At 48.3% G+C, this 60,948-nt stretch overlaps 3 protein-coding genes across 7 annotated transcripts in view; 2 read left to right on the top strand and 1 right to left on the bottom strand.

Annotated features, from left to right (window-relative positions):
• The first annotated feature begins 497 nt into the window (after positions 1-497).
• Positions 498-34,532, top strand: AP1B1 (adaptor related protein complex 1 subunit beta 1). 5 transcript variants are annotated; one of them, XM_060685171.2, is made up of 22 exons: positions 498-543; positions 6,051-6,114; positions 6,552-6,657; positions 7,979-8,114; positions 9,691-9,936; positions 11,220-11,410; positions 12,633-12,854; positions 13,516-13,636; positions 15,072-15,167; positions 16,512-16,627; positions 17,877-18,042; positions 19,107-19,205; positions 19,806-20,065; positions 21,559-21,760; positions 23,641-23,661; positions 24,023-24,163; positions 25,046-25,191; positions 27,299-27,428; positions 27,944-28,028; positions 28,903-28,989; positions 31,011-31,165; positions 33,968-34,532. In XM_060685171.2, the coding sequence occupies exons 2-22, from the start codon at positions 6,078-6,080 to the stop codon at positions 34,040-34,042; spliced, it is 2,838 nt and encodes a 945-aa protein (XP_060541154.2). In that variant the 5' UTR covers positions 498-543; positions 6,051-6,077; the 3' UTR covers positions 34,043-34,532. The 5 variants fall into 5 exon arrangements, with proteins under 5 accessions (XP_060541154.2, XP_087736588.1, XP_087736590.1 ...); XM_087880461.1 differs by lacking the exon at positions 498-543 and adding an exon at positions 3,972-4,282; XM_087880462.1 differs by lacking the exon at positions 23,641-23,661.
• A 4,745-nt stretch (positions 34,533-39,277) lies between these two features.
• On the top strand, positions 39,278-46,553 carry RASL10A (RAS like family 10 member A). The gene is made up of 3 exons (XM_060685170.2): positions 39,278-40,689; positions 43,516-43,640; positions 45,219-46,553. The coding sequence occupies exons 1-3, from the start codon at positions 40,474-40,476 to the stop codon at positions 45,487-45,489; spliced, it is 612 nt and encodes a 203-aa protein (XP_060541153.1). The 5' UTR covers positions 39,278-40,473; the 3' UTR covers positions 45,490-46,553.
• An 838-nt stretch (positions 46,554-47,391) lies between these two features.
• GAS2L1 (growth arrest specific 2 like 1) overlaps positions 47,392-60,948 on the bottom strand; it is a 32,777-nt gene continuing 19,220 nt past the window's right edge. The window contains exons 4-6 of the mRNA XM_060685168.2: positions 53,872-53,968; positions 52,399-52,768; positions 47,392-51,016 (exon numbers count right to left, since the gene is read on the bottom strand). Coding sequence (XP_060541151.2) covers positions 49,381-51,016; positions 52,399-52,768; positions 53,872-53,968 — 2,103 coding nt within the window. The 3' untranslated portion in view covers positions 47,392-49,380. The remainder of the gene's footprint in view (positions 51,017-52,398; positions 52,769-53,871; positions 53,969-60,948) is intronic.

Genomic DNA, 60,948 nt, shown 5'->3' with positions numbered 1-60,948 from the left:
ATGAAGGCTATTGCTTAACGCACTGTAAGCCGCCCTGAGTCTCCGGAGAAGGGCGGCATATAAATCAAATTAAAAAAAAAAAATTAAAACACGCTTCGCAGCTCTTTGCAAAGGGGAACCGGCGTCTTTTTTTTTTTGCAAGGGGCGCCAGGTTGGAGATGGAGGCTCATTCGCCCCTCCCAACATTTTCCTCTCCCTCCCCCGCCTTCCGGGCAAAGCATGCTGGGAGTTGTAGTCCCCGCCTTGCAGCCGGTGGGGGGGGCAGCAGAGACTAGCCGGGAGGGGTTTGCAAGCCAAAAGGACCCCGCGAAGGGCTGAGAACGGAGCCCCGGCTTTGATTTGCAACGCGGCGCCCGCGGGCGCCCAGGTTGCAATTCAGTCTTTTTTGCACGCTCCCGCGGCTCTCTCTCTCGCGCGCGCGCGCTCCCGCGGCCTTCCGGTCTCCTCCTCCTCCTCGGTGCCCGCCCCGGGAGCGCGCTTGCGTGGCGTCCGCGCGATCCCGAGACTTCCGTCGGGGCCGAAGCCAAACGGAGCGCCGCGGAGGTACGTACGGGGGGCGCCAGGTTGGGGAACCTCGCTTGCCAGGACCTGATCAGCTGCCCTTAGGGGCGCCTGGAGGGTGGGGGGGCGGGAGAAAAAACTCCCCCCTCCCGTCCCTCTATTTTTTTGGGGGGTGGGTGGGGGGGAAGAAGTGGGAGAGGGGGGACTCGAGCTGCAGAGCAAGTTGCTTATTTGGGGAGTGGGGCTCCTGCCTGGTTTAGGGGGACCCCATCCCCAAAATGTCTTTGGGGGGATCAAGGAAAAATGACCCTCTCTATTTTGGGGGGAAGAAGTGGGAGAGGGAGGGGGCTCGAGCTGCAGAGCAGGTTGCTTATTTGGGGAGTGGGGGGGGCTCCTGCTTGGCTTAGGGGGACCCCCTCCCCAAAATGTCCTTGGGGTGAGGGGATCAAGGAAAAACGACCCCCTCTATTTGGGGGGGGAAGAAGTGGGAGAGGGAGGGAGCTCGAGCTGCAGAGCAAATTGCTTATTTGGGGAGTGGGGCTCCTGCCTGGCTTAGGGGGACCCCCTCCCCAAAATGTCCTTGGGTCTGTTTTGGGGAAGGGGGGGAATCAAGGAAAACGACCCCCCTCTATTTTTTGGGGGGGCAGGGAAGAAGTGGGAGAGGGAGGGGGCTGGAGCTGCAGAGCAAGTTGCTTATTTGGGGAGTGGGGGAGGGGCTTCTGCCTGGCTTAGGGGGACCCCCTCCCCAAAATGTCCTTGGGGGGATCAAGGAAAACCAACCCCCTCTATTTTGGGGGGGAAGAAGTGGGAGAGGGGGGGCTCGAGCTGCAGAGCAAGTTGCTTATTTGGGGAGTGGGGGGGCTCCTGCCTGGCTTAGGGGGACCCCCTCCCCAAAATGTCCTTGGGGTGGGGGGATCAAGGAAAAACGACCCCCTCTATTTTGGGGGGAAAGAAGTGGGAGAGGGAGGGGGCTGGAGCTGCAGAGCAAGTTGCTTATTTGGGGAGGGGGGGGCTCTTGCCTGGCTTAGGGGGACCCCATCCCCAAAATGTCCTTGGGGGGATCAAGGAAAAATGACCCCCTCTATTTTGGGGGGAAGAAGTGGGAGAGGGAGGGGGCTTGAGCTGCAGAGCAAGTTGCTTATTTGGGGATTGGGGGGGCTCCTGCCTGGTTTAGGGGGACCCCCTCCCCAAAATGTCCTTGGGGTGGGGGGATCAAGGAAAAACGACCCCCTCTATTTTAGGGGGGGAAGAAGTGGGAGAGGGGGGCACAAGCTGCAGAGCAAGTTGCTTATTTGGGGAGTGGGGGGGCTCCTGCCTGGCTTAGGGGGACCCCCCTCCCCAAAATGTCCTTGGGTCTGTTTTGGGGCAGAGGGGGGGGAATTAAAAAAAACCGACCCCCCCTCTGCTTTTTTGGGGGGGGGAAGAGGGGGAGATTGCACCTGCCTCAGTAGAAGGAGGGGGTTTCTCCCAGGGGGTGGGGGGAAACCAGAGGCACCCCACCTCCTGGTCTGTTATGGGGGGGTTCCATAGGGGACCCCATTTGTATGGCTGGGGAGGGGGGGCTGTTATAGGACCCTTCCTCCTTTATTTGGCTGTCCCATGCCTGTTTATTTGGGGGGGCAGAAGCCCCCCCAAACACACACCTATCAGCCTTTCCAAGGAGAGAGAAGCCCCCCCCCCATCATTGCAACCTGTCTTTCATTTTTTGGGGGAGGACCAGTGGATGGGAATATCTGTTTTTGGGGAGGGGGGCTGCTGGAAGGCCTGGGGAAGTTTAGGAGCCCCCCCACCCCACTTCCCTGCTTAATGTCCGTCCGTCCCCCTCCGTTGCACTGTAAAACCTTCCCAAGGAAGGAAGGAAGGGCCTCAAAATTATGGGGAGGGGGCGGAGAAGGAAGGGGAAGCTGTTATTATCCTGACTCTCCCCCTCTCCCCCTCCCCAACCGCTGGAAAACATCTGTAGCCTTACATAATCCAACCTTGTTTTGTGTCGCTCTGGAAAGAATGAAGTGGGGGTGAGGGGGGGGTTGTGTATTGTATTTATGGCTTTGCAGCTAGTCCTCGGCTTAACGACGCTTCGCTTAGTGACCAAAGTTATAAAAAGGCGTTTTTTTCACATTGACGACCGCTGTAGCATTCCTGGCCGCCTCCCTGCCCGCCCCCCACCGTCGCGTGATCCAAATCGGCGACGGACTCGTTGCGGGGTCCACGCGACGATCGATCCCCTTTGGCGGCCTCCAAAGGGGAAAGCCCGATGCGCTTAACAACCGGCGGACTCGTTTAACAGCCGCCTTGGGATTCGCTTTTAACGGAGGGTGACGAGGAAGGTTAAAAAAAAAAAAAGGAGGCAAAACTCACCGGTGAACCGGGGTCTCGCTTTCACGGCAGGCATTTTCGGGCTCGGTTGCGGTCGGAAGTCGAGGACTCCCTGCGTTTATTTGGGCCTGCTGCGTCGTGCGAACTCGATCCCTCGGCTGGGGCTTTAGGATGCCGTGCATTTTTTAAAAAAGTTAATCCAGTCACCTGTTTCAAAGTGCTAGAATTGTATTGTGGATTAAAAGCTTCAAAGAGGGTCCCTGAGCATATGCAGAGTGCATTTCTTTCCCTTCTTGGGTAGCGTTGCCTTCTTGTGAAGTTGGAGCTGATTCTCCTTCCTGCCTGGGCAGGGGGTTGGACTAGATGACTTCCAAGGTCCCTTCCAACTCTTGTTATTCTCATTCTTTTTTGAGAAATTATTGGCTTCCTAGCTGCAAAGAGAGAGAAAGAGAGAGACTATTTTGGGGGGGCATTTGACTTCGTTGGGTGTGCCCAAACTATTGTGTGAACGGCGTAAAATGTGCGTAAGGAAGAGAGGGATGCTAGCTAAAGCCATCGATGGGTCCCCGAAGGAAGGGTGTGCAGGCAATCCTCAACTTCCGACCGTCCCGTTTAGCGACCGAAGTTACAACGGCCCTGAAAAAAAAAAGTGAATTTAGGGCTAAGCTCACTTTTTAACTAAGTTTAACTAACTTACGCTACGTTTTTTCACAACTTAACGACTGTGGCGGCATCCCCATGATCAAAATTCGGCCACCGTCTCATACTTATGACAGTCACTGGGATCCCCTTTTGCGACCTTCTGGCAATCCCAAGTCAATGGGGTTGTGGGGGGGGAGGGGGGAAAGCCAGATTTCACTTAACAACCGGGTGACTTAATTTATCCCCCGCAGCGATTCGCTGAACGGCGAAGCTGGTAAAACGGGGCCCAAAAACCCTCCGTTCACAACCGTCTCGCTTAGGGACGGAAATCTTGGAAACGGGCCGCGTCCTGATCTTGGGGTAGAAAAAGACATTTCGGGGATCCGGTGCCGGGAGAAATATTTTGGTATTTCTCCGGTGACCCATCGGTGCCAAGTGAGAAGGGATGAAACCTGTGCCGGATTACGACGCGGATCCTACAAGCCGACTTCCTGTTTGGGGAAGAAGGGGGGGGGGTGGGGGGGTTTACTTGGGGGGGTGTGTGTCCGTCTGTCGTTTTCTCTGAGCTACTTTGCCGGAGCTGTTTTGTGGGTCTGTTGTTGCGACAGAGGAAAACAACAACCGTAACCACGATAATAAGAAGAACCGGGACTCCCGTTGTTCTATCCAGTTTAACCTTCTGGGAGATTTCATTCCACGCCCTCCGGTAAGGCCGCTGCTGCTAACCAGATTAAGTCTTAGGCCTGCCTGCCCAGAGCGTTTTTTTCCGGAGGGCACTGAAGCAGAAAGCTTGCCGGAAAGTTCCAGAGAAGACCTATCAGATGCAGGTTTTCCCTCTCTTCCCCCTTCCCCTCAGCCTGTCTTCTCCTCCCCTTTTTCCTTTCCTTTCCTTTCCTTTCCTTTTCCTTCCCTTCCCTTCCCTCCCCTTTCCTTTCCTTTCTTTTCCTTTCCTTTCCTTTCCTTTCCTTTCCTTTCCTTTCCTTTCCTTTTCCCTTCCCTTCCCTTCCCTTCCCTTCTCTTTTATTCCTCCCCTCTCCTCTCCTCTCCTCTCCTTTTTCCTTTCCTTTCCTTTCCTTTCCTTTCCTTTCCTTTCCTTTCCTTTCCTTTTCCCTTCCCTTCCCTTCCCTTCCCTTCCCTTCTCTTTTATTCCTCCCCTCTTCTCTCCTCTCCTCTCCTCTCCTCTCCTCTCCTCTCCTCTCCTCTCCTTTTTCCTTTCCTTTCCTTTCCTTTCCTTTTCCCTTCCCTTCCCTTCCCTTCCCTTCCCTTCTCTTTTATTCCTCCCCTCTCCTCTCCTCTCCTCTCCTCTCCTCTCCTCTCCTTTTTCCTTTCCTTTCCTTTCCTTTCCTTTTCCCTTCCCTTCCCTTCCCTTCCCTTCCCTTCCCTTCCCTCCCCTTCTTCCTTCCCTTCCCTTCCCTTCCCTCCCCTTCCCTTTCTCCATTCCTTTCCTTTCTTCCCTACCATTCCTCCTATTTTCTCCTTCCTTCCCCCTCCCCCTCTCCCATTAATCTTATTTTCTCCTTCCTCCCTCCCATTCCTCCTATTTTCTCCTTCCTTCCTTCCCTCCCTCCTATTTTCTCCTTCCTTCCCCCTCCCTCTCTCCCATTCATCTTATTTTCTCCTTCCTTCCTTCCCCCTCCCTCTCTCCCATTAATCTTATTTTCTCCTTCCTTCCTTCCTCCCTCCCATTCCTCCTATTTTCTCCTTCCTTCCTTCCCTCCCTCCTATTTTCTCCTTCCTTCCCCCTCCCTCTCTCCCATTCATCTTATTTTCTCCTTCCTTCCTTCCTCCCTCCCATTCCTCCTATTTTCTCCTTCCTTCCCTCTCCCTCTCTCCCATTAATCTTATTTTCTCCTTCCTTCCTTCCTCCCTCCCATTCATCCTATTTTCTCCTTCCTTCCTTCCGTCTCCCTCTCTCCCATTAATCTTAGTTTTTCCTCCTTTCCTTCATCCCTCCCATACCATCTATTTTTTCCTTCCTTCCTTCCTCCCTCCCATTCCTCCTATTTTCTCCTTCCTTCCCTCTCCCTCTCTCCCATTAATCTTAGTTTTTCCTCCTTTCCTTCATCCCTCCCATACCATCTATTTTTTCCTTCCTTCCTCCCTCTCATTCCTCCTATTTTCTCCTTCCTTCCTTCCCCCTCCCTCTCTCCCATTAATCTTATTTTCTCCTTTCCTTCCTTCCTCCCTCCCATTCATCCTATTTTATCTTTCCTTCCCTCCCTCTTCTCCTTCCTCCCTTCCTCCCACTCATCCTATTTTCTCCTTCCTTCCTTCCCTCCCCCCCTCCCATTAATCTTATTTTCTCCTTCTTTCCTTCATCCCTCCCATTCATCCTATTTCCTCCTTCCTTCCTTCATCCCTCCCATTCATCCTATTTTATCTTTCCTTCCCTCCCTCTTCTCCTTCCTCCCTTCCTCCCATTCATCCTATTTTCTCCTTCCTTCCTTCCTTCCCTCCCTCCCTCCCTGAACAAGTAAATCAGCCCTTTTCTCGACCTGCTAATCCTGGAGAATCACCCATTGTTTTAAACCCCGTGGCCTCTTTTTCCATCCTAAATCTCTCTCTTACGATCCCTACTTTTCTTTTTCCAGAGGTGACCAAACCAACCAGCCGTCAAGATGTCTGACTCCAAGTATTTCACCACCACCAAAAAAGGTAACGGGGCACCTGGGGCTGGCTGGCTTGGCTTGTGGTTCTCCAGGTAGACCCGAGTTCGAATTCACAGGAAGACCCAAGCTCAGGGTGAAACGGGGCGAGGGGTTGCCTTTGGCACGTGGAGTTATTTTATTTTTACGCCTTAAATTTATTTGCCGATCGTCTCGTTTTGGAAGCCGAGGGAATTAAAAAAAAAACGGAATCGTCGCCGGCGAACCCCAGCAGCGGCGATTCCACTTAACGACCGGCGAGAAAGGTCGTATAACTTGGCCAAAAACTTACCTTTTAAAAAACGGGTCTTGGAAACGAATCGTGACCGCCGTGATTCACGGACATCGATTCTATTTTGATGGTTTGGCTTCGACCCGAGATGGTCGGTCGATAAATGTTGCGCTCTATTGCGGTCGTTATAAGCCGAGGACCAAATTCTTTTCCAGGGGAAATATTTGAACTGAAGGCCGAACTGAACAGTGACAAGAAAGAGAAGAAGAAGGAAGCTGTGAAGAAGGTGATTGCGTCCATGACCGTCGGGAAGGATGTCAGGTAGGCTGTGTGCCTGGAAGACGTCAGCGCCCAGCTGGGTTCTGTCCGTCCGTCCGTCGGGTCATTTTATTTATTTATATTCCGCCATTATTATTTTCATAAATAACTCAAGGCGGCCGACACGCAATAGTCCTTCTTTCTTCCTGTTTTCCCCATCACAACAACCCTGTGAGGTGGATAGGGATTGAGAGAGGGATTGGGCCAAAGTCACCCAGCTGGGTTTTATGCCTTAGGCAGGACTAGAACTCACCGTCTCCTGGTGATTGGCCCAAAGTCACCCAGCCACTTTCATGCCTCAGGCAGGACTAGAACTCACCGTCTCCTGGTGATTGGCCCAAAGTCACCCAGCCACTTTCATGCCTCAGGCAGGACTAGAACTCACCGTCTCCTGGTGATTGGCCCAAAGTCACCCATCTGTGTTTTATGCCTCAGGCAGGACTAGAACTCACCGTCTCCTGGTGATTGGCCCAAAGTCACCCAGTCACTTCCATGCTTCAGGCAGGACTAGAACTCACCGTCTCCTGGTGATTGGCCCAAAGTCACCCAGCCACTTTCATGCCTCAGGCAGGACTAGAACTCACCGTCTCCTGGTGATTGGCCCAAAGTCACCCAGCCACTTTCATGTCTCAGGTAGGACTAGAACTCACCGTCTCCTGGTGATTGGCCCAAAGTCACCCAGCCACTTTCATGTCTCAGGTAGGACTAGAACTCACCGTCTCCTGGTGATTGGCCCAAAGTCGCCCAGCTGGGTTTTATGCCTCAGACAGGACTAGAACTCACCGTCTCCTGGTGATTGGCCCAAAATCACCCAGCCACTTCCATGCTTCAGGCAGGACTAGAACTCACCGTCTCCTAGTGATTGGCTCAAAGACACCCATCTGGCTAGTGTGCCTCAGGCAGGACTAGAACTCACCGTCTCCTGGTGATTGGCCCAAAGTCACCCAGCCCCTTTTCATGCCTAAAACCAGGCTAGAACTCACCATCTCCTGGCTTCTAGTTTGCTGCCTTAATCACCAAACAAAAACTGGCTCTTTATATATTTAATTCCGGCACACCAGGAGCTCATTTTATCAGGACGAAGGTTTGCTTTTTGAGCCGGATTTAATTTTTTTTTCTGAAATGGAGGCACGGAAGCGGGTGAGGAGCAGATGAACCTCTCCCTATCACGGATTCTCAATGTCCATATTGGCAGAGAAACCCTGGTCCTGCTTAGCAGCGGGAAACGTTGGGCTCAGTTGCCGTCATAAGTCGAGGACATACCCGTGTGGGTTTCTCGGAGACGAGAACGATCCTTCAAGCCACCTTCCGTTTCTCCCCCCAGCGCTCTTTTCCCCGACGTGGTGAACTGCATGCAGACGGACAACCTAGAGCTGAAGAAGCTGGTTTACCTGTATCTGATGAACTACGCCAAGAGTCAGCCGGACATGGCCATCATGGCAGTCAACACCTTCGTTAAGGTGAGTGCGGCTGTGCCTTTTGGGTGAGCGGTGCCGGAGAGAAGCCAGGCAAGAAAGAGTGCAGAGAAGAGCAATCGGGATGATGAGGGGACCGGAGGCTAAAACATACAATGAACGGTTGCAGGAACCGGGCATGGCTAGTCTAGTGAAGAGAAGGACCAGGGGAGACAGGATAGCATCTTCCAATATTGGAGGGGCTGCCACAGAGAGGAGGGGGACAAGCTATTCTCTAAAGCACCTGAAGGCCAGACAAGGAATAATGGATGGAAACTGATCAAGGAGAGAGATTCAACCTGGAAATAAGGAGGAATTTCCTGACAGTGAGAACAATCAATCCACGGAACAGAAGTTGCCTTCAGAAGTTGTGGGAGCTTCATCACTGGAGGCTTTCAAGAAGAGACCGGACTGCCCTCTGTCAGAAATGGTGTAGGGTCTCCTGCCTGGGCGGGAGGTTGGACTAGATGACCTCCAAGGTCCCTTCCAACTCTCTGAATCTGAATCTAACTTATCTACTAGTACTTGAGAGGCTGGTGTAAATCAGCACTCCTGTTGACTGACAAGAGGCCCATTTCACTGGCTGTTTTTGTCCCTGCTCATCCAACAATCTTGGTAGCTGGCTGTTTTTGTCCCTGCTCGTCCAACAATCTTGGTAGCTGGCTGTTTTTGTCCCTGCTCGTCCAACAATTTTAGTAGCTGGCTGTTTTTGTGCCTGTTAGTCCAACAATCTTGGTAGCTGGCTGTTTTTGTCCCTGCTCGTCCAACAATTTTAGTAGCTGGCTGTTTTTGTGTCTGCTCATCCAACAATTTTAGTAGCTGGCTGTTTTTGTGTCTGCTCATCCAACAATTTTAGTAGCTGGCTGTTTTTGTGTCTGCTCATCCAACAATTTTAGTAGCTGGCTGTTTTTGTGCCTGTTCGTCCAACAAACTTAGCAGTAGCAAAATTGAATGTGTGCCCTTCTTCGTTGCAACATGAGGCTACCAATGAGTTCTGTACTTGTACCTCATCAAAGGTGTAGGTGCAGATTAGGTGAAACTTGGCTCAGTGGCGGTAACTGCAAAAGGGATTTTTTTTTTTTTGCCAGAATTAAATGCTGGATTTCAACAAGAACGTCCTAAATCACAGTCACCTTCCCCACATTTGGCTACCAACGACTATAAATTTGGGCAGGTTGCCCGATGCCCAAAATACGGTCAGGTGACTGGAGGAGAAGCAGACTGGGTCATAAATATCTTTTGAGGTGGGGGGGTGGGGCCTGCCAAAACTTCCACCAGTTTCTAAGCGACTGTTTGTGTAAATCAAGGACGACTTGATTTACAGTGACTTAGCAATTTGGCAATTTAGTCGTGGAACTTCAATTCTTACAGCATGGCTGGGAGTTTGAAGCCCACAAGTCTTAAAGTTGCCAAGTTTGGAGACCCCTGCCCTAATACATTAGGGCAGATTTTCTGTCTAGCAGCTCTCCTTGGATTGCGCTAGGAGGGAGTTGTTTCACTCCAAATGAAGAATCTCATTGCTGGCAAAACAACCTCCTGAAACTGGCAGGTCACCCGTACAGTTTCCTTCATTTTCCACTAGGACTGCGAAGATCCAAACCCCCTCATCCGAGCCCTGGCCGTCCGCACGATGGGCTGCATCCGAGTCGACAAGATCACCGAGTACCTTTGCGAGCCGTTACGGAAATGCCTGAAGGACGAGGACCCGTACGTGCGCAAGACAGCCGCTGTCTGCGTGGCGAAGCTGCACGACATCAATGCCCAGCTGGTGGAGGACCAAGGATTCCTGGATACTCTGAAAGATCTCATTTCAGACTCCAACCCAATGGTGATTACCTCTTTTTTTTTTTGCAGGGGAGTTGGGATAATCTTTTCATTAAGGTACTAAAATCTTTGGCTGGGTGCCTGTACTGTAATAGGTGGTAAGAATGTCCTTGGGAGAAGAAACTGGGAGGGCAGGAGGAGAGGGAGAGGAGATGAAGGGAGGGGAGGGGAGGAGGCGATGGAGAGAGGGGGAGGAGGGAGCAGAGGGGAGGGGACAAGAGGAGAGAGAGAGAGGAAAGGGGAGGGCAAGAGGAGATCAAGCGAGAAGGAGAGGAGAGGACGGGAGGGAAGAGAAAAGAGAGGAGGAGATGAGAGAGGGAGGAGGGAGCAGAGGGGAGAGGACAAGAGAGGGAGAGGAAAGGGGAGGGGAGGAGGAGATCAAGCGAGGGAGAGGAGGGAAGGAGAGGAGAGGACGAGGGGAGAAGGGAGGGGAAAGAAAGAGGAGAAGGAGAGGAGGGGATCAAGAGAGAGGGAGAGGAGGAAGAGAGGAAAGGAGGAGGGAAAGGGAGGAGAAGAGTGGAGGAGACACAGATTAGGGAATAATCAGATAAGAGGCAGATGAGCCTTCAGCAGGAACTGGAGCATGGCAAACATTGCCAAAGGGACCCTCCCTAGTTTCTCTGACCATAAAGACAAGGGGAGGGGGAAGAGATGTTCTTTCAGACTTGCAAAGTTGATGTCCCTCTCTTCCCCCCCCCCCTTGCATTTACAGCAGGGGTGAAAAGCTACTGGTTCAGACCGGTTCAGCTGAACCGGTAGCGATGGCGGCAGGTGGTTTGAAGAACCGGTAGCGATGGCTGCGCGAAGCTCCACCCACCTGCCCGGTCGTCATTACTTCCTGGTTTTAACCAGGAAGTAACCTGGTTTTTGCCCTCTGCGCAGTGGGTTCGGGCGAATCAGTAGCGGTGGGTTCGGGCAAACCGGTAGCAGTGGGTTCGGGTGAATCAGTAGCGGCGGGTTCGGGCGAACCGGTAGCAGTGGGTTCGGGTGAACCGGTAGCCGTGGGTTCAGGCGAACCGGTAGCAGTGGATTTGGGTGAACCGGTAGCCATGGGTTTGGGCGAACTGGTAGCGGCAGCTGCGGGAGATTCCGCCACCTGCCCGGACGTCATTGCATCCCGTTTTTGACACTCTGTGCATGTGCGGAAGGCTCTGCGTGCGTAGAGGTGTCCCATGTGCTCACATTTGCGAACCAGTAACGAAGGTAAGCGAATACCACCTCTGCACGCGAGGGAGTGTCGTTTGCAAGAACGGGGTTCCGCGTTCAAGGTTGTTCTCCTTTATTTAGGTGGTTGCGAATGCGGTTGCGGCCCTTTCAGAGATAGCCGAGTCCCATCCCAGCAGCAACCTGCTCGACTTGAACCCGCAATCCATCAACAAACTGCTGACCGCTCTGAACGAATGCACCGAATGGGGGCAGATCTTCATCTTGGACTGCCTGGCTAACTATATGCCCAAAGATGATCGTGAAGCTCAGAGGTAATGAGCTGCGGCTTGGCTCACTTGGCTCGAGTGCACTACGTAGAAAGAAACAACCTGCCTATCCCCATGATAGCAAACCTACAGCACGTGTGCCACAAGTGGCACGCGTAGCCATATCAGTGGCCATGTGAGCTCAGCATGCATGCCAGCCAGCTGATTTTCGGGCCTTCTGGGCCCTCCAGAAGTAGGGAAACAGGCGGTTTCCTGCCTCCGGAGGGCCTTGGGGTGGTGGTGGGGAAGGCCCTTTTTTCTCTTTCACCTGCCTCCAGAACCTTTCTAAGAGTCTGGGAAGGGCAAAAACAGCCTTCCCCACTCCCCCGGAGGTCCTCTAGAGGCCAGAAATGGCTCATTTGCCAACTTCCGGTGGGACCGGAAGGCCCATTTTCTGCTGTCCTCGGCCTCCAGAGCCTCTCTAGGAATCTGGGGGGGGGCGAAAACAGCCTCTCCCCCCCCCCCGGGAGGTCCTCCGGAGGCTGAAAATGTCCCATTTGCCAACCGGGCCATTTTTGGCCTCCGGAGGACCTTCGGGTGGGGGGGGAAGGCCATTTTCGCCCTCCCCAGACTCCTAGAAAGGCTCTGGAGTCAGGTGAGAGAAAAACGGGCCTACTGGGCCATTGCGTGCTGGGAGCGGTGGGGGGATCACGTCCGTGGGGGCGGGGCACATAGAATTATGGGTGTGGGCACATGCGCGCGCCCCTTCCCCCGTTCCTGGCACACGATGGCAAAAAGGTTAGCCATCACTGGCCTATCCCTTGTTTTGCGTGCCGAGTTGGAGCTTTTAAAATTCATACTTTTTTAAATCACTGTATGGTTGTGCTTGGCAACGGAGGAGAGGGCTAGAGGAGGAGCTAGCTGTACAAGAAGTAATCAGTGTAATTGTGTGTGAGATCAACTTTAGATTGGGCCTTGGCCCCGCCTACTCTTTGGTGTTGCTCCACCCACTTTTGGGAAAGCTGCTTCACACCGGCCTCTTTTGAACCCCCCTCCCCCTGTTACCTATTTTCCAATGGGTTGTTGGAGCGGGGAACTTGGGAGGCAGGAGAGTTAGATGTCAGCTCTGTCTCAATTTGATCCATCAAGTAAGTAGGATCCTGGACTCCATTTGTCGAGAAAGGTATCGTTTCCTAAAAGTCAAGTGGATTACAGCATAGCAAAGCCAGAACTGAGATTCGTGCGCTGAGTCGCAAGAGACCCCTGACCCTTCCTTCCTTTTTTTCAGCATCTGCGAGCGGGTGACGCCCCGGCTGTCGCACGCCAACTCCGCCGTGGTCCTTTCCGCCGTGAAGGTGTTGATGAAGTTCACGGAGATGCTTTCAAAAGATCTCGATTATTACGGGACTTTGCTAAAGAAGCTGGCGCCCCCTCTGGTCACTCTGCTGTCCGCCGAACCGGAACTGCAATACGTGGCCCTCCGGAACATCAATTTAATTGTGCAAAAAAGGTCAGTTTGTCTCGCACACCTGGCGAGAGGTGGAAAAGGGACGAGCATTCCGAGCACTAGACTAAGCTGAATTTGCACCCCGAGATTGGTTATCCAACTGATTACGTTTTAGGGACTGTTTTGTTGAAAATCAAAATTATAAGTTGTAGGCAAAGCAGGGACGCAGTGGCTCAGCGGCTAAGACGCTGAGCTTGTCGATCGAAAGGTCGGCAGTTCAGCGGTTTGAATCCCGAGTGCCGCGTAAACGGGGTGAGCTCCCGTTTCTTGTCCCAGCTTCTGCCAACCTAGCAGTTCGAAAGCACGTAAAAAAAATGCAAGTAGAAAAATAGGGACCCCCTTTGGTGGGAAGGGAAGAGCGTTCTGTGCGCCTTTGGCGTTGAGTCATGCCGGCCACATGACCACGGAGACGTCTCCAGACAGCGCTGCAACGGTCATAAGTCCATGCCAGTTGCCAAGCCTCTGAATTTTGCTCACGTGACCATGGAGACGCGGCGACGGTCGTCAGCGTGAAAAACGGGCCTAGGTCACTTTTTTTTCCCAGTGCCGTTTGTAACTTTGGACGGTCGCTAAATGAAGGGTTGTAAGTCGAGGACTTACCTGGATAGAAAAACATGGCTGTCAACATTTCATTATATTTCCTTATTTCTTTTCTCTTCTCCAGGCCTGAAATTCTCAAGCACGAGATGAAAGTTTTCTTTGTGAAGTACAACGACCCGATTTACGTCAAGCTGGAGAAGCTGGACATTATGATCCGCCTGGCCTCCCAGGCCAACATCGCACAGGTAAAGTTCTTAGAGTGAAACTTCTGCCTGCCTACCTGCGTGCCTTGGTGCTCTTCAGAGCCATCAAGGGTCGAGCCGGATGTTTGAGAATGTCCAGAGTTTTGAGAAAGAAACCCCAAATTTGGAGGCCTTTCGTGAAACAGCCCACTAACACACTGGGCCTTCCATATAGGCAGTGCTCGGCTTACAGCCGGCTTACAACCTTCCATTTAGTGACCGAACAGCACTAAAAAAAGTGACTTACGACTTTTTTTAAAAAAAAAATTTTATGACGGTCGTAGCATCCTCGTGGTCAAAATTGTCCGCTGACTCATATTTATGACGGTCATAGCGTCCCGAGGTCACATGATCCCCTTTTTGCGACCTTCTGACTGACAGGCAAAGTCCACGAGGAAGCCGGATTCTCTTAGCAATCCATGTTGGCTAAACTTAACAAGCGCGACGCTTCGCTTAACGGTGGCAAGGAAGGTCGTAAACATGGGGTCAAAACTCACTTAGCGGCTGTCTCGTTTAGCAGCAGAAATTTGGGGCTCCTCTTTTAGTGGTAAATCAAGGACTTATTTACCGTATTTTTCAGACTATAAGACGCACCTAAATTTAGAAGGGGGGTGGAAAGGTTTTGGCCTCCATGGGCCCCATTTTCAGCCCTTTTCGGGCCTTTCCCACCTTTTTTTCGGCCTGTTTTTGAGGCTTTTTTCAGCCCATTTTCGAGGCTTTTTTCGACCCATTTTCGAGGCTTTTTTTCAGCCTGTTTTTGAGACTTTTTTCAGCCCGTTTACAAGGCTTTTTCGGCCTGTTTTCGAGGCTTTTTTCGGCCTGTTCTCAAGGCTTTTTTCAGGCCTTTCCCAGCCTTTTTTCAGCCTGTTTTTGAGGCTTTTTTTGGCCTGTTTTCGAGGCTTTTTTCAGTCCATTTTCAAGGCTTTTTTTTTGGCCCTTTTTTTTTTTTTGGAAAAAACATGCTGTGTAGAGGCCAAAAAACAGCCAGCGAGTGGGCAGGGCTTTGGCAATATTCGGTCTTTAAGACGCCCAGATATTTTCACCCCCTTTCAGGAGACAAAAAAAGTGCATCTTATAGTCCGAAAAATACGGTACTTTTTATCTATCCCTGGCTCCCTCCCATCAGGAAAAAATATTCCTTCTTATTAAAATCAGAAATCAGATTCGGAACAAAAGCTTTTTGCAATGTTTTGCTGTCTCGCCCAGCATTTCTCAGAACTTTTGTTTTATTGGATTTATTTTGCAAATCTGGAACTCGCCCCCACATGCTGGCACCTCCTTCTGTTTCCCAAAAGGATGGGGGTGGGTGGAGGGTTTTTTTTTTTTTTTTTTGCTTCCTTCCCCTGAAATTCCCACATTCCCTCTTGGAGAGAGCAGTGGCTGCGTTCCCGCTAACTTGTCCGATCTTATTCCCCCCACCCCCCCCGTTCCTTCGCAGGTGCTCGCCGAGTTAAAGGAATACGCAACCGAAGTGGATGTGGATTTTGTGAGGAAAGCTGTCCGGGCCATCGGCCGATGCGCCATTAAGGTTGAGGTGAGACCTTGGCGAGAAAGGACAGGCCTCTGAATAATGAATCCTCATTGAGGGGGTTTCCGAGCTCGGTTTCTTTTCTTGCAGATGTGTCGTGACCCAAACTAGGTAATGTCAACAGTGCTAGAAGGGAGGGGGGCTTTGGGGAGAGGAGGAGGAGGAGGAGGAGGATTGTTGGTTGTTTGGTGCCCTCTGAGCTTGTTTGTTTTCTTGCAAACGTTTCATGACCCAACAAGGTAACGTCATCAGTGGTAGAAGAGAAGGAGTTATAAAGGAGTTATAAAGAGGAGGATGCTACTCCCGTTTCTTTAAAAAAATCTTTGGCTTCCTGAATCCAGGTTCTTTCCTTTTCCTTTTCCTTTTCCTTTTCCTTTTCCTTTTCCTTTTCCTTTCCCCTTCTCCTCCTCCTTCTCTTCCCCTTCTCCTTCCCTTCCTCCTTCTCTTCCCCTTCTCCTTCCCTTTTTCTCCTCCTTCTCTTCCCCTTCTCCTCCTCCTTCTCCTTCTCTTCCCCTTCTCCTTCCCTTTCTCCTCCTCCTTCTTTTCCCCTTGTCCTTGTCTTTCTCTTTCTCCTCCTTCTCTTCCCCTTCTCCTTCTCTTCCCCTTCTCCTTCCCTTTCTCCTCCTCCTTCTCTTTCCCTCCTCCTCCTCCTCCTCCTTCTCTTCCCCTTCTCCTTCTCTTCCCCTTCTCCTTCCCTTTCTCCTCCTCCTTCTCTTCCCCTTCTCCTTGTCGTTGTCTTTCTCTTTCTCCTCCTCCTCCTTCTCTTCCCCTTTTCTTCCCCTTCTCCTTCCCTTTCTCCTCCTCCTCCTCTTCCCCTTCTCCTTGTCCTAGTCTTTCTCTTTCTCCTCCTCCTTCTCTCTCCCCTTCCCCCTGATCTTCCCCTTTTCCTTCTCCTGTTCTTCCCCTGTCTCTCTCTCTCTCTTTCCTTCCTTCTCTGCCCAGGTCAACATCTCCTTCCTTCTCCTTCTCCTCCCTCTTTCTTTCCTCTTTTCTGCCTCCCCCCAATCTCTCTCTCCCCCCCTCCCCATCTCCTTCCTTTCTTTCTTCCCTTCCTCCTTTTCCTCCCCAACTTCCCTCCCTCCCTTCCAATTATAGAGCCACTCATCTCATAGCAGTGACTCTGGGAAGTATACAGAAATTAACCCCATCAGAACAGTATTGACTCCTGATACCGCAAAACCCCATATCCCCAGCAAAGTTCTCGCTGCAGGATAGCACGGATGTATCCTCGCTTTTCCCCTTCCCGTTAACGATTGGAGCCTCCATCAACGTCTTGGCTGACCCAGGCTGGGTTTCTCTCTCTCTCTCTCTCTCTCTCTCTCTCTCTCTCTCTCTTTTTCCTGTTTTCAGCAATCCGCCGAGCGCTGTGTGAGCACGTTGCTGGATCTCATCCAGACGAAAGTCAACTATGTGGTGCAGGAAGCAATTGTGGTCATCAAGGACATTTTCCGCAAATACCCAAACAAGTAGGAACATTTTTTTTTCCCTTGGCTGAGGAATTGTGAATTTGCTTAACCCTAACCGATAAAAGGGACGCGGTGGCTCAGTGGCTAAGACGCTGAGCTGGTCGATCGAAAGGTCGGCAGTTCAGCGGTTCGAGTCCCTGGTGCCGCGTAATGGGGTTGAGCTCCCGTGACTTGTCCCAGCTTCTGCCAACCTAGCAGTTCGAAAGCAGGTAAAAAAATCGCAAGTAGAAAAATAGGGACCACCTTTGGTGGGAAGGGAACAGCGTTCCGTGCGCCTTTGGCGTTGAGTCATGCCGGCCACATGACCACGGAGACGTCTTCGGACAGCGCTGGCTCTTCGGCTTTGAAACGGAGATGAGCACTGCCCCCTAGAGTCAGGAACGACTAGCACCTATGTGTGAGGGGAACCTTTTACCTTTAACCCTAACCGATAAACAGTCTGGCAAGCTGGAGCCAGAGGATGGAGCAGGCCAGAATCAGGCTGAAAGGAATTTCAAGTGTTCAGAGTTCCCCAGGCTTCGAGAAACTCGCAAATAGGAGGAGATGATTTCTAGAAAAATGTACTGCAACTTCTTGGGGGGTGGATGGGGTTTGAGTGGTTAGAAGGCAGTCCTGCAGGCAGCTTCTGCTGACTGCCAGCTGCCTGCAATTTGGGAGTTCGAATCTCACCAGGCTCAAGGTTGACTCAGTTTTCCTTCCTTCCTTCCTTCCTTCCCTCCTTCCTTTCTTCCTGACTCAAGGTTGACTCAGCCTTCCTTCCTTCCTTCCTTCCTTCCTTCCTTCCTTCCTTCCTTCCTTCCTTCCTTCCTTCCTGACTCAAGGTTGACTCAGCCTTCCTTCCTTCCTTCCTTCCTTCCTTCCTTCCTTCCTTCCTTCCTTCCTTCCTTCCTTCCTTCCTGACTCAAGGTTGACTCAGCCTTCCTTCCTTCTTTCCTTCTGTCATCATTTTTATTTACAAAGTTTATTGTATTCTTTCAAATTCTTTGACCTAAAAAAAAAGGAGGTGTGGGGGATGTGGGAAATCTATTAGAAAGTTTTGACTTAAAAAGGAAAGAAAGTTCCTTTTTTGTTTTTAAATAAACAAACCCAGCTTGGAAGGAAAAAAGGAGGGTATAAGGGAACAACTGTTTTGATTGACAGCTGATTGATTGGCACGTGGTCTCCTGCTCTTGACCATTCTGGTCTTCGCAGCTCTCAGGATCTCCATTGGGGCCTGAGAAGATTCCTGTGGGTCTTCTCCTCTTCGCAGGTACGAAAGTGTGATCGCTACCCTGTGCGAGAACCTGGACTCCCTCGACGAACCGGAAGCCAGGGCCGCCATGATCTGGATCGTGGGAGAATACGCGGAGCGCATCGACAACGCGGATGAGCTTCTGGAGAGCTTCCTGGAGGGCTTCCACGATGAAAGCACCCAGGTGCTGGGCCTCAGCCGGTTAGGTCTGGGGACTGGGATGGGGGAGGGAAGGAATGGGGGGGTGCCTCAAACAAGCTGGACTACGGGTGGTGCTCGACGTACGAACATCGATTTAGTGTATAAATAGGCGAATAGATTGATAGGCAGACAGAAAAAGACAATACGTAGATAGGTGGATGGATGGATGAGTGGGTGGCATAGGTAGGCAGGCAGACACAGACAAATAAATGGTGGGTGGGTGGATGGATGGATGGCATAGATAGATTATAGATAGACAGACGAATGGATGGATGGATGGCATAGACAGACAGACTAATAGATGATGGATGGATGGATGGATGGATGGATGGCATAGATAGACAGACAGACTAATAGATGATGGATGGATGGATGGATGAATGGATGGCATAGACAGACAGACTAATAGATGATAGATGGATGGGTGGATGGGTGGATAGCATAGATAGATTATAGATAGACGGATGGATGGATGGCATAGACAGACAGATTAATAGATGATTGATAGATGGGTGGGTGGGTGGGTGGGTGGCATAGATAGATTATAGATAGACTGATGGATGGACGGATGGATGGATGGCATAGATAGACTAATAGATGATTGGTGGATGGGTGGCATATAGGTGACAGATAAATGGATGGATGGATGGCATAGATAGATGATAGACAGACAGACTAATAGATGATGGATGGATGGATGGATGGGTGGATGGTGGATGGATGGCATAGATAGATGATAGATAGATAGACAAACAGAGACAGACATATTGATAGATAGTAGATAGGTGATTGTACGTAGATAGACAGACAGACAGATGATAGATGTAGATAGGTAACAGACAGACTGGAAATCTTGGGAACTGCTGATTTAAGGACTTCTGCAGGGAGAAGATCAGTTGTATATTGATGGGACAAGGACTTCCCTCTTTGTCTCCTGCTTGGGGTCAACCCCCTCCAACCTCCTCCTGGGGTTTCGTCTGAGCCTTTAGCAAGAAACAAAACTAGCTGCATTCCTTGAACCTCGGATCTGTTTCTTGCCCCGTTCAGGTCCAGCTTCAGTTGCTGACGGCCATCGTGAAGCTCTTTCTGAAGAAGCCCACCGAGACGCAAGAGCTGGTTCAGCAGGTGTTAAGTCTGGCCACGCAGGTAAAGCTCTTTGCCACTGCCCCACCACGGGCGTCCTTTTCCGGCTACCAAAAAAACCTGTCCAAAGCCCTTTTTCAGGGCACTTATAACTTTGAATGGTCACTAAATGAACGGTTGTAGATCAGGTGACCCTGAGGATGCTGTCATAAGTGTGAAAAATGGACAAAAGTGCTAAGTCACTTTTTTCAGGGCAGCTGTAACTTCAAACAGTCACTAAATCATCGTTTAACGACCCCGTAATCCCTTGCGGGGTGGAGTCTGGGCAACTGAATGGAGCTGAGTGTTTTACTGGCCGAATGCCCTTCCTGTTGCCAGTACGGAGTTTTGTTCAGCAGATATATTCTCAGAGAGAAAGAAATATCTGCCTCTACCTAGGATCGAACTCACAGCCTCCTGATTGTGAGGCGAGAGCTCCACCTCTAGGCCACCGCACCACTCCGTTTGAACGGTCACTAAATGAACTGTCGTAAATCAGGAGACCCTGGGGTCCAAGTCCCTTTTTTCAGCGCTGTTATAACTTCAAATGGTCACTAAATGAATGGTTGTAAATCGAGGGCTACCTATAAATCATTTTCCCACCCTTTTTTCCCAACCTGGTAGGATTCAGATAACCCTGACTTGAGGGACCGGGGCTACATCTACTGGCGTCTGCTCTCTACGGACCCCGTGGCAGCCAAGGAGGTGGTCTTGGCCGAAAAGCCTCTCATTTCCGAGGAGACGGACCTGATCGAACCCACCCTGTTGGACGAGTTGATCTGCTACATCGGCACGCTGGCCTCGGTCTACCACAAGCCCCCCAGCGCGTTCGTGGAGGGGAGCAGAGGCGTCATCCACAAAAGCCTCCCTCCCCGGACAGGCTCGTAAGTCGGACTCCGAAACCCCCCGCTGATTCGTTGGTTACCTGACTCCGCATTCGAACGCGCCCTGTTTTTCGTGATAACAACAACCCTGTGAGGTGGGCGCGAGAGGTGAGACCCAGCACCTGGCCTGAAGTCTCCTAAGAAGCTTCTCCTGCTCCTACCGTGTTTCCCCGAAAATAAGACCCGAGTCTTACATTAATTTTTGCTCCAAAAGACGCATTGGGGGCTTATTTTCAGGCGATGTCTTATTTTGGAGGAAATACATTACTAAATACGTCCGCCTGACTGACGATTTTAACGGGGGCTTATATTACGAGCATCCTGAAAAATCTTGCTAGGGCTTATTTTCTGATTAGTTCTTATTTTGGAGAAAATACAGTACTAAACGCCTCCGTCTGGTTGACAATCTTAGCTGGGACTTATTTTGGAGGTAGGGCTTATATTTCGAGCATCCTGAAAAATCATGCTAGGGCTTATTTTCTGATTGGGTCTTATTTTAGGGGAAACACGGTAGTTGAGAACTTTTAAGGACTCCTCCATAGTGGCTCTTGGGAAGCTGTCATGGAGCTTCCAGGGCTGAGGTGGGACCAGAATTTGGTTCTCCCCACTTTGGATCCAACACCATCATCAGTACATCACTCTCCACCTGTTGGGTTGAGAGAGAGACGGACTGGCCCCAAGTCCTCTTGGATGACTTTAAGATTGAGAGGGACTAGAACCTGGATCTCCCCATTCCCAGCCCCAACAACTGAACCATTCCACCATGGTGGTGCTTGGGCTGAGAGAGAGAGGAACTGAACTTCAAGCTCTTCCATGGTGAAGAGGAGCTAGAACCTGAGTCTTCCCATTCCTAGTGTGAAGTTTCCGAAAGATGCCCTAATTAATTCATGAGCCACGAGCCAAACTTCAAAAGAAATACAGTCATTTATTAGGAGCACCATTTCGGCAATATTCGGATGCAGTTAGAACTAATCCCACGTAGATTTACGTTCCCCTATGACCCTGTCTCTCCCCTCCTCTCTGGCCATGTCATAAATCGCATTCTCCAATTAACCACTTTGGCTGACTGTGAAACCCAACACTCTCCTACTGATTGCGGTCAGGAAGAATGTATGGAATGCAGTTCAGTTAGGGAAATCAATCAGCTCTATCAGTTCTCCCTCCCTCCTGCTCATGGCAACTTGAAAGCGTTGCAAGTTGACACCCAGTCCAGAAACTTTACTACTAGGTCCTCGGATATCTCACCTGTGCTACGCGTGCTATAGGCTCACCATCACGGACTACCGGATTGGGCGATCCGGTCCGAGCCAGGAGCGTTTCACCCCTGTTTGGTCCCTCGTGCAGCCTGCTCTGGGGTTTTTTTTTTTTTTTTTTTGCACATTGTGTATATGTGCAAAATATACAGTGGTATCCTAAGTATACCACTTAGGAGTGGTAAAAACAACTCCTAAGGCTGTTCCCGTTGAAAACCCACCGTCTCCCCGTTAAAACAGAAGCGAAAGTGCCGAGAGTCCAGACACTGTGTCCGCCGGAGTGCCGCCTTCGGAGCAACCAGCCGTCATCCCAACCCAGGGGGATCTGTTGGGGGATCTGTTGAATCTCGACCTCGGACCCCCGGTCAGCAACCCTCCAATTGCTACATCGTCAGTGCAGATGGGAGCTGTGGATCTTCTCGGCGGCGGTTTGGATAGTCTGGTATGTCCTATTTACTACCGGTTGGTGGCCTCCAAATCCGGAGAAGCTTTTGCAAAAGTAAATTTTTTAAAAAGTGTGTATAGGGGGGAAAAAAGATCCAGAAGTTGCACATTTCTCTGAACAAGTAAAAATGACATTGCAGTAAAATAATAATAATAATAACGCAGTTCGAATATATATATATTTTTTTTCTTGCATAGAGACCCCCCCCAAAGACTGACAGGCTTTTGAAAAGAAGAGGAAAAAAAAATCTGCAAATTTCTCTGAAGGCTCATAGGATTCCATGTTCCGTTCCATGTATTCTATCCTATTCTGCATTTTATTCTATTCTGCATTCTATTCCGTTCCGTTCCGTATAGCCTATTCCACTCAATTCCATATATTTATTTTTATTTATTTCTTTGTTTTAATTTGTATACCGCCCTTCTCCAGCAGGACTCAGGGCGGTGAACAGCCAGAATAAAACAGAACGTACAAAATTTAAAAACAGTTTAAAAAATAATTAAATATTTTTGGCCGCAATTGAAAACCACACCCAATTAAAATCAATTAAATTTAACCAAAACTGTGGGATCCAGCCAGCGAACAGAACGTATGGAATTTCACTCCATATGTTCTGTTCTATTTATTTTTCATGTATTATATTTATTTGCATCCGTCACTTTTATTATTATTATTTGTTAACAAATAACTCAAGGCAGCAAACATCCCTGATACTCCTTCCTTCCTCCTGTTTTTCCCTCGACAACAACAACAGCCGTGTGAGGTTGGGTTGAGCTGAGAGGGCGTGACTGGGCCAAAGTTACCCAGCTCCCCTTCGTGGCCAAGGCGGGACTTGAACTCACGGCCTTCTGCTTTCTAGCCTGGACCACTAAACCAAATTGGCTTTTCTCTCTCCCATTCCATTCCATAGTTTCTGTTCTGTTCCGTCCTGTCCTGTCCTGTTCTTATTTTTAGGTTCTTCTTGATTAGGGCCTTGGCAAAAGCTAGCTCGGTTGATGCCAATTTGCAGGGCAGGTCTTGCCCAGGTGGCTAAGAATGACATACACAAACACGCGTGCACACACTCACACACCAGGGAGGCTCTTCTGTAGCGCGTGGGCTGGCTTTTCCGTGTTGTGTTGCTGAGCAAACTAACTTTTCACCCCTCCCTTCTTGTCTCCCTTCTCCCCATCCTGCCCTCCCTCCCCCTTTCTTTCTTTCTTTCTTTCTTTCTTTCTTTCTTTCTTTCTTTCTTTCTTTCTTTCTTATCTTTCTTCCTCCCTCCCTCCCTCCCTCCCCTCTCTTTCTCTTCCTTCCTGCTCTCTCTTCTTTCCTTTCTTCCTTTCTTTCTCTCTTTCTCTTTCTTTCTTTTTACTTCCTTCCTTCCTCCCTCTCTTCCTTCCTTTCCCCTCTCTCTCTTTCTTTTTCTGTCCTTCCTGCCTGCCCTCCTTTCTTTCTTTCTTTTCTTCCTCCCTCCCTCCCTCCTTTCTTTCCCCTCTCTCTCTTTCTTTCTCTTCCTTTCTTCCTGCCCTCCGTTCTTTCCTTTCTTTCTCTTCCTTCCTTCCTGCCCTCCCTTCTTTCTTTCCTTCCTTCCTTCCTTCCTTCCTTCCTTCCTTCCTTCCTTCCTTTCTTTCTCTCTCTCTCTCTCTTTCTTCCTTTTTACTTCCTTCCTTCCTCCTTCCCTCCCCTCCCTCCCTCCCTTCCTTTCCTCTCTTTCTCCTTCTTCCTTTCTTTCCTTCCTACCCTCCCTCCCTCCCTTCCTTCCTTCCTTCCTTCCTTCCTTCCTTCCTTCCTTCCTTTCTTTCTTTCTTTCTTTCTTTTTTTCTTTCTTTTTCTCTCTCTCCCTGCTGCTGCTGTTGCTGCTGTTCTTCTCTTCACCTCCTCCTTCTCTTTTCAAGATGGGGGAAGAACCCGAAGGGGTATGTTTCAGCTCTCCTTTCTCGTTTTCAAGAAGGGGCCCTTGCATGTCCGTGAGGCTATCACCCCCTCTTACCCCTTTTGGCAAACCGGGTGGGCGGGCATATGATTGAGGTGCCCCAACAATTAGGGTCCCTCTGATAAATGGGGTGGATCTGCTGATCCGAGTTGGTCATTGGACGGTCCCGGACTTCCTGCCAGTTTGAGGGACAAGAGGCTCCATTCCCAGAAATCCTAGACAAGGGGTTTTCTGGGCTCCCTGATTTGGGGGTTCCTCTTCCCAGCCTTTTGCAGTAGGTTCCCCCCCTTTTCCGGCGAGCATTACGAACTTCCAAGAACGCCCTCCCTTTCGTCCTCCTGCAGATGGGAGGGCCCAGTTTCACAGCTCCCAGTACGGTCATGCCCTCAAACCTGGGGGGACCCCTCGGAGGGGGCCTGGGAGACCTCTTCGACCTGGCCGGAGGTGTGAGCAACCTGTCGGGCTCCCACGTCGCTTCTAAAACCGTGAGTAGCTTTCCTCTTGTAGGATTCCCCTGAAGCCGAAGATGGCGGCAGCCCTGTTGCGACCAAGGCCCAAGTAGTGATTACCAAAACACAATTCAGTCCTCAGCAAACTTAGTTTATTAAAACAGCTGAGAATTCATTCATTCTCAGCTTTAGTCCAAAACAAAATCCGTTGGCCTTCTCACCAACCGTTGATGTCTTCGGCAACCTGCCAAAGGTTTTTCTTGGCAAAAACCCCACAAAATTCAAGAGACTCTGACAAGAATCAACTGGAATCAACGTTGCTTTTCTACAAAGAACCCAGGCTCTTTTAAGCCTTATGGGAGGGGCCAATCATCTCCTGGCCTTACTCCTGAGTCGTCCTTTTTGCTTCAGCTGCTCTTGCCTTCTGGCAGCTCTTCGCATGCATGCACTAGGAACAGGCTCCTCCTGTTCCTCTGCCTCTCTGCTGTCTGCCTCTAGAGGCTCCGGAGTCCGCGCATCGCTCCCAGATGGCCCTGGCCCCATCTCTGCCTCCGACGCAGAGCCCTCGTCTGGTCCTTCCAGGACTGGCCCATTGTCCTTCCCAGCCTCCTCACTGTCCGACTCCGCTGCCAGGTCCACAGGCTGCTGGCGGACCACAGCAACTCCTTGGAAGCCCTCGCTTGGCCGAAGGCTTACGAGGGCAATCAAGTTTCTCTTGGCCGGATCTCGCCACGGTCCAAGGTTGCTGGGGCTTCCCTCCTCATCCTTCCCCAGCCACAAAAGAGAAGTTCTCAGCAGCAACGGGCCAGGCGCGTGGCCAAAATCTCATAAAGACCAGTCCTTCTCTTGGGTGTGAGAGTTGGTGCTGCGGTTGACAAGGGAAGGGGTCATGACCTCCGTGGTCCTCTCTGGTTTTAGGTGTGGCTCCCTGCGGTAAAGGCCAAAGGCCTGGAAATCTCAGGAACGTTCAGTCGCCAGGCTGGGTCCCTCTCCATGGACCTCACGTTGTCCAACAAAGCCTTGCAGGTCATGTCGGATTTCGCCATCCAGTTCAACCGGAACAGGTAAAAAGCTTCCTCGCCCCCCACCTGCTTGGCAGCCTCTAATGATGATCGCCTTCGTCCTGAGGGTTGGCTCCATGATGCCAAATCCTCTAAGAAGTTGGCTGAAGAGGCTTCCCTGGCAGAGAGGCCTACTCCAACCCCCAGAATCCCTCCAGCCAATCAAGTTGGAGAAGGCCCATCAAATTGAGTGTGGCGTTCCGTTTAGTTTCATTTTATTATTTTTATCTCATTTTATATTTTATGCTTGTTTTTACTTGATATTTTACGTTTTGTTTGATGTTTTGTGTTACTCTTATTATTTTTTATTTCATGTGTTTTATTTATATTTATTTTATTTATTTATCTGTTTTATGTTTTGCGTTACCGTATTTTCCGGAGTATAAGACGCACAGGGCTGGATTTTCCTATAGGCTAACTAGGCTTCAGCCTAGGGCCTCAAGATCAAGAGGGGCCTACGTTCAAATTGTTAGCAAAATTAAAATTACACTTTCACTATAGGTGAAAGGGCCTCATAAGTGGAATAGCCTAGGGCCTCTTTTCATCTAAATCCGGCCCTGAAGACGCACCTTTTTCCTCCAAAAAAAGAGGGTGAAAAATCTGGGTGCGTCTTATACTCCCGAATGTAGTAGCCCCGTCCAACTTCTCAAACGGAGGTTTCAGAGGCTGAAAAAAAGCATCAGAAACGAAGCTTCAGAAAAGAAGCCTCCAAACAGAGCTTCAGAGGCTTTTTTTTCTGAAGCCGTTTTGGAGGCTTTCAGAGGCAGGAAAAGGTTTTTTCTGAAACTGAGTTTCAGAAGTTTCAGAGGCAGAAAAAAAAGCAAAAAAAAAAGCAAGGCACAGAGCTCTCAATCAACGAGCCTGTTGCTAAAATTCACCTGTGGGAACAGCTGATTGTGGGGTATCCTGGGAGGCAGATCCACCTGCCAATCAGTTTTTTTCTTATTTTCCTCCCCAAAAACTAAGGTGCGTCTTATACTCCGGTGAGTCATATACTCCGAAAAATACAGTATTTTATTTTATTTTTTTATTTTGTTTTGTTTTGTGTTATTTTATTTCATTTTATATATTTTTTTTATTTTATGTATTTTATATATATATATATATATATATATATATATATATATATATATATATATGTATATATATATATATATAAATTGATTTATATGCCGCCCTTCTCCAGAGACTCAGGGCGGCTTACAATGCGTTAAGCAATAGCCTTCATTCTTTTGTATATTTATACAAAGTCAGCTTATTGCCCCCACAAACTGGGTCCTCATTTTATGTTATGTTTTGTGTGATTTTATATTTTTATTTTATATTTCATGTGTTTTATTTATATTTTATTTTATTTTATTTATTTTAATTTTTTTAACCGCCCATTTTAGCACAGAGGCCAGCTCTGGACAGCTTGCAATGTTAAATAGATAAAAAGCTATACAAAACCTATAAAGAAATGTTCATCGTTTTATTTTTAAGAAAACGCTGCAGTTATCAGAAAATGAGGGTAGGGGTTTTTTTTCCCCCCAAACATACTATCTGGAAAACGGATGGGGTTTGACTGTGGTTTTATGATTTCCTGGTGGTGTCAAATCCAAGAGGTAACTTATTTTAGACAGCTGTGTAACGCAGACTTAGCCAATGGGTAATAATTCTGTGAATTAGGCTCTTCTAATGGAACGCCAAATCTCAATAATTCTCACCCTTTTATTTCCAGTTTTAATTGCCTGATTTAAATCCAGATGCTCCGGACTAGTATTTCTCAACCTTGGGAACTTTAAGGTGTTGTGGATTTCAACTCCCAGAATTCCAAGGTTCTCCCAAGGTTGAGAAAAACTATTATAGACACTCCCGGGGAATAGAAGCATGGATGCTGGTTGGATCTGAACAAGTTGCCATTGAAAATCAGAGCATCTGTTTGGGGGGTGCAATTGACAGCAATCACAGGGGCACTGTGGGAAAAATTTTTCGGGAAGTTCCACATTGCAGGAAATCAGTGCCAGGCAATTTGACCCCATAAAGGAAGGGCATAATTCGATTATGGAGCTTTTTTCTGTTCCGTCCACCAATGTATGGCTTGCCTGTCTCCCTGGCTATTTTTCTCCAGCTTCGGCTTGGCCCCGGCTGCCCCTCTGCAAGTGCACACCCCTCTCGCCCCCAACCAGAACGTGGAGATCTCTCTTCCCCTCAACACCGTTGGGTCAGTCATGAAGATGGACCCCCTGAATAATCTCCAGGTGAGCCGAAACGGGCAACAGAGGAGAAGGAAGGAATGGAGGGTCTTTTAAGAGGCCAGGCAGCAATGATGCGGGGAAGGGCTGCAGCTCAGCCAGGCTCGGTGGAGGGGAGGGCCCAAGATCTTTGGGAGTGGCATCTTTGGGGAGAAGAGGTGAGGGCACTTCACAGTTTGGTGTAGTAGTTAAACTGCTGGCCTAGAAACTGGGAGACAGTGAGTTCTAGTCCCTGTTAGGAATGAAAACTGACTAAGTAACTTTGAACCAATCACAAGGACACTCCAGTCCCACCTTGGGCACGAAAACTGTCAGGGTGGCTTTGGGCCAGTCACCAGGTGACTGTGAGTTCTAGTCCCACCTTAGGCATGAAAGCCAGCTGGGTGGCTTTGGGCCAGTCACCAGGTGACTGTGAGTTCTAGTTCCACCTTAGGCATAAAAGTCAACTGGGTGGCTTTGGGCCAGTCCAACTCTGACATTTTTTGATTGGCTTGAAATGTTCTCTGTCTTTTCGCTTTCAGGTGGCTGTGAAAAATAATATTGATGTCTTCTACTTCAGCACCCTGTATCCTCTATATATTCTCTTCGTGGAAGATGGAAAAATGGGTAAGTCGAAGGCTCGGCGGTGAGAAAAGTCTCCAAATTACAGGTAGTCCTCGACTTACGACCACAATGGAGCCCGAACTTGATGTCGCGAAGTGAGAAATTAGTTAAGTGAGTTTTGCCCTGTTTTACGACCTTTCTTGCCACATTCGTTAAGTCAACCTCAGACGGTCGTTATGTGAATCCGGCTTTCCCCCTTGACTTTGCTTGTCCGAAGGTCGTAAAAAGGGATCACGTGAGCCCGGGATGCTGCAAACCGTCATAAATAGAAGCCAGTTTGCCAAGTGTCCGAATTTTGATCACGTGATCACGCGGATGTTGCAACGGTCGTAAGGGTGAAAAACGGTCCTAAGTCACTTTTTCCAGTGCCGCTGTAACTTTGAACAGTCACTAAACAAATGGTTGTAAGCTTGACTTTCAAGCGCCGGGAAATCCCGACGGATCGAATGGGAATAAAGGTTTTTATTGTAAGCTTAAGATCTGTACAAGAATCTGAACTACTAACAGCCAAGGGAAATTAGCGGCAGGCAAGGTTCGAAAGAAGGCAAGAAACTTAGATCTCTTGTGGGCACGCAAGGACTCCTGGCTGATGACATGCCTGACCCCTCTCTCTCTTGGGCTCAGCCTGGTCATCTCCTACAGGGACATTGCAGTGGTCGTAACTGCAAGGACCATCTTAAGTCACTTTTCCCCCCGTGCTCCGGTCACTTTGAACCCTAACTAAACGAAAGGTCGTAAATCAAGAACTACCTGTATATCCTCCTCCTCCTTTTTTTGCTTTGGGCAAAAATACGTCTTGAGAGCAGCCGAGCGTGATTTGCAAGTTTCTAAAATTCTTGTTTTCGACTTCCTTTCTTTCTTTTTTTTTTTCGGCTAGAACGGCAGATATTCCTGGCCACGTGGAAGGACATTCCCAACGAGAACGAAGCCCAGTTCCAGATTAAAGACTGTCCGCTTAGCGCAGGTGAGACGAGAATAAGGCGATAGCCAACCTTTCCTGGCCTAAATCTTCTCCCCTTTTTAAATGTAAATTTTAATTTGTTTTTAAATTATGGGGTATTTTAAATTGGTTCAGCCAAATATATTTAATTCGTTTTTATTTTATTTTAAATTTTTGTATTTATGCGTTTTATCTTGTGGCTGTTCACCGCCCTGAGTCCTTCGGGAGAAGGGCGGTATAGAAATTTAATAAAATGAAAATAAATAAAAATAAATTCCCAGCTGTTTGAAAACACCCATCTTGAGTATGCATTGAATGGCCTATTGCACAGAACGGGCTGTCCCAGCCAGACCCCCCAAATTGTTCTGAATTTTAAAAAAAACAGGCTGGAACCTGGAAACATTCTCCTAGTTGTTAGCAGGGAGTGGTCCATCCTGATCCAGTGATCCTTTTGGGGATGTTTTTGCTGCTTTCTTAAAACACACCACAAAGAAGAGAGAGTCACGCTATTCTCCAAAGCACCTGAAGGCAGGACAAGAAGCAACGGGTGGAAACTAATCAAGGAGAGAAGCAACCTAGAACTAAGGAGAAATTTCCAGACAGTGAGAACAATTAACCAGTGGAACTCCTTGCCACCAGAAGTTGTGGATGCTCCAACACTGGAAGTTTTTAAGAAGGTGTTGGACAACAATTTGTCTGAAGTGGTGTAGGGTTTCCTTCCTAAGCAGGGGGTTGGACTAGAAGACCTCCAAGGTCCCTTCCAACTCTGTTATTCTAAACCAGGAACTTTGGAGAAGATCTAAAGTCCGGAAAGCCCATTTTTCGAGCCCGTCTTGGCCCCAAGCCAGGAGTCACTCTTTTTCCCCAAAAAATTTGCTCTAAAAATACATCCGCCAAATGTTGAGAATGTAAATCAGACTCCAGGTACTTATTATCATATGTGGTGGACATGTGCAAAGGCAAAAAAAAATTCTGGACGAAAATATGTGGTTAGAAAAGATAATTAAGCAACATATCTAAAGCCAGAAATAATAATAATAATAATAATAATAATAATAATAATAATAATAATAATAATAATAATAATAATAATAATAATAGTAATATAGTCTTCATCCTTTTGTATATTTATACAAAGTCAGCTTATTGCCCCCTCAATCTAGGTCCTCATTTCACCTACCTTAGAAAGGATGGAAGGCTGGGTCAACCTTGAGCCTGGTGGGATTTGAACTTGCAGTAATTGCAAGCAGCAGATGTTAATAACAGTGCATTAGTCCACTGTGCTACCAAAGCTCTTTTTTGTTAGGTATAATACCAGAAAATTACAACAGAGGGACTACATATTTTAATACTTGATGTATTGACAGCAGCGAGAATTGTATTTCCACAATGCTGGAAAAATGAGGAACCCCCCCCCCCAGATGAAAATATAATTCAGAAAATATTAGACTGTGCAGAGATGGATAGATTGACATTAAAAGTAAAAGATAAAGCAGACACAGAATATTATTCACCATGGGATATGTTTTACCAGTGGTTAGATATAAGAGGTAGAAATTAGAAGAAGAAAGATTATTACTATGTATAAGTAAAAGATGAGCTATTATGACTATGATGATAAATAAATTAACATAATTATCATTATTATTATAATTACAATTTTCATTATTAATATTATTATCAGAACATTTGTTATTTCTCTGAGTGGTGCGGTGGCCTAGAGGGGGAGCTCTCGCCTCACAATCAGGAGGCTGTGAGTTCGATCCTTGGTAGAGGCAGATATTTCTCTCTCTGGGCACAATGAGAATATATCTGCTGAGTATAACTCCGTACTGGTGACAGGAAAGGCATCTGGCCAGTAAACACTCCGCTCCATTCAGTTGCCCAAGACTCCACCCCACAAGGGATTATAGAGGTCGTTAAAAGGAGACGATGATGATTTGTTATTTCTCTGTAAAACGAAATGGGACAAAGTATTTCAAAGTATCTTAAAATAATTAAAATATTTTTGAAAAATTTGCTTTAATTCCTTTCCGGTTGGACAGATGCCGCGAGCAGCAAGCTGCAAGGTAACAACATCTTCACCATCGCCAAGAGGAATGTGGAAGGACAGGACATGTTGTACCAATCCCTCAAGCTCACCAACGGGATTTGCGTCCTGGCCGAGCTGAGAATTCAACCCGGGAGTCTTAACTTCACGGTATGGCTTCCATTTTTGGTCCCGTTGGGTGGGAGTCCACCAATTTTGGGGCATCGTTTCCGCCTTTTTTTTTTTTGCTCTCGATTTCTTTCATCTGTCCAATCGATCGCTTCGTTCCAAAATTGTCTTTAATTGATCAAGATATAAAATACAGGCAGTCCTGAACTTACAACGGTTTGTTTAGTGACCGTTTGAAAGTTACGACGGCACTGAAGAAAGTGACTGGCGGCCATTTTTCACACTTAACAGCCGTGATAGCATCTCCTGGTCAGGTCATAATACATTTGGGAGTTTGACAACGTGACTCATATTTATGACGGTCGCAGTGTCGTCTCCCCGCCCCCCGCCCCCCCGAAAGCCAGATTCACTTAACAACCGTGCGACTTTGCTGATGTGGCCGGTTAATTAATTAGTAAAGATGTAAAGGCAATCCTCGATTTACGACGTCAGTTGAGGCCGAAATTTTCTGCCGCTAGCGAAATTCATTGCTTTAGCGAATTTTGGGCCGTGTTAATGACCTTTCTCGCCACGTTTGTTAAGCGAATCCCTGCGGTTGTTTCGTGAGTCACGAGGCCGTCGAGCGAATCCGGCTTCTCCGAATCTGACTTTGCTTGTCGGTGGGGGGGGGCGGTCGCAAAAGGGGATCGCGTGATTCACACGCACACACATACCCCGGTCTCGAGTCGGTTTGCCCCGCGTCTGAATTTGGATCACAGGACCCAACGGTCGTAAGTTTGAAAAATGGTCGCAAGTTGCTTTTTCCGGCACCGTTGGAACCTGGAACGGTCACTAAACAAAACTGTTGTAAGTTGAGAACTGCCTGTAGTTCCCTCCCCGCCTTTCCTTTCCCTTGGGATGGCAATGTAATCTCTCTTTTTTTTTTTTTTCCTTTTCTTTTTGTGTTGTTTCCTTCTGTTCCGTTGCTGCCTGGCCATCGGCCCCTCCCTCGGGCCTGCCCCTCCCCTCAACTTACAGGATCTAGAGGTTAGCTCAATACCTTTGCTTCTCTCTTTTTCCCCTCTCATTTTTAGCAAGTCAGCCGCTTTTTTTCTCACCAGGGCCACTCATACTGTTCCAGCCTGGCTTTTAACACCCCTGACTGCAAAAATGCATTTCCTCTGCTCAACACAAGTTAGGAAACAGCTGGGGTTTGGGGGGGGGTTTATTATCGGGACGTGGGAAAAGACGGGCGATTGCAGCCGGTAGAAATTTACTGTCAGGCCTGTCCCACCTCGGGTCTCCTTGGAAAGTGAAACCCTCGACTCCCATTTGGTCGAAGTGAAAAGGCCCTTTTGCTAAGAGACGCCGATGGCAGCAGAGTCGGGAGGAATCCGACGTCCCCGTGCATCCATACAGATGGTCCTCGACTTACAACAGTCTATTTAGTGACCGTTCGAAGTGACAACGGCGCCGGAAAAAAGCGACTTTGGCGCATTTTTCACACTTACGACCGTTGTAGCGTTCCCGAAGTCACGCGATTTACGTTCGGATGCTTGATAAGGGGTTCGTATTCGGGAAAGGTTGCAGCGTCCCAGGACTACCCTAACCCTAACCTTCAGACAAGCCGTGGGGAAGCCCAGATTCACTTAACAACCGTGGTACTAACTTAACAACGGAAGGGGTTCACTTACCTCGCACGAATAGGTTTCTCCCAAGGCTGAACATCTCTGAATATGGGCAGACATTCTGGCCTTCTCATCTCTACCTTTCCCCCCAGGTGTGTAGGCTTCAACTCCCACAATTCCTTTGCCAAAACCTGGCCATCTTTGAGAATTCTGGGAGTTCAGATCCCACTCCTGGGGTTGGAAAAGGATGTCGGAAGACGCCACGGGGATGGAAGAACAGTTGATGAGTCAGCAACCCGTGTCTCTGGAGCCACATGTGGCTCTTTCATCCCTATGCTGCAGCTCCCTGTTGCCGGTCGGCTTCACAATTTGATAGGGCTTTTGGTTAGGACAGGTAGAGGAAAATGTCCTAAAATGGAACAAAGCTCGCTTGACGAATTTCTCCCTTGGCAACCTGACTTCTGGGCTCTGTTGTGGCCCTAAGTCGAGGACTACCTGCGATATTCTCTTGAGCCACAGTGGCGCAGTGGTTAGAGTGCAGGACTGCAGGCTATTTCTGCTGACTGCAATTCGGCAGTTCAAATCTCACCAGGCTCAAGGTTGACTCAGCCTTACGTCCTTCCAAGGTGGGTAAAACGAGGACCCAGATTTTTGGGGGGGGGCAAGAGGCTGACTACTGTAAACCGCTTAGAGAGGGTTGGAAAGCTCCATGGGCTAATAAGGGCTATTGCTATATAGGTAAACAATAGTCCAGAGGTGGGTTTCAGCAGGTTCTGGCCAGTTCTGGAGAACCGGTAGCGGAAATTTTGAGTAGTTCGGAGAACCGGTAGTAAAAATTCCGACTGGCCCCGCCCCCCATCTGTTCTCTGCCTCCCGAGTCCCAGTTGATCGGGAGGAAATGGAGATTTTGCAGTACTTCCCTTGCCACGCCCACCAAGCCACGCCCACCAAGCCATGCCACGCCCACCAAGCCATACCCACAGAACCGGTAGTAAAAAAATTTCAACCCCACCACTGCGATAGTCAGTTTGTTCACAGCAGCTGCTAGCTTTTCGCTCTCCGCTCTGAACGACTTGGCCGAACCTTTTAATCTTCGAGCTTTTTCTGGGCCTCCCCCTCCTCGCCCCCACCCCTCTGCATTTGGACCCCGCTTCTGATTTACTAACCCCGTCGCCGCCTCCTCCTCCTCCGAGGACTCCCATCCGCTGGCCCTCATCTCCCTCTCCTTCCCTTGCAGCTCTCTTTGAAGTGCCGCGCTCCCGAAGTCACCCAGCACGTTTTCCAAGCCTACGAAACCATCCTGAAAAACTGAAGCCGCCCGTACCTCCTTTCCCCGACGGGGACCAAGTCGTGAGAAACAAAAAACAACCGAATTCCAAAAAAAAAAAAAAAAAACCCAACCTCTCCATATTTTTTTTCTCCCCTCCCCCTCACTGTTCGGAAGACCGATATTTTTGGGATCAGACGGCCGGCATCCGGGCAGGCTTTTGTGAGCGGCTGGAACGGGAGACCCCCTATGGAAGTCGGAGCACGGAGCAGCACAGGTGGGGGGGGGGTGTGAAGGAAGAAACCCGGCTCCCTATTTTTTGTGTGCGTGTGCGAATGTGTGTGTGTGTCAACGCCTGCCGTGTTCCTCTGCTGAGGCCCGCCCGTGTCCTTGAGGCGCTTTGCGTGTTTGAAACCACAGGCTGCGCGAGTGCCGTGTTGCAGCTGCAGCTGGGAACGTCCCCTGCGTCCTTCAGCATCTCCTCGTGGTCTCGCTATTCTCTCACCTAAATAAAGAAGTAAATCAATGATGACCACCTCCAGAGCAGGAAAACCGTTTTCTGTTTGACTACTCGGCGTGAAAGGCCTCTTCGGTGTCAAATTCAAGGCCCCCGGGGGCCAGATCCGGCCCGCGGGGTGTTTAGATCTGGCCCGCAGGGCCTCCCTGGAAACAGTGAAGGACCGGTCCGTGGTGCCTCTCCCAGCGAAAACAGAACTCGGGAGGGCCACACACGGCCTTCCCGAGCTCTGTTTCACTGGCGGAGGGTTGCAGGAGGTCGTGGCAGCCGAAAACAGAGCCGTTTTCGCTGGCAGAGCGCTCGGGCCTCCACAGGTGCCCCCGACATGATTGACGTCAAGCTGGCCAGGCCCACCCTGGCCACCCCACCCCTCCGCGAGGACAAACGCAACCCTGATTCGGGCCTCAATGAAATCAAGTTTGACACCCCTGGTATAGAGAAAGCTGTAGGTGAAACACCAGGCAGATTAGCCAATGATCAGGAGGGATCCAGTAAGCCCACATACCGGGCCGCATCCTGTTTGAAACTGGGCCGCTCGAGTGATGGGCAAGTGTGCACATGCCAGTTTTAGTATAGAGTAGAACAGAACAACAGAACAGAACAGAACAGAATAGAATAGAATAGAATTCTTTATTGGCCAAGTGTAATTGGACACACAAGGAATTTGTCTTTGGTGCATACGCTCTCAATATACATAAAAGATACATTCGTCAAGAATCATAAGGTACAACACTTAATGATAGTCAGGGTACAAATAAGCAATCAAATCATACTAGGAAACTAAAAATCGTAGGAATACAGCAACAGTTACAGTCATACAGTCGTAAGTGGGAGGAGATGGGTGATGGGAACGTTGAGAAGACTAATAGTAGTAGTGCAGACTTAGTGAATAGTTTGACAGTGTTGAGGGAATTAGTTGTTTAGCAGAGTGATGGCGTTCGGGAAAAAACTTGTGTCTAGTTGTTCTGGTGTGCAGTGCTCGTTTTGAGGGTAGGAGTTGAAACAGTCTAGTTCTAGTCCCATTTTAGGCATGAATTCTAGCTGGGCACAATGAAAATATATCTGCTGAATATAACTCAGCATTGGCAACAGGAAGAGCATCCGGCCAGTAAATTCCATTCAGTGTCCCAGACTCCACCCCGCAAGGAGTTATGAGGTCTTTAAATGAGGATGATTACAATTGGCCACTTAAGCTATTTATATCACGTGACTTAAGACAACGATGAGGCTGAAGCCATTGCCAAATTTCAGATGTCCTTGGAGACCACGTCCATCTTCAGGCTCCTCTTGTTGTCTTTGAGGAAGTTGGACGTCCCTGGAGGACAATCTTCTCCGACGTGAACTTGAGCTCACCGCCTCTCCTGCCAAGTCGTCCTTCGGGGACGGTGCTTTTATCCCGATTATTTTTAAATGTAGCTCAGCTGCTAGAAGGTTTTGTCAAAACGGGGCAAGTCAGCTCTCCCACGGCCCCCTCCCCGACACTGTATATTCGTTTTCTCTTGCCGGCTGCCCAAAATAGTCCGCCTGTCTCTCGGTTTATATCGCCAGCCCACTTCCAGATCAAGCCGTTGAAGCCAAAATAGATCCTGAGATATAATTCTGGGAGTTGGAAGTCCACAAGTCTTAAAGCTGCCAAGTTTGAAGACCTCTTGATCTAATGGATAAACGGTATTGTTGCAGCGTAGCTAAAAATCCCATTCTTATTTTGATCCGGTACTGTGCGAAGAGTAATGAGATCTATTCCTTTGGCAAGGAAGAACATATTTTTCTTTCTTTTTTTTTTTTTTTTCTGATTTGGTTTTTTTGCTGCAGTCAACATTTTCTTCCTCTTGATGAGCTTTTGTGCCAAAAAAAAAAGAAGAAAAAGAAGAAGGAAAGAAACTGCCTGGGAGCATCACAGCTTTTCTGCTGTTCTCAGCTCGGGACAATCAAATGCTTTTCAGAAGCTGCTATCTCAAAAGGTTTCTGGCAATCAATTTTCAATTCAGACCAGAGCCGGAAGGGACCTTGGAGGTCTTCTAGTCCAACCCCCTGCTTAAAGCAGGAGACCCTATACCATTCCAGACAAATGGCTATCCAATCTCTTCTTTAAAAACTCCAGTGATGGAGCATCCACATTTTCTGGTGGCAAGCAGTTCCACTGGTTAATTGTCCTCTCTGTTAGGAAGTTTCTCCTTAATTCCAGGTTGATTCTCTCCTTGGTTAGTTTCCATCTGTTGCTTCTTGTCCTGCCTTTTGGGGCTTTGGAAAATAAATTGATCCCCCCTCTTCTTTGTGGCAGCCCCTCAAATACTGGAAAACTGCTATCATATCCCCTCTAGTACTTCTTTTCTCTAGACTGGCATCCATACCCAATTCCTGCAAATGTTCTTCATACGTTTTAGTCTCCAGCGGCTGCCAGCGAAACACAACATGTATTGCAGGCTGAAGTAAAGTCCGTGATGTGTGAACCACCACTTCCGGGCAATTTTCTTGAGTCATCCAGAGGTCATCCAAATCTCCCAGCTGGGAACCTGAATGTTTCCCAGGGGTCTCTCTCTTAAAAAAAGAACAAAATGCACGTTGCTTTTTCCTCGCTAGCTTTGCAGGGCCGGTTCTAGCATCCATCATGGAGTGGCTTTGTCTTCATTTATTTATTCGTATCTTTTTTTTTTTTAAAAAGCACCCAAATTGCCAAATGACTCTTGAGCACTCGGCTTTCCGGAAAGAAAGAAAGAAAAAAATTTAGAACGTTAGAATAAAAGAGCCTTGGTAGTACAGTGGTCTAAAGCACCCTGTTATTAAGACCAGCTGCCTGCAGTTACTGCAGGTTCGAATCTCGCCAAGGCTCAAGGTTGACTCAGCCTTCCATCCTTTCTAAGGTAGGTAAATTGAGGACCCGGATTGTGGGGGCAATAAGCTGACTTTGTATAAATATAGAAAAGAATGAAGGCTTGACTGTACACCGCCTTGAGTCCTACGGGAGAAAGGCGGTATAGAAATATAATTAATAAATAAATAAATAAATATTGCTTAGTGCATTGTAAGCCGCACTGAGTCTCCGGAGAAGGGTGGCATATAAATCAAATTAAAAAAAAAAAAAGAACAAAAAGATGGATGGCCCAATAAAAGAAGTGTCCGTACAAGGGAACAAGATTCTCACCAGACCACGGGATTTTTTGATACTGTTTGTTTCTCCTCTCACTACATTTTTGAAGCAGGTTATATATTCCGCATGTCTGCCATAGCTTTATGTAAGACAATGGCAGTCCGTTCCACTCCTATTGACCTTCACTTTGCAATTAAACTTCTTTCACACATTGGATTAAAGTTTTCTTTCATATGCGTCATAATTTTCATTCCTTTCCAAGGCTGCTGTAAAGGTTTTGGCAATCTTCTTAAAAACTTCCTGTGTTGGAGCATTCACAACTTCTGGAGGCAAGTCGTTCCACTGGTTAATTGTTCTCACTGTCAGGAATTTTCTCCTTAGTTCTAGGTTGTTTCTCTCCTTGATTAGTTTCCATCCGTTGCTTCTTCTCCTGCCCTCAGGTGCTTGACTCCCTCTTCTTTGGGGCAGCCCCTGAGATACTGGAAGACTGCTATCATGTCACTCCTAATCCTTCTTTGCACTAAACTAGCCATTCCCAGTTCCTGCAACCGTTCTTCCTATGTTGTAGCCTCCAGTCCCCTAATCCTCTTTGTTGCTCTTCTCTGCACTCTTTCCAGAGTCTCCACATCTTTGATGGACATTCCCCGAGGTCGGGCAGGGGAGGAGGGAGGGAGGGGAAGGCAGGGTGTCCAGCCTTGCCGGGCAGAAGGAGAATGAAAACTGCCCCCCTCGCCGTGACACCCTGTTATTAAGCTGGTTATTAAGACCAACTGCCTGCAATTACTGCAGGTTCGAATCTCGCCAAGGCTCAAGGTTGACTCAGCCTTCCATCCTTTCTAAGGTAGGTAAATTGAGGACCCAGTTTGTGGGGGCAATAAGCTGACTTTGTATAAATATACAAAAAGAATGAAGGCTATTGCTGAGCACATTGTAAGCCGCCCTGAGTCTCCAGAGAAGGGCGGCATATAAATCAAATTAAAAAAAAAAAAAAAGGATGAAGTCATATTTCTCCGCATCTCCGGAAAGGCGGGGAAGATGCTCTCCGTTATCTTGCGGGGGGGGGGTGGGAAGGGCTGAGTGGCTCCGCGCTGCCTCCCGGGCGATTCCTTGCCTGCTGCTAGGCAGAGCCGATGTTCCTTGCCCTGCTGGCCGTGTCGCCTTTCTCACGTTCTCTTGTCCCGCGGGCGGTGACCCCGGGTTTATTTGCCGCAGCGGGGGGGAAAAACAGCCAGCCCAGGCAAGGCATTGGCGCCGCAGTGTCCCTGTCCAGGGTCCTGAAACGGAGCCTCTCGATTTGGACGCTGCGCTCGGTTTTCTTGGCTCTGGATAGCGCCGCCAACCCAGCGGGACCTTTGGATCGCGCTGCCCGGTGGGGCGCTTGGGAGTGAGAGAGGAGCGGGCAACTCCTTGGCTTTGAAGCGGCCTTGAAGCAAAGGCTTTTTTTTCTCTGCGCCCGGGAGAAAGCTGGGGACGGCGGCAAGGAAGGGTCCCGTCCTCCGCTCGCTCGCTCGGCTTGGCAGCCCCCCTCCTCCCCCCCTCCCCCGTCTCTCTCTCTCCCTCTCTTTCTCTCTCCCCACTCTCTCCCTCCCAACCTCACTCTCTCTCCTCTCCTCTCTTCCACTCTCTTTCTTTCTCCCTTCTTTCTCTCTCTCTCTCCCCCTCCCACCCTCCTTCTCCCTCCCCCTCTCTCTCACTCACTCACTCACTCACTGTCTTTCTTTCTTCCTCTCTCCCCCCTCTCTTCCTTTCTCTCTCCCTTCTCTCTCTCCCTCCCAACCTCACTCTCTCTCCCCCCCTTTCACTCTCTTTCTCCCTTCTTTCTCTCTCCCTTCTTTCTCTCTCTCTCTCTCTCCCTCCTACTCTCCTTCTCCCTCCCCCTCTCTCTCCCTCTCCCTCTCTTTCTCTCTCCCCACTCTCTCCCTCCCAACCTCACTCTCTCTCCCCCTCTCTTTCACTCTCTCTTTCTTTCTCCCTTCTCTCTCTCTCTCTCTCTCTCCCTCCTACCTTCCTTCTCCCTCCCCCCTCTCTCATTCTCTCTCTCTCTTTCTTTCTTCCTCTCTCCCCCTCTCTCTCACTCTCTCTCTCTCTTTCTCTCCTCCTTCCCCCCACCCCTTCTCACGCTTTGGCAACTTCCTTCCCCTTCCCGCCTCTCTCAAAACCACACTACAGTCTTCAGGCACCGAGGAAGGGAGCTCGCCCCTCCCCCTCCCCAACCCAGCTGCACTTCAGAGGATTTTGGTTCCGTTGGCTTCCCTGGTTCCCTGTTCATCGCCATCCCCGCGTCTTGCCTGAACTCCTTTTCTCCCTTCCCATTCATGCCAGAATCCGTCCTGGACTCGGATGAAGCCTGAGCTCTTGGCTTAGGGCAGGCAAAGGACGCTGCCGGCGGCAGGGAAGGCGCAGCGGAGAAGCTTCTCTGAGAGCATCATGAAGTTGGGTTGACTTGGCTTGGAGACGGAGCAGTAGGATTACGTGGGAACTCTGTGGTCCTGGAGGGAGGAGAAAGGGGAGGGTGAGCCTCCGGCTGGGTCCGCACAAGGTGCTTCAGGAGTCCCTTACAAACCTGGCACCCGCCTTGAGGTATCTACCATGTTCAACTCGGCTCGTTCGTAGCCTTGGGGTTTTTTCTTTTGCTTTTCTTCGTGGAGACTCAGCATCCGGTGCCATCAACCCAGCCTAAATGGTCTGTTTATGGTTCCCTGTACTGTGCGAACCCAGAACGCGGGTTAACTCAAGAGGCTGGTGAAGCTTTATCGTGTGAACCGCGGGGAGGCGAGGGCAGGCAAGGGGGGTTGATGGCTCGGAGGAAGCCCTTCGGAGGAGCAACGGCGGAGGCAGTTGTGGAGCTCTCCAGGGTCCTGAAGGCAGACCATGGTGGAGACGCTGACGGTCGCCGTCCTGGGGGCCCCCAAAGTAGGCAAGACCGCCATCGTCCGCCAATTCTTGTACCACGACTTCACGGAGAAGTACAGCCCCACGGAGGACCGCTACATCTACCGGCCGTCAGTCATGCTCAACGGGAACTCCTACGACCTGAAAATCATGGACGTCCCCTACGTGGCGGCTTTCCCTGCCAACAGTTCTCAGGTGAGCTCCTCTTCCCCTCCCTCCCTCCCTTCCCACCTGGCACTTCCACACGTGCGCATGTGTGTGTAAAGGGATCAAAGGTGAGCATATTTCATGATGCTTCAGGAGATGCCATGCAGTCTGGTGCTTCAGGAACTGGACCAGGACTTGAGTTCACCTTTAGCCTTGGGAGTTTCTTGGCTACCTTGGAGGAAGTTAGTATTGTCTCTCAGCACAATCTACATTGCAGGATTGTTGTGCATATTTAAGAGGAAATCCCCTGGAAGATGATTTGAGCTCCTGGGGGGGGAAAAGTGGGATATAGGTCCTTCTGGACTTAATAGACTTATTAATATCTCATTTTCTTTTCCTTCCTTCCTTCCTTCCTTCCTTCCTTCCTTCCTTCTTTCTTTCTTTCTTTCTTTCCTTCCTTCCTTCCTCTTTCTCTTTCTTTTTCTCTTTCTCTTTTTTCTTCCTTCCTTCTTTCTCCTTTCTTTCTCTTTCTTTCTCTCTCATTCCCTCCTTTCCTTTCCTTCCTTCTTTCTCTTTCTCTTTCTTTCTTTTTCTCTTTTTCTTTTTTCTTCCTCCTCCACTTGCATTGGCCTCCACTTCATTACTTTTGGTCCCCGGCGGGTTTTTTTATTTTTTTTGAAATCCAAAAATCTACAGATGGATACTAGTTTTCTTAGCTCCAGCCAAATTCATGCTTTGAATTCTTTAACCTCCAGCACTTCTCGGGAGGTGTTAAAAAAAGAGGGTGGAAGAGAAAAAACAGCCAAAAGCAAAAAAAAAAAAAAAAAGCTTTAGACATAAAATAGTTCTAAATCAATATTACAATGAAGATTTTAGACCAAATGTAGACATTGATGGTACCGCAAATAGGTATAAAGTCATACCTGGGATGATTGAACTAGGATGATTAAAGGACTGGAGACTAAAACATATGAAGATCGGTTGCTGGAACTGGGGATGTCTAGTTTAATGAAAAGAAGGACTAAGGGAGACATGATAGCTGTCCTCCAATATTTGAGGGGCTGCCACAGAGAGGAGGGGGTCAAGCTATTTTTCAAAGCACCCTAAGGCCAGACAAGGAATAATGGATGGAAACTCATCAAGGAGAGAAGCAACCTGGAATGAAGGAGAAACTTCCTGACAGTGAGAACAATTAACCAGTGGAACTCCTTGCCTCCAGAAGTTGTGAATGCTCCAACACTGGAAGTTTTTAAGAAGAGACTGGGAAGCCATTTGTCTCAAATGGTAGAGGGTTTTTAAGAAAAGATGGTCTCGAATGACAGGGGGTCTCTTCCTTGAGCAGGGGGTTGGACTAGAAGACCTCCAAGGTCCCTTCCAACTCTTGTAATTCTAAGAAGAACCCAACAAGCCTGAATGACAGTCTCCTGCTCTAATTGATGTCCCTGAACTGTCTTCCTAGAGATAAATCTGGCATCTGCCCCAGTGCCATATCTCTGTAATAAAAGAACCAAATTTAAAAAAAAAATCCTTTAAAAAGAATTTAAATCCAGCGGGTTTAGGAATTTGGCTGATGGACGTCTATTTGCAAAGCAATGACCATCATCTCCAATTCTTGTTGGCATCGGATGGGAGAGGTCCTGGGAGTCGGGAGCCCCCCCCCACAACATCCATCTTGCTTGGCAGGGGGTTGGCCTAGAAGATCTCCGAGATCCCTTCCAACCTTGAAATCCACAAAAAAAAATGTTTGCGAGCAAGGTTGAAAATGACTCATTGGCAGCCAGTGTGATTCTCAGAGCTCTGCATGTCACCTTGGCTCTCTCCGCTTCTGCACCTGGAGGGAGCAAAATAGTAGCATCAGCGTGTCTGTTAAATACGGCTGTCACCTTCTTCACACCTGCTGGTTCTCAATTTAAATAATAATAATAATGTGCATTTTTAACCTGGCTCCATTTTAGGCCCTTTTCTCTAAGCGTTCAGGCAGTTTTCTAGAAGCAGCTGGTCTTCCCACTGGAGTTATTTTTTAAATTCCTTAAATAGTAAAGCTATGTCAACTTCATATAAAGAAAATCTGTATTAAAATGTTTTATAAGATGGCATTTCGCACCGGCAAGATTGGCTAGAATGTATAAAGATAGATCTGCTAAATGTTGGAAGTGTAATCAACCATTGGGCTCCTGCTGTCATATGTGGTGGATGTGCCCAAAAGCTAAAAAAATATTGGACACACACACACACATGCACGCTGGAGCTGAGCTACGGTAATGCTCGCGTGACCACTGATATAGCTCTTTGTGCCACCTGTGGCAGCCGTGCCATAGGTTTGCCATCACGGGTATAGGGTTTCCTGCCTAAACAGAGGGTTGGACTAAATGAACTCCAAGGTCCCTTCCAACGCTATTATTCTATTCTATTCTATTCTATTCTATTCTACTCTACTCTACTCTACTCTACTCTACTCTACTCTACTCTACTCTACTCTACTCTACTCTACTCTATTCTCCTTCCCTCTTCCTCCTTCTCTTCTCTTCTCCTTCCTTTATCCCTTCTCATTCTATTCTATTCTATTCTATTCTATCCTGGTCCTGTCGTGTCCTGTCGTGTCCTGTCCTGTCGTGTCCTGTCCTGTCCTGTCCTGTCCTATCCTATCCTATCCTATCCTATCCTATCCTATCCTATCCTATCCTATCCTATCCTATCCTATCCTATCCTATCCTATCCTATTCAACACTGAACTTAAATATTTTTAAAAGTCTCAGCCATGTCTCCCCGTCCTTTCTGTCAGGGTCCTGGCAATGACTAAGTCAACCTGTGGCTCATTTTTCCTTGGCCGCAATGACACACTTCACTGTCCCACATCTTCTTTTGGTCCTTCAGGAGTGGTCGGATCTGAAGTGTTGGGGCCTACGAAACACGGATGCCTACATTCTGGTATACGACATCTGCAGTCCAGAGAGCTTTGAATACGTGAAAATGCTCCGTCAACAGATCCAGGACAACAGGTAAGGCCAGGGGGGGGTGAAGGAGAGACCTCCCTAAGATACGGCAATCCTTCGTTAGTCCTCTACTTCTGACTGTAATGGAACCTGCCCATCCTGGTTGTTAAGTCACGACGATCGTAAAAATGAGACGGTCACGTGGAAATGACCTCAATTTTACGGTCTTTTTTTTTTGCAGCCGTTGTTAAGCGAAAGTGGGGATCCTAAAGCAGCAGCCATGGCCGTTAAGCGAGCCCAGTCGTTAAGCGAACTGAGGGATCGCTTAACGACTTTTGGCTGCAACTTTGCCAAAAACGGGAAGTGCCCATTTTTGGGAGCAAAAAACCATCGTAATGTGTGTTCGCACGACTGTGGGATTGTTCAAACAGCTGTCATTGTGGTTGTGTTGATCAGTGCCTGAGGTTCGGTCATGGGACTATGGGGGATGGTTGGGGGGGGTCTCCAACTGTCGGAACTTGGAATAAGTCACCCCAAGATGTCATCTTTTGGAATCGTTGCTACCCTGCTTCCCTGAAAATACGACCCAACTGGAAAATAAGCCCTACCATGATTTTTCAGGATGCTCGTAATATAAGGCCTACCCCAAAAATAAGCCCTAGTTAAGATTGTCAGCCAAACGGAAGCATTTAGTACTGTATTTCTCCGAAAATAAGACCTAACCGGAAAATAAGCCCTACCATGATTTTTCAGGATGCTGGTAATATAAACCCTACTCCAAAAATAAGCCCCAGTTAAGATTGTAAGACAGATGGGTGCATTTAGTATCATATTTCCCCCCCCCAATAAAACCTAACCAGAAAATAAGCCCTAATGCATTTTTTGGAGCCAAAATTAATATAAGACCTGGTCTTATTTTCGGGGAAACATGGTAAGCAACCAGTTGTAAATTGAAGACTAGCTGTCCAGGGACTTTTAAGGGGCAGGATAACAGTACCATTGGCAAGCCCATAAAAACCCAATGGATCTGCACAAGCTTAGTAATTTTGGTTTACATGGAGGTACCAACAGGTATCAACTCAAACCAGAACCAGATTGGTCCAGTGGGGAAGGTAATAAGATCCAGAATCTGGTCCCTACCAGCTTTAGACACAGATTCGCACTCATGACTTCGGGCCTATCTCTCTCTCTCTCTCTCTCTTTCCTAGCCTAAACTATGTAATAAGACATAAGTGCAGTGGTGAAATTCAAATTTTTTTTACTGTGGGCGTGGCTTGGTGGGCGTGGCAGGGGAAGGATACTGCAAAATCTCCATTCCCACCAGGAGTGGGTTCTACTTACCTTTGCTACCGGTTCACAGCGGGGCAGGGCGGGGCCAGCCAGAAGTGGGATTTGGGGGTTCTTTGAACTGCACAGAATCTTAGCTAGAGGTTCTCCCAAACCCCTACGAACCCACAGCAGCCTACCCCTGGCTCTTGGGCAGGAAAGACTGACCCACAATGTTTGCGGTTTTCCTCGATCCAATGAGGTTGTGGCTGCAAAAATGGACTTGCGAAGAAGAGGCTACTTTCGCACACCGAAGCATTGCCGGACTGTTGGGCCCCCTCCCAAACCTGAACCTCCTTTGCGTATCTTCTCTTCCAGGACAAGCAACATCAGCGAAGCCCCCGTCATTGTCGTGGGGAACAAGCGGGACCTGCAACGGCAGCGTTTCACGCCCCGTCGGACGCTCTCCCTCCTCGTGAAAAAGACCTGGAAGTGCGGCTACATGGAGTGCTCGGCTAAATACAACTGGCACATTTTCCTCCTTTTCAAAGAGCTGCTGTGCAGCGCCGTGGCCCATGGTTGTAGGAGCAATCACTCCGCTGTGCGCCTCCAGGGGGCGCTGAACACAAACAGGTGCAGCCTCATGTGAGCTGGGAATGGAGGATGGAATGGGTTGGAGGAGGGCAGGTGAGGTCCTGAATGTTCATCGAAAACAGGGGTGTCAAACTCAATTTCATTGAGGGCCGCATCAGGGCTGTGGTTCAGTGGTGGTTGCTACCAGTTCGCCCTGGATCTGGCAAACTGGTAGCGGCGGGAGGCTCCGTCCACCCGACCGGATACTTGTGTGCATGCGCAAAAGTGTCACGCATGAGCGAACCAGTAGCAAACTAAATTGAAACCCACTACTGCTGTGGTTGACTTTCGGGGGGGGCGTGACCAATGGGGTGGGTGTTGCCAACTGGGTGGGCGTGGCCAGCTTCAGGCCACTCCCCAAACTGCTGGCATGTTTCCTCTTCACATTGGGTAGACTTGGCCAAAGCAATGCGGGCTGGCCCCTTACATTTTCCAGGTTGGCCCGTTGGCCGCATTCGCATTCGCGCTCCTTGTGTTTGACACCCCTGGTCTAAAACAAGCGGTGTCCAAATTTGGCTGCTTTAAGACTGGTGGACTTCAACTCCCAGAATTCCCCAGCCAGCATGCTGGGAGTTGAAGTCCACCGGTCTTAAAGCGGCCAAAATTGGAGACCCTCTGACCTTGCAAAGTCAAACATTGGAAGAGAATCGTAGACATTACGATGGTCGTGCAAATTCTATGAACTATGATAGTTCTCAGCTTTCCCTGTTGACAGGGATGGCTTTTATAATGACACATGTGGAAAGAAACCCCCCCCCCCCGTTTTGGGGTTCAAGGAATAAAGCATGCAATGGATAGGATCAGAACTCAAAGCCTTTTAAGCCATCTTGGACTCTGGCACACGTCTGGGGTTCGAGAATCGGAACGAGGATTCGGTATCCTGCCACTGTCTGGTTAGGATTACCCAGAAAAACTGTTTTCCAGTCCAAAACGATGACAATATTCAAATTTTGCAATACCAGGACACCTTGAAGCAATGAATTAAATTTTGCACAACTCTCTCACCCCCCCCCCAAGAATTCACACCCTCGTTGGGTTGGGTGAGTAATAAAGAGAGTATTGACTAAAAGGATAACTAAACTAACATTCATCCTAGCTTCTTGACTGGGGTTATTTTTACAGTGGGCAGAATTCGCTCTTCGCTCAACAAAAGCTTTTCTGTTTCTGAAATTCGCAGAAGGGAGGGAGGGAGGGAGGGAGGGAGGGAGGGAGAAAGGAAGGAAGGAAGGAAGGAAGGAAGGAAGGAAGGAAGGAAGGATGAAGGAAGGAAGGAAGGTCGAGTTAACCTTGAGCCGGTCAGGATCAAACTGCTGGCAGTGAGCTAGCCTGCAGTACTGCATTCTAACCACAAGGAAGGAGGGAGAGAGGAAGGAAGGAAGGAAGGAAGGAAGGAAGGAAGGAAGGAAGGAAGGAAGGAAAGAAGGAAGGTCGAGTTAACCTTGAGCCAGTCAGGATCGAACTGCTGGCAGTGAGCTAACCTGCAGTACTGCACTCTAACCACAAGGAAGGGAGGGAGGGAGGGAGGGAGGAAGGAAGGAAGAAAAGGAAGGAAGGAAGGCTGAGTTAACCTTGAGCCAGTCAGGATCAAACTGCTGGCAGTGAGCTAGCCTGCAGTACTGCACTCTAACCACAAAGAAGGGAGGGAGGGAGGGAGGGAGGAAGGAAGGAAGGAAGGTTGAGTTAACCTTGAGCTGGTCAGGATCGAACTGCTGGCAGTGAGCTAGCCTGCAGTACTGCATTCTAACCACAAGGAAGGGAGGGAGGAAGGAAAGGAGAGGGAGACCAAAGAAAAGATGGCCACCACTCCACCCCACCAAAATCTGTGCACTTTTCTGATCCGCAGCACCGCGTACCTCCGTACTAACACACCTATTTACACACACACAGAGACACAAAAAAAGGGGGCCAGCGCCAAAAGCAGAGGATGTGTCAGTCTTTACTGTCTGGATTCAGGGACTTGCAGGTCGGTTTAATCAGCTACATTCACGGGGTTGGATAGCAGGCACTCTACGGGGGGAGAGCGAGGCAAGGCTCCCTATTACTTTATATAAATATGCATAGATTTATTCAACAGACCTCCATCCACTGATCCGGGGGTGGGGGTGGGGTTGTCACGAAGGCCGAGAGGGCCCCTGCCGAAGAGAAATTCACGTGCAAAGACTTCAGCATTCTTCCCTCCCTCCCTCGTCCACACTTTCCCGCTCGCACGACCGACGTTTTGCCACATGCAACGATTGTGCCTTGAAGAATTGGGGGGTTCCCCCTTTCGGTCCAGTTCCCACAAACGTCTACGCAACTTCTCCCTTTTAAGAGACGCTTCACCGTGGGCCACTCAGTGTCTGTTGTGTGTGAATCCACAACTCCAATTCGGACCCACAAAACTGGAGTCCAATCACTCTCTCCAGCCACTCCTTCGGCATTCCCCTCTCCCGCCCCCACCCCCACCCCCACAACCAAGCCCACCCCATAAGGCACTCTTCCAATTCTGTGCAGCCTCGCGCGCAAGAAAGGGGTGTGTGTAGAAGACGAGAGGCGCGACTGTACCCGTTACACGACGCCCTGACGCAACATTTCCTTTCCCAAATCCTGACGTAGTTGAATGCTCCTTCCATGCCACGTCTCTGGCTGAAGGACTGGGGCCAATACTGGGGGGTGGGGAGGGAAGAAGTAAAAAAATAAAAAAATCAAGATGGCAACTGCAATCAAAGTCGCCGTCCTTTTTGCTTTTGAAAACCCTGTTCCCGAAAACAGTGGCCTGTCACCTTGCTAGCATAGTATGGCACTGAAAATCGTGACCTACAATGGAATCTCGCACTTACGACTGCCCCGTGATCAGTGGTGAAATCCTCCGCAGATTGCTACCGATTTTCTGCCCACACATGTGCAGTGCGTGCCAGATGCACCCTGCGCACATGCGCAGAGTGCACCAAATGTGCACTTTGCATAGAAAAAGGAGCTGTTTGAAGGTAAGTAAAACAGTGAGGGGGGGAACAGCTGTGCCGCGTGATTTATATTCGCTAGACAGCAGGATTTCCTGCTGACTAGCGAATATAAATCGTGCGACACAGCTGATCGTCGGAAATACCGAAGTCGGACGAATTGGTTGCATTTTTTTACTAATGGTTTGCCCGAACTGGTAGCTTTTATTACTACCGGTTTGCCCGAACCGGTATAAACCGGTAGGATTTCACCACTGCCCGTGATCAAACTTCAGGTGCTTGGCACCTGAAGTATGTTTACGGTGGTTGCAGCATCCGGGGGAGGTGATGTCATGTGATTGTTTGAGACTGTCGGGGAGATTCTGAGGAAGTTAATAGGGACAAGTGGATTTGTTTAACGACCGCGGGGAAACAGGTAATAAAATTGGATATGACTCACTTACCAACCATATCACTTAGTGACAGAGGTTGTGGTTTCTATAGTCGTAAATCAAGGACTGCTTGTGCTGAACTCAGATGGCTACGGAAATATCAAGATGGCAGAAGCTGGACAGTGATTGACCAAGGGAGTGAATATTAACCCTGATGCTCCCTTTAGTATCCAGTGTTAAAGGACGTCCCCATACAAGCCTTTCACACATACGCAGCCCCAACAACGCACACACGCACACACCCTGAGCTCCAACCTCCTGATACTGCAATTTAAGCTCTGCCGTCTTCCAGCCTCACGCTCCAAAAATAAAATACAGAAGGACGGATCCCCTTTTGCAATCCAAGGCTTTCTCCTATGTCCCGTCTCCCCGTTCCCGTCTCCTCCCACCACCCAAAAATAAAACTCTCTTCTGCACAGCAGCATATGACAAAGTCACATTGGGAAGAGGTCCAAAGAAGCAGCTGGAAAGACAGGGCCGGACCACAGAAGCGGATACAGGGGGGAGGAGACGTAGGTGGGTGCTATCCACCGGTGCCTAGGCCCAAGCTCCTTCATCAGCCACACCAGATTCCACCGAACCCCCAGGACAATCCCCGAAGGAGGAGGAGAAGATGTTGTGGAAGGCCGCCCAGCCCCGGCGCTCGGATAGACCTCTGGTTGGGCTGTCCTTGGAAGAGGCGCTTCCTGTCGGAGCCTTCTGGGTTCCAGAAGCCTTGTAGTTGAAGGGAGTGGGGATTTTTGACGGAGTCTTGTCCGGTTGGGAGTCGGCGCGAGGTTTAATTTGCGGACGCAGCTTCAGTTTGTAGATGGAAGGCACGCGGTCGGGCTTCCTCAAGGACGACTGGGGACGGAGCACGACTTCTTCCAGGACAGGAGCCGAGGGGGATGTGCCGAGGGTCTCCAGGCCATCCTGGAGGGAGGATTCCTGCTCTGTGTGGGAAGGGACCAGCTCCCCAGTGGCCCAGGGGCTATCCACCAGAGTCTCGGCTAGCTCTAGACCTTCCTGGACTTCCTGGACATCGTTGAGGCCCAGGTAGCAGTTGCTTTCATCCGACGAGCTCGAAAGCATGGGTTTCCTCCAGCGGCTCCTTCGCTCACGGGAACCGGTTGAGTCCCAGAGCTCGGAAGCCTCCGTCGAGCCATTGTGAAAATCCACCAGCTCGGAACCTCCAGTCATCTGGTGGGCTGCCTTCCGCTTGGACTCCTCGGGTTGGAGACCATATTTGCTGAAGACGTTGAGGGAGGAAGAGGATGAGCTGGAGGAGCAGTAGGCGGAGTCAGCAGTCCCTTGGTCTGGATTCATGGGCAAGAGCCGGGCGCCATTGCAGGCCTGGCTGCCCGGATCCAGCTCTTCGTCCATTTCCAAACCCATCATTTGAGAGTTGGCCAGGAATTCTTCCTCCAGACGCCGGTAGAGCTGCTGCTCCTGGCTCGGATCGAGGCGTAGCGGGGTGCGGAAAACCTGTGCCGTCACCTCCAACTCTTCTCCTAAAGTATCATCGGACTGCCTGGAAGGCCCGCTCTCCCCCAAATGGGGCTGCCTCACGGTCCCACGTTGTCCGGACAAGCAGGGCTGGCGCTGACGTCCTGGGCCCGGCGGAGGCATTCGGATGGCAGGATTGGCCATTTTTGTGGCGGGCAGGGAACCCCTGCGCTTGGTGGGGGCAGGGCTTCGGGAACCCACCGGGGTCAGGTGACCCCTTGCCGGGCTCTTGGTCCTGGGGGTGCTTCTTCCAGAGCCCCCGGCGTTCTCCTTGGGCTCGTCAGCTCGTGTCCAGGAATGCTGTCCATCCTTTGCTCGGCTGATAAGCAGCACGGGCTCTCCTCCAGGCCTTCCCTGGCTGCGGGCCCGGGGACGAGGGCTCTGCGGTCCAGGCTTGGTGGGCCGACTTGTCACGCGAGGGCGGCCCCGCTCTTCTGGCTCAACCTTCCTAGGCACCGCCACGGTTTTCGGCAAGCTGAGACGGTCTCGCGACTGACTCCGGCTGGTTGGCGGCCGTTTGGGACTGGCGTGGAGCTGGGAGGCTGGGCCCTCGGAGATGCGCCTCCCAGCTTCCTTCCTGAGTGCCAGGCTGGCATCTTCGTTCCGCTTCCTTCCCAAGCTGGCACTGTGCCTAGAGGAGGAGGAGGAGGAATCGCTGTCTCCGGAAAGACGCCGAGCTCTGGGGTTCCTGCAAGAAAGAAACGGCAGCCTTTCAAACACTTTACCCTTTTGCTCTCTGGATTTAAGTTTCTTTTTTTCTGATTCCTACATTTATTTCTATTTTACAGCAGCAAACAAAAAATAAAAAAATCAGGAGGAATCTGGAAGCTCCTTTCCAGACAAACCAGGGAGAACTTTCTGATTTTTTCATAACATTGGGCTCCTAGTCTCTTTCAACCTCCTGTTATGTTTTTCTGTCTACTCCGCCCTTTCCACTTAAAGTCCATTACGGAGCAATTAGTGGAATAGATAACCAGGAGAGCCTTCTCAGCTTTCCTTACTCATAGCTCTGGCTCAGAAAGCAGTCTGGAAAAAAATCTGTCATCACGTCGGGCGGCCTCCCTGCCTTATCCTGCTTCTGTGCTTCGAGTGAGTCATCCTTGGCTGCTCTTCTGTTTTCCCAACACCTGCCTCGGGGGTGGCTTCAACTTCTCTTCTGCTCTCTGTCTAGGCCAGGGGTCTCCAAACTTGGAAACTTTTAAGGCTTGTGTGTCTATGGAGATTCTCGGTCTTGGCGTACAGTTTCCTTGTATTTTTATGCAACAACTACAGTAACGTTCAGCCAGTAGATGGCAGTTGGGATCCATGGTATATATCAGTGATGGCTAACCTTTTTGCTGTCGCGTGCCAAAAGCGGGAGAGCGCGGGGGGTGCGTCCGCACGTGCCCACACCCATAATTCAATGTGCCCCGTGCATGCGCACACAACCCCCCCGTGCTTCCCCGCTTTTGGCACACGATGGCACGGTGGGCCCGATAGGCCTGTTTTTTGCCCTCCCCAGGCTCCAGAGGCTTACTAGGAGCCTGGGGAGGGTGAAAACGGCCTTCCCCATCCCCCTCCAGGCCCTCCAGAGGCTGGAAATGGCCCATTTCCCGACTTCCGGAAGGCCTGAAAATCAGCTGGCCAGCGCGTGCATACGTACTGGAGCTGAGCTAGGGCAACGCTCGCGTGCCCACAGATATGGCTCGGCATGCCACCTGTGACACACGTGCCATAGGTTCGCCATCACGGGTATATATTTAATGTCCTTTTGTTGAAAGAAAAGTTTCCTGTTTCCTGTTACAGTTAAAACAGTTAAGCAGTAAAGCACATGGTGACTGTACACTGTTTGATCTGTAGTGCTATATATAAACATAATTTCTAACAGTCATCCAGGTCATAGTTGTCTCAAAAGTGTTTTTTCAAAAGCCAGCTGGACTGTTTTTCCACCATTAAAAACCATCTTTCCAATCAACCACCATGTTTCTACAGCATCTTTCTGAACCCAGAAGGACATTTCTCCCAACAAACTTATGACGAGAACTTTATCCTGGCCTTCAAGATGCAACAACCCCTTTCGTCACTTCTTACCTGACTGAAAGATGGGAATCTCCCGTCTCCTGGTGGCTTTGGGATGGGCACCCCCTCAGAGGGCTGGCACCCCTCTGTCCTGACCCGCTACATTTTCCACTTGGTGGAGCTAGCGATCCCTGCCTCGGTGGGGTAGCCGTCCCAGACCTCTTGGTGGGAGGGCCGGGACGGTTTCCTTTGGGGTGAGTCGGTTCCCCTGCTCCAGCCAAGAGCCGTTTCTCCCCCAAGTGGTGGGTCTCGGAGACTTTATGATGTAGACCCGTAGTTTCAGCCCGACGCTGAGCGGTGGGGCTGTTTGCCTGGGGACTGGCCAGACCGCTCGTCTTCTGAGGAGAGAAGCCGAGCCCGCGACTCTGGGTCAGACGGTGAGCTGCAAAAAAAACCCGAGAAAGAATATCCAAATAAATCATCCGGCACGGGTTCGAGAGATGGCAGGTGGCTTGAAAAATAACAGAAGAACATTGGATGTATAAAATCAACAGGTGGGAATAGATGTGCTCATATCTATCTATCTATCTATCTATCTATCTATCTATCTATCTATCTATCTATCTATCATCTATCTATCTATCCTCTATATCTATCTATCTATCTATCCTCTATATCTATCTATCTATCTATCATCTATCTATCATCTATCTATCTATCTATCCTCTATATCTATCTATCATCTATCTATCTATCTATCCTCTATATCTATCTATCTATCATCTATCTATCATCTATCTATCATCTATCTATCTATCTCTATATCTATCTATCTATCATCTATCTATCTATCCTCTATATCTATCTATCTATCCTCTATATCTATATCTATCATCTATCTATTTATCTATCTATCTATCTATCCTCTATATCTATCTATCTATCTATCTATCTATCTATCTATCTATCTATCTATCTATCTATCATCTATCTATCCTCTATATCTATCTATCTATCTATCCTCTATATCTATCTATCTATCTATCTATCTATCTATCTATCTATCTATCTATCTTGTCCGATGATGGATATGGCATAATAATAATAATAATAATAATAATAATAATAATAATAATAATAATAATAATAATATATAAACAAATGGCTGATGGCTACAAACCACCAGGGGGCGCCATTGCAATGCTGCAACTCAACCAGCCATCCTGCTTGAGTCTCCAAGTTGGAAGCCACCTTTTAATTATGTCATTTTTTTTGGATGAATATTGTTTCCTGTTGCCTTCTTCTCACAGAAAGCTTCCAAGTTAACTCCTTGGGGATACACGAGAGCGCATGAACTGGGCTCTTTTATAACACTGTAAACTAAAATCGCAGCACGGAATTTTTACACGTGCTTTACACCTGGAAGGAAAGTTTTTCATAACAACAGTATGGACCCTGATTCTCCATGCATGACACTTGCATTCCTTTCCTGGTGCCAAGCCCCCCCCCCCCCGCCCTTTCTCTCCCCCCCTCCCCGGTACTTACAGATGGAGGTACACCGGCACGGATCGTGCTTATCCAGGTAGTGCTCCAACGTGTCCCAGCCGCCTCCTACTCGCACCATCACGTGACTGCGGAGAACCTAGGAAGAAATCAAATGAAAATAACATCTTCCAATGACGCCATTTTGGACGTTGCTTTGAGGACCAGCGCTGGACCAAATGACAGTCCGGTTTTACCCAATCTTGTGTCCAGCTCCCCCCCGGAGATACGGAGGATCCAAGACTTACGCATCTTCCGCCGCGCCCTAAAAACGTTTTTATTCCAACAAGCTGGTCTGGCCTAACTCTCCCTTTTAAATTGGGTTTTAAATGTTTTACATAAATTGGATGTCTTAAATTGTTTTTTGAGCCCAAATTATTTAATCTATTTTTAATAGTTTTTAACTTTTGTATGTTATTTGTATTTTTATCTTGGCTGTTCACCGCCCTGAATCCTCCGGGAGTAGGGCGGTATACAAATATGATAAATCAATAATAATAAATAAATGTACCGGAGCAGGAAAAAAAAACAACGCAGGTTTATAACAAGGAGTTGTGTGTTCTCATTTCCGCTGATATCATAAAACTTGAGTTGAATTTTGTTGGGTCCTGCCCAGGGGTAGTATTCACTTACCTTCGCTACCGGTTCGCAAATGCGAGTCTGCCTTCCACGCATGCACAGAGCATCAAAAACGGGACGTGATGATGTCCGGGCAGGTGGGCGGAGCCTCCCACAGCCGCCGCTACAGATTCGCCCGAACTGGATAGAACTGGCTGAATACCAGCACTGGTCCTGTCCTTACTCAAGGCGACGGTACTTTTCCAGGACCGACCTGGAAACAGCGAAGGTCCGGTCTGCACAGCCCTCCCGAGCTCCGTTTCCTCTGGCAGAGGGTTGCAGGAGGACGTCACAGCCGAAAACGAAGCGTTTTCGCTGATAGACTTCCTGAAAACTACGACTTACTATCTTTTTTTTCACATGGACGAATGTTTCAGCATCCCCACAATCACGTGATCCAACCGACTCACATTTATGACAGTTGCAGTGTCCCGGCCGGGGTCACGTGATCCCCTTTTGTGACAAAGATGACGGGGAAGCCGGATTCACTTAACAACCTTATCACTTAACGACCGCGGCAAGGAAAGTCGTAAAACGGGGCAAAGCTCACTGATTCAACTGCCTGGCTTTAACGATAGAAACGTTTGGATCAATCATTGGCCGTAAATTGAGGACTACCTGTATATTCTGAGGACTATTCGTGGAACATTTGCCCCCCCCAACCCCCAATGGCTGCTTGTCGACTTTGGAACTCCTTGCCAAGGGAAATAATAAGGTTTGGTTGCAAAACCTAAAGGATAAAGATTGCAATTTTGGTGCTCTTCTTTAAATAGCCTTGGTAGTACAGTGGTCTAAGGCACCCTGTTATTAAGCTGGTTATTAAGACCAGCTGCCTGCAATTACTGCAGGTTCGAATCTTGCCAAGGCTCAAGGTTGACTCAGCCTTCCATCCTTTCTAAGGTAGGTAAAATGAGGACCCAGATTGTGGGGGCAATAAGCTGACTTTGTATAAAATATACAAAAGTATGAAGGCCATTGCTTAACGCATTGTAAGCCGCCCTGAGTCTCCGGAGAAGGGCGGCATATAAATCAAATTAAAAAAAAAATAGATAATCACCGTCCCAAATCTCTCCATTTTAGAGCTTTGTCCTCGCTCGCCTGGCACACGCTATCAAACAGCAGCAGCTGGTGGTGTAAACCTATCTTAAAAAAAGCCAGCTCTATCATTAAGCAACGTACAACAGGACAACAATCCCCCTTGGGATAACATGAAAGGACAGGAGATTATTTTACGTGATGACTTTTATTTTTATTTTTATCCTAGCTCTTTTCGCGCTCGGACTTCAGGGATGAGTTTGCAGCCTTCCTTAAAACTGCAAAAAATCAAACAAACCCAAACATCCTCCGCCATCGTAATGAATGAGAATTTGTCGTTCAAAACCTCTTCCATCCGCCATGCAAATTTCACTTTGATCTTAAGGGCTTAGGAAATTTAATCTGAAAGCCCGGGGAAGCGGAGAGAGAGGATAAAACTGGCCATTGAAGCGATTGCCAAGCCTTCTGGATCTCACAGGCCCTTGCTTTCCGAGTGGCGATTAAAAAAACGATGTCCCAGCAACATCCTGAACGCCAAGATTTAAGGCATGCACAACACCCCTCCTGCGCGAGCTGCACTGGCTCCCAGTGGTCTTCCGGGTGCGATTCAAGGTGTTGGTCACCACCTTTAAAGCGCTCCATGGCATAGGACCCGGGTACCTTCGAGACCGACTTCTGCCACCAATAGCCTCCCATCGGCCAGTTCGCTCCCACAGAGAGGGGCTCCTCAGGGTGCCATCGGCCAAGTTATGTCGGCTGGCGACACCCAGGGGGAGGGCCTTCTCTGTGGGAGCCCCAGCCCTGTGGAATGAATTGCCCCCGGAAGTGCGTAAGATCTCTGACCTCCGGGTATTTCGCTGTGCACTCAAGACCCTGTTGTTCCGCCAGGCCGGGCTATCAACATAGTAATTTTAAATTGGGTGTTTTAAATTTCTGGGGTTTTAAACTGAGCCGAATTATTTAATAATTTTAAATTATTTTAATTGATGTTTGTCTTGTGCTTTTAATAGGCTGTACACCGCCCTGAGTCCTTCGGGAGAAGGGCGGTATAGAAATAAAATTCTTCTTCTTCTTATTATTATTATTAACACGGAGAGGTTGTGAGGCTTTTTATCAAATCTAGAAATCCTGGCGGCAGTTTAGCAGCCCTGCAGAAACAGGCGCTTTTCGATGGGAAATGTGCATGCCAGGCGCTTCGTTTCAAAATGGAGTTGGGGTCGGTCGAAACAGGGCATCTCTCGCTGTGTTTCCCGCGCATGTTTCCTGGAAACATGAGCTGAGCACACGTCCTTCCATTCCTTCCAAAATTCCATAATGGCTCCATCAGGCGGGATGCTTATGGGTCCTGTGTTCGACCTGTGCTCCGTTGGGCGCCCGATCTCCCTAGGTAAAGCCAGAAAACGCTAGCAATGGGGCTTGTTGAGCATCTGAATGGGGGTAAACCAGTGGTGGGATTCAAATAATTTAACAACCGGTTCTCTGCCCTAATGAACCAGCTGGGTAGGCGTGGCTCGGTGGTCATGTGACTGAGTGGGCGTGGCCAACTCAACGTCACTCACGTCGACGGGCGCTTCGCCTTAGCTGTTACAATGTAATAAGGGTTAACCCTAGAGGCAGTTTCTTGTAAGCAGGGCGATAAAGATTAGGCTAGAAACACCACCAGAATGTTTCCTCCCTGCCTTCCTTACAGGATTAGCCCTGTAAAGTGGGAAAAAAAAAACAAAAGATTTTTTTCCAAAAACCGGTTCTCCGAACTGCTTAGAAAGTTAACAACCGGTTCTCCAGAATCGGTGCGAACCGGATGAATCCCACCACTGGGGTAAACCAACTTTAGAAGAGAACATTTGTAGCTCAGGGTTGAATTGCGGGGTAATTGGCGGTCTCTGAGCTTGGTGTTTTTCTTGCAGACATTTCATTACCCTACTAGATAACATCATCAGTAATAGAAAGGAGCGGGCTTTAAGAGAAGGAGGTAGGGAGGAGGACAACTGTGAGGTCCTTGGTGTTCTCTGAGTCTGCTGCTTTTCTTGCAGACGTCTCCTCACCCTCCTAAGTAACATCATCAGTGCTAAGGAAATACCTGCAAGAAAACCACCAAGCTCAGAAAAACACCAAGGAACACACCCCTCCCCACCCCATCATCCAACTTTCCTCCACCTGGCCCCAGCCAGATGGGCTGGACTACAACTCCTCTCGTCCACAGCCTGCACAGCTTAATCTTTCCAAGCCGGCCTTCCCCAGAACCCGCCTGCGTCTTAACGAATCTCAGTTCGAGATCTTTGCAAGGGGCCAAAATAAATAAATAAATAAATCTCTCTGCAAACGCACAGGCTTAGGTGGTGCAAAAATAGAGCTGTAGGAAGGTCCAGGGTGTGTCTGTGTGTGTGTGTGTGTGTGTGTGTGTGTGTGTGTGTGTAAAATCAAAACTGTGGCTGGAATTGTGCAATAGACATGGGGGAGGGGGAGGGGATGAAGCAACCCCCCCTTTTTGGGGGGGGCAGGGGGACTCCGCCAGGCTGCAAAGACCGAAGAAAGCAATGGATTTTTGCAACGAAAAAAAGGAGAGGGATTGCCACGGCTGACCTGAGAATCAGGCCACGAATAAGGCAGAGAGCTTTTAAAACCCATCCAAGGATCAGGCTCTTCAGCCCTGGCCTGATTTCTCCCCCCGTTGCTCTGGGTCAACCCCGGTTCCCTTCCCTAGTAGTTCCCCCCTCCCTCCCTTCAACTCCCCGGCTTAAATAAATCTGTGTCAGATGATCCGTGGCTCTGACGTGGCTGGTAATGCTTGCCCAGACTCTCCGGTGCTGCTCAGCTCCTTCGCCTTCTCCGGTTTTGCCAATTTTATTTATTTATTTATTTATTTATTTATTTATTTATTTATTTATTTATTTGTTTTATTAGATTTATATACCGCCCTATTCCCGAAGGACTCAGGGCAGTGAACAGGCACAGATACATAGATACAAAAGTTAAAGAAACATAATGAAAACCAGATTAAATAATTTAGCCCGAGACAATTAAAAAAATCCCAATAATTTAAAACAGATTAAAATTTCGATTTAAAAGAATTTTAAAACAGGGGAGAAAATTAGGCCAGGCCGGTTTGCTGGAATAGGAGAGTCTTAAGAGCACGGCGGAAATTTAAAAGTAATTAAAATTATTAAATAATTGGCTCAATTATAAAAAAACCCGCAAATTTAAAATCCCATATTTAAAGCCAATTAAAATCTTTACATTGGTGGTGGAACAACAAGGTTTTGATTACGTGGCCCTGGCTGCCTTTGGCCCATGCTGTATATTTCTGGAAGAAAACTCTTCTAATTCCGAAGGGGTGGGGGATTTTGGGGGGGGAAGGGGTAGGCAGCGTGGCATAAATGCAGAATGCAGCCCCCTCCCCTTCCTAAAACAGCTGGAAAGAGTCTCTATTTGCCTGAATTGCTGGGTGGCTCAAACAGCCACATAATGAAGGACGGCTTTTGCAAAAAGGGTTCATTAACCTTCTGCAGATGCTTTGCTAGAAACATCTGTTTCCTGCTGTTTGTCGGCCATGTGAAAATGAGCACAGCTGCCTCCTTTATTTCCCCGTATACCGTGATTTTTTTTATTTAAAAAAAAAAGCCTATATTTATATACATATTTATATATTTTTTTCTGTAAAATATAGCATTTTATTTTAAAAAATCCTATACTTATAAAAAGATTTATATATATTTTTTCCTATAAAAATATAGCATTTTATTTAAAAAAGCCTATATTTATAAATATATATATATATATATATATATATATTCCTATAATATATATATATATTCCTATAAAATATATATATTTTCCTATAAAAATATAGCATTTTATTTTAAAAAGCCTATATTTATAAATATATATATATATTCCTATAATATATATATATTCCTATAAAATATATATATTTTCCTATAAAAATATAGCATTTTATTTAAAAAAGCCTATATTTATAAATATATATATATATATATTCCTATAATATATATATATATTCCTATAAAATATATATATATTCCTATAAAAATATAGCATTTTATTTAAAAAATCCTATATTTATAAAAAATATTTATATATATATTTTCCTATAAAAATATAGCATTTTATTTAAAAAATCCTATATTTATAATAATATTTATATATATTTTTTCCCTATAAAAATATAGCATTTTATTTTAAAAATCCTATATTTATAAAAATATTTATATATATTTTCCTATAAAGATATAGCATTTTATTTAAAAAATCTTATATTTATAATAATATATTGTTTTTCCTATAAAAATATAGGATTTTATTTTTAAAAAATCCTATATTTATAAAAAAAATATAGGAGGAAGCATGGAAGAAAATCTCAGGTTATCCTGTCTTCCTCTATCTAGGTGCTTTTTTTTTTTTTTTTCAAGAGGCACTTGAAACTTTCTTGCTTTTTTCTTTGAAGACGTTTCGCTTCTCCTCCGGGAAGCTTCATCAGTTCTGACTGGATGGTGGGTAAAAGGGAAGGATTTATATTCCTTGCAGACAGCTGGTCATCTGCATTTCTTTTTCGGGAGGCGTTGAGGCCGCTTGGAGGTTGATCGCAGTCATCGATGTGAAAATGGCCTTAAGTCACTTTTTCCAGTGCCGTTGTAACGTCAAACGGACACTAAGTGGATTGTTGTACGTCGAGGACTATCTGTATTTTAAGAAGCGTCCACGCGTATTAAAAAAAACAAGACCGTCTTAATGTTGCCTTCCAATTCCCGGCATTGAATTAACTACGATCTGCCTCAATTTATGGATTCGTGCTTCCCATTCTTTATTATTATTTCTGTAATGAAATATTTATGTCAATTATGTCTGACGGCTGGGGAAAAAAAAAACTATTTGGAGATCTGCGGGAAGGAGATTTTGCGGAAGGAGATTTCAGGGCGAGGCAGAACGAAAAGAGACAAGGAAAGAACAGCCTCGGGCGCTGAAAAAACCCGAAACAAATAAACCGAACAATGATAGTTTGTTGTTGTCATTTTCAATTGCAAAAGATTCATCTCAGAACAGATCCGGAAGCATTTCAAGGACAGTTTGGACTTCGGTCAAATTATAATATGGTTTTTTGTTTTTTTTCAATGCACTACCAAGGAGAGGAATAGGCAGAAAATGGAAGATTTATTGATCTGGAACTGACCATCTCTTGTGATTTTCCAGGCTGCCTAAACAAGTTTTTTTCTGGCTGGGGAATTCTGGGAATTGAAGTCCACCCGTCTTAAAGTTGCTAAGGTCGAGAATCATTGGACTAGGATAATTTCTAAACAGAAATTAGAAGTTTGAAGGGGTGGTAACGGAAGGATTTATACTCCTTGCAGACAGCTGGTCATTTGCATCCTTTTAGGGAGTCGTTGAGGCCACCAGTGGACTGCTGGTTTG

This window comes from Pantherophis guttatus, chromosome 17 (assembly GCF_059756535.1).
Source record: "Pantherophis guttatus breed Tessera chromosome 17, ASM5975653v1, whole genome shotgun sequence".
NCBI classification, from domain to species: domain Eukaryota; kingdom Metazoa; phylum Chordata; class Lepidosauria; order Squamata; family Colubridae; genus Pantherophis; species Pantherophis guttatus.
Note: the sequence above shows the minus strand (reverse complement) of the source record. Positions and strands in the feature narration are given on the sequence as shown.

What these genes read in the sequence shown, in the direction of transcription:
- AP1B1 (XM_060685171.2), top strand. Translation starts at nt 6,078, where the DNA reads ATGTCTGACTCCAAGTATTTCACCACCACCAAAAAAG. An exon ending in CAGTCAACACCTTCGTTAAG is followed by an intron (nt 8,115 to 9,690) that starts GTGAGTGCGGCT and finishes ATTTTCCACTAG; the next exon opens with GACTGCGAAGATCCAAACCC. An exon ending in ATCCAGTTCAACCGGAACAG is followed by an intron (nt 25,192 to 27,298) that starts GTAAAAAGCTTC and finishes ATTTTTCTCCAG; the next exon opens with CTTCGGCTTGGCCCCGGCTG.
- RASL10A (XM_060685170.2), top strand. Translation starts at nt 40,474, where the DNA reads ATGGTGGAGACGCTGACGGTCGCCGTCCTGGGGGCCCCCAAAGTAGGC. An exon ending in TCCCTGCCAACAGTTCTCAG is followed by an intron (nt 40,690 to 43,515) that starts GTGAGCTCCTCT and finishes TTGGTCCTTCAG; the next exon opens with GAGTGGTCGGATCTGAAGTG. An exon ending in CAACAGATCCAGGACAACAG is followed by an intron (nt 43,641 to 45,218) that starts GTAAGGCCAGGG and finishes CTTCTCTTCCAG; the next exon opens with GACAAGCAACATCAGCGAAG.